At 36.5% G+C, this 72089-nt stretch overlaps 1 long non-coding RNA gene, 1 other non-coding gene and 1 pseudogene across 2 annotated transcripts; 2 read left to right on the plus strand and 1 right to left on the minus strand.

Annotated features, from left to right (window-relative positions):
* Nucleotides 1–15010: 15010 nt before the first annotated feature.
* Nucleotides 15011–15508, minus strand: LOC149215343 (uncharacterized). The gene is made up of 2 exons (XR_016250473.1): nt 15319–15508; nt 15011–15088 (listed from the first exon to the last, which is right to left on the minus strand). It is a non-coding gene; the product is annotated as an uncharacterized LOC149215343 (long non-coding RNA).
* An 11800-nt stretch (nt 15509–27308) lies between these two features.
* Nucleotides 27309–46022, plus strand: LOC149215344 (mannan endo-1,4-beta-mannosidase 7-like; annotated as a pseudogene).
* TRNAF-GAA (transfer RNA phenylalanine (anticodon GAA)) lies at nt 30810–30882 on the plus strand. The gene has a single exon. It is a non-coding gene; the product is annotated as a tRNA-Phe (tRNA).
* Nucleotides 46023–72089: the final 26067 nt, after the last annotated feature.

Genomic DNA, 72089 nt, shown 5'->3' on the forward strand with positions numbered 1-72089 from the left:
CAATAATAATCATTCTCACATAAAAACTATAGAAAAATACAATAATTAATTAAATCTCCACTTTACAAACTAACTCCTCTAATAAACAATTGACTCAAGTTAGATGCTCCTGCATCAGACTCCCCAAGTAAAATAAAATCGTGGTCTCTCGACTATTAATCTTCAATAGATGATAAAACTCTGCTTGGATCCAAACTTTGTCTTGTCGCTAATCAATTACTTTGTCATATTGTTGATGTTCTATGACTTTCTTTTCATGTTTTCCAGGTTTCCAGACTTTATGATGTAGTTGCCCTCCCTTTTTGTTGATGTATATTTGTGCAGTTAGATATATCTTATTGTTATATTTTCTTTTTATTTATTTAATGGACATCTTCTAAGATCTTTTCAACATAAGATTCTTCATTTCTTCAATTTCAATATCTAACTTATTTTCTGGTTGCACATTATTGTTTGTTTGTTGAACTTTTTGTCGATCTCTACAGTTTCATTCCACCAAATTTGTTGATTTGAAGGTCTTTTGTCACACTCTGACTTTGGATTTTCCAACCATTCTTCTAAGAACTTTAGTTCTGATGCAATACCTCTCATGTTGACATTTGACCCATCAGTTTCCAATTCATCAGCAACTTGCTTCATGTCTGTATCAATTTGATGTTCACCAACATATCATGCATGCACACACCATTGGTTAGATTTAAAAACATGAGGTTTGATAGATGAATCTGTCTGTAGGTCTCCATGCTCTTCTTCTTAACAATCTGTAGCGATGTCTGTGGGAATCAAACCCACACTCATATCATCATCTTTGTCACCAAGCAATGATCCTTGGTCTGGTTCACAAATATATATGTTTGTCTGCTTCCAAAATTTTTAGTTTGCACTTCAACCTTCTTTCCATCAATTGTTGGATTGGCCTTTTAACTATTTTCTTTATTACCCATCCATGTCTCTATCTTTGTAATAGCTCTAGCAATACGTCAAGCTATACTTCTAATTCAGCAATCTCTTTTTCATCATCACGAATGCCAATTTCTATAGCATCATCGTGGCCTTTTTCTGGAATCTACATCTTTTTTCGTGAACTTCACTTTGTTCACTGTAACAACCTGCAATTGAATCACTTTACCAAGTTATCTCCTATGAACTTGGCCAATGGTTCACTTCACTTGAACCTTACTCATGAGCACACCTTCCTCCTCTTTTTGCTGCAAACAACAACTGCAATAACTCTTCAAATTATCCTTACAACACTTTGACGAGACTTTTTGGGTGTTGGGCTCTGTTGATCATGCACCGAATTACATTCAGAGACTCAAACTTTTGACTTGACTTTATGACTCTCTGACTCCAGACTTTTACATCAATGGACCTTGATATACTATTACTCTTAAATATTCATCATTTTAACTACAATGACATCCACCTTTACTTAAACTCAACTTGTGCAATGACTTTAGCACTCATAACCTCTTTTAGATTTCATAATTATGACTCTAATCTCAATAGTCATGACCTTCAAAAACTCAATAAATCAATATTTTCAAATAAAAGATAAAAAAAATATAATCTCCTATTACAAAACTTTCAATCTTTCTTCTCTTTCAAAAATAAATAAATACAATTCATTTTACCAACTTTCCAAAATACTCCTCCTTTCAAATAAAATAACTCTTTTATAAACCTTTATAATCCTCTTCTTCATAGACTTCTGCTTTTCCAAAGATTTTAAATCAAATCACTAAATGTATTTCATTTGAATTCTAAAGAGCCTCTCAAATAAATACTTTTCAAATCTGTAAAAGCTTGCCACGCAATTCAATTCATTCAACGTGACTTCCTTTCAAAATAAACCTTTTATCCAAAACTAAATAAAACAACCACATTTATGAATCACCTTTCCACATTTATGAATCACCTTTCCATATGTCGTTCAATAAGTATATGCGTGCTTTTCAAAAGTTTCACTTTGTTTAAACTAGCATTTGCACTTTATGTTGCAAAGGAAACGCCGTAAGGCATAGAGTGGGGAAGAATAGGTAATCAAATCCATCAAAATTAAGATTAAATTGATCTATTAATTTTTCATTTACATACACTAAAATCGTATGCAGCGTGGGATAAGAATCTCAAGTTATCATTCAGATAAATTTCTATAGTCCATGTTCTATTTTAAATATTTTACTCTTTTGTCATAACTGGAAGAATCTCAAGTTATCATTGAGATAAATAAATCTTTATAATACATACTCGTTATATATATATGAATGAAGTTCTCTGCTATGATTTATATTACTTTCTATAGTCCATGCTCTATTTTAAATATTTTACTCTTTTGTCATAACTGGAAGAATCTCAAGTTATCATTGAGATAAATAAATCTCTATAGTACATACTCATTATATATATATATATATATATATATATATATATATATATATATATATATATATATATATATATATATGAATGAAGATCTCTGCTATGATTTAGATTACTGTGGAAATGCCATTTTTCTCTCGCAAAGTTGCATCCATTGGTTTTTTTAAAACATTAAAAGAATCTAGCTACTATGGTTTGTTATGATTGATGAGTTATCTTTCAGATTATATTGTAGATGATGTTAGATACATTAAATCATTTTGAAATAAACATAGACATGCCGTTGGCATTGATTAGCGGCATATGCTACAATAACTTATCTTCATTGAAAAAGAGGTTGATGTATTCATTGAGAATCTATCACACTAAAACTACTTGAAACATGGCTTGAAACACCATGTGTTAATGATGTTTTCATAGAAGTTGCAACAATGAATGTTGAAGGCAACATGGATGTTGTAGAAAATAAAAATGTTAATGAAATTTCCATGCAATAGTGTCCTTAAGAGACAAAATATTTTTATGATTTATTTTGGAACAAATTGATGAAGAGCAAGCTATGGAAGGTGACATGTGGTAGTCGTTTACATACAAGCCATTTTTTGAAGAAATAGAGGGCATGCATGGAAAACTTGCAAGAATCGAACAGTTGCACCAGCTAATAAAGACACTGAAATCTGAAGCTTACAACAAAAAGACAAAGCTAAATCAATGAAGAAAAGAAAAGGAAATCCAACTGATGTCAAATAAAAATTAAATTGTAAGCATAGCTTAGACTCGGACCAGAAAATATCTTAGTTTAAATTTTTGTTTTTTGTAATTAAAGGGGAGTGTTGCATAAAATAATTTCAACCACCCATTTAAATAGGAGACAAATGTTTGTTGGAAATCTTCGAAAATTTTATATCGGAACGATCTTAAAACATACAGGTAATGACTCATTTTCTTCGGTCAAGGATAGTGTGCATTTGCATGGAGTGCACAAAACAATTACAAGTGATAAGTATATTTATTTTCAAAGTGATTGGTACATTTGCTCCCATTTGCAAATCAATGGTACAACAAGCATGGTAAATAAAGTTTTGAAAACATGTTGCAGATAAATTCTGGATAGCATATAGACAAAATGAAATTTAACTGGTGTCAACAAAGTATAAGGAAACCACCCCTCCTTATCGTCCAGAGTTGTGAACTTAGTGGAATTACCAATATGAATAGGTCAACAAAGGTGTCAAATAGTTCAAGCACAATAAATAGGTAGCCTTTCATAAAAATAAAAAGGTATTCCCATTAAAGTAAGTGATGGTACATCTAGCAGTGTGTGGTGTCCTGTGTGAATGCGATGTTTATAATGCTCAATGCGAATTGGCAAATGCATCCTGCAAATGGACCAGATGGCAGGGAGATTGGAAATACAAAGCAATGGCAGAAAGCTATTTTAGGGATCAGTGTGCAATTGAATATGCCATCCAAATGTTGGCAGCTAATGAATGGGAGCATGTTTTTGGAGCTTGTATGCATGCTCACAAGAGGAAATATAAGCGGGTGGAGACAAATTGGGTTTCTTGTATACTCTGGTCACCGAATTACGGAAAATCTTCAGACCTCTTCTCATTTCGGTCCAACATGTGCGAAGGAGTGACTTCAGAGATTCAGCACCCCTACAAGCCATCTGCAGAGTTTGTCGTGTTCGAGGCCAATAAATGGACTCGTTCGATGTGAATATGAGATCAGTCAAGCGTGCGGTGCAGACTCTTACGTTGGCACGAATGAAGAAGCCCCTCGAGGGCCAAATTCTCTATAATCTTTTGTGCTAGTTATGTTGTGGTAGCTTTTTGGTTAAACAAGTATTTTAGGCAATATACACGCCAAGTCTATAGGAATAGGTATGAGTAAGTTGGGCATAACAATTTTTCAATAAAAAGATTCCATGAGCAGCAGGCTGCAATTGTTTTCATTTTCATCTATAACTGTCATTCTTTTAAATTTAAATTATTAAAAAAGGGCGAAATTCTGCTCAGAAATCTCTTAAAGCTGACAAGTTTATGGAGAAAGGTTGTTGATGTGATTAAAGGGGAAAAATGAATAGCTCGGTAGGATAATCAACGAGTCTCGTTAAAGGATTGTTCTACTTGCACTCGCTTCAACAAGGTGGCCATATGAAGACGCCTACTTTTCTCATTTTACTTATTGCACAGAAAAAAATTAATTACAGTTCCAACTACATCATTAAAATCCATTAGAATACATCCATGTTACCCTGGGGAGGATCTGATAAGCACCTATACCAAAAAATGAGAAAAAGAGCCCGACGGAGCGGCTAGGGTAATCCTAGCCATCACCCTCAGCTGCTGCAGGAATTTGCAATTTCCATTTGCTAGCTCAGCTGCCGCCTTCCGCTCATTCCAGGACTCCTTTTCCATGACTGAGGATTTATTATGTTTGCGAGTTTCATTTTTGTTGATTTGTGTTTTCTGTTGTGTCCTTACTAGTTGATGGCCGAGTTTTAAGAATTCGCCCGCAAATCAGAGTTGTTGATTTAAAGAGTTCTTTGCTGGGTGGTCTTTGACTACCCCATGGTTCAGTGATTCACCTAAGTAGCTTTGTAAAAGGAGCCGGCACAATTCCTTCTCTTAATTTGGAATTTTCTTCTGTGGTCAACGAGAATGTTAAAATTCTCAAGGAAAAAAAGGGTTGATGGGTAAGGTTATCCGCCTTTGCCCTAATTATACTTCTATTTAGAACAAATTTCTAACAATCAGGTAGATCATGAACTCATTGGTACTCTGTACTATGGAAACAGATATCATGATTTTATTGTGATATCATGCTTTTATTGTTGAATGTGAGGACAGAGATCTGAGCCTTCCTTCATAGACTCCAGGAAAATGTTTCTCATCTATTTGAATTTTAATTTTAATCCTAACATAGAAATTTTCTACGCCTGCTGGGATCAAATTGTCATATCTTCCCCCTTTCATATCTTCCCCTTTTTTTTTGGTATTTTTAAATCTATCGACAAATTGGCCCGCTATATTACTAGTTTACATTCTATGGAATACAACTTCTCATGTGCCAAAATTTGTGTTAGAAATGTATTTTGCAAAACTCCCAAAAGTAATTTGACCTGCTATATTACTAGTTTACAGTCCAAGGAATACAACTTCTAGCATGCCAAAATTTGTGTTGAAATGTATTTTGCAAAACTCCCAAAGGTAATTTAGCTGACTTGGAGGGTCCAAGTCATCTTTAGGTTCTATATTATGAGCAAGTTCCTTTCAAATGTAATTTTTGCGATAAGTATGTGTTTTACAAAAATTTTTCCAAATACTATAATATCTCAACTTCTTTCTATTTCATCGTCATCTTCTCAAATTAATAAATAGCAATAAACATTCAAACAAATTCCAAGGAAACACAAAAGGCCTCATTCTAATAGATTTGAGTCTCACCAACATTCTCCCTCCAGTAATAAATTTGGAATTTTTCACTCTAAAGAAGAAGAGGTCAAGGTTGAATGATTAATTCAATACCCCATTTCGATCATGCAGTTCCATTCTCCCTCTAGAAATAGATTTGGAATTTTGCACTCTACAGAAGCAGAAGTCAAGGTTGAATGATTAATTCAATATCCCATTTTGATCAGGCAGTTCCAGATCTAGTGCAATTAGAGATCATCAATTCACCTGTTGAGGAAGAGGTTTCACCAAAGGAAAGGACAAAAACAGTCTTTTAGAAAAGAAGTAAGAAGTAAAGAAGAAAAATATGTAATCTTTTTTTTTTTTCAAATGTTCTAAAAATTAATCAATGTTATTAACCATTAATAAAATATAGAAAATATCAAAGTAAGAAATCTCCAAAATTTGGTGTCTTGATCTTCCTACAGATCTAGTAAAAAGATGGTTTCACTTAAATTCTAGAGATGTTTTATTTTTATATTACCTTGTGCAAGCAATTTGTAAGAATCTATTCATGTACTCAAAAAAAAATGTATTTAATTTTCAGTAGATCTAGTCTTGAATCCCCTGCTCTCTTTTTGTCAAGAAAAGTATGGTTTTTTTGTCCTCTTCCTTTTACATTTATTGAAGAATTTTTAACAACATGTTCTAATAGCAATTTTTTTAATACAAAAATTGTAACCTCATTCGTATATACTGCTTTAGCAGCCTGTTCCAGTAGCAATTTTTTTTTAATACAAAAATTCTCATTGCAAAAAAAAATCCAATATAAATAAAATTTAAAAAAAATACATCTATAAACCCTATTTTTGATCTCTTGATAAATACATCCCAAATTAGATTCACATGTATCTATTGATAAATAGATACCAAATTAGATTCACGTGTATCTATTGAAACATTCCGATAAACAAACTTGGAAAACAAACAGCGTTAAGCAGATACCTCACTTCTACGAGCACGAAGTACACATCTTATAGAATATCTCGCTTCTACGAGCACAAAGTACAAATTTCAAAAACACACAAATGTGAAAATCAATATGCAGTTTACGATGTAAACATCGACGCATCTTTATATATAAGGGCTGACGTGCCTTCATAAGGGCTGAGGAGGACAAGAGGCAGACTGAAAAAATTGGTGTTCTGTGTGGGAGCAAGTTTTATTCTTCGGTGTCATTCATGGAACAGCAACAGCGAGCCACTCTAACAATGTTGATTGACTTCTTAGTCTGCCTCTAGCTCTTCTACGCTCCTCTTTCTCTGCTCGTCTCAGATCCCTATCTTTCCATATTTCAATACTCTTCTTTGTGTGGTGTTCAGTAAAATAGCAGGGCATTTTTCCATATTTAATCCTCACCCCTTTTAGATATTAAGAAATAGGAGCAGTACCTTTACAGAGAGTAAATTTATCGGCCTTATACAACCATACCATACAGTGAGAAACATTCTGAGGTAACAACCAGCTACATCCTCGCTGCCTTCATATATACACTGCATAGTTAAAATTATACAGACAGGCAAGCAAGCTCGCGTATATACCATATCAAAGCTGTGCAGCGCAGGATGCTAATCGGTCCTGTAGAGGGGCGGACTCGACCACACGATCCACAGAATTCACAATGTACAAATCTGCAAGAGCTTCCAAACCTTGAACTTGCATTTGAAGATTCAAAATATAGTCGGCGGTCTCCTGAAAAAGTGTATGAACTGCCATTTTCTTGCCGCCAGGAACAATCTTCTGCAGAGTCCGGAGTCTTCTGTCAATGGCGCCATGATCTGGCCGCCTGTTTTAAGATCAACATTATTACAACATTTTCAATGGAAAGATGTCGATTTCATTTTTCTTGCCAGCGTTATGAGGGAGGATTTATTCTGCTTCATCATCGTGATGGTCTTTTTTTTGCGCATGAGGTGGAGGTTCAGAGCTCGAGTCCAGTCAGAGCCCTTGTTGGCAGTTCGAGCCAAGCACATGTTAGCTGTGAAACGAATGGCTCGCTAGCGGTGCGTCCATCCCACTTCCTCATTAACCGTTCAGTTTTGGATCAGTGTTGGATCAACGATCACACTTCATTCAATCGTCTAACACCACAAATCCACGGTCAACAATAGGACACGACGGCGGCTGGGGCAATTCATTTCAAAGGGAAACGCCTTACGGCGTAATTATTGGTTTCTTATCATCTCTAAGGTGTAAGGATCATAACAATTAGAATGTATATGGATCACTGAACATCTGGAACTTTTATGAAAAAATTGGATCCAAATGTGGTCTGTCAATTGACATGCCTCTCCTATGGAGGTGGCACAATGTGGTGGAGACATGTGGGCATAGCACCACCACATGTCAACAATGTGTCCATATGACATGGTGTAGTATGGAATGGCACATAGGCACATGATTGCCATGTGTTAGCTATATGGATGCTGACATGGTGTAGAGTGGTAATTCTTCTGATGGCAATAACATTATGCCCATAGTTGAAAATGAAAAAGTTATATCATTGGAAAGCTCTTGATGAGTAGAAGAGGAGGGTGATCTAAAAGAAAAAGACTGGAGATGGTCCAAAAAGAAAATAAAAATATAAAAATTGATACTCTACCTCCATAACATGACCCTTGGGGTTGGATATGTTACATATCTAAAGGAAAATTATGTCCCCCGTGATACAACAGGGAAAATGAAAATATTGTTAATGTTTTGAAATATTATTATATGACACTTAATGTTTACTATATTCATAACAAGCTTATAATTTATAATACCATGTCTAAGTATGAAACCCATACATGAGAGCATATCAATTGAAGTAAATAATCTAAACTGGAGTACCATGATCATCTGTAATGAAAACATAGTGGACTAATTGGTAGTGCATGCATCATCTATGTTAAAAAGAAGTTGTATACCATTGTTGAGGCATCTAAGGAGTGTTGTGAGGCAATATCATCATGTATCTAAAGGAGAGCTTAGAATAACAAGTTTGAGTCGAATAGTATGAAAAAGGGAGCTCATAAAAGAAACAACGCCACACCTTGTGAGAACATGATTTTAGAAGTAGTTTCCGTTGAGGGAAAAATAGAGTCAAGGAACGGAAGATGCCCATAAAGGCATGGTTTGTGTTGTAACTAAAGATTGTATAAATGAAAAACTCAGCAACCATTCAAAGTTGATTTTCTCATTTGGGTTTCCAAGTTAAAATCGTTGTGTCCATTATGTAATTGATTTTTATATGAGGTGAGAATCATTTATATTTTCTTGATATATTACTCTTATTCATAGTCAATTGTTTCTTGTGGTTATTTTAATGGTGAGAACTCATACCCTAGTGATAGTTTTGATTGTTTCACATAGAATTTCAATCTCCATTTGAAATTGATAAACATCAACAATGAAAAGACACCCACTGTCTAATTCATTATGAATCCTATGATTAGAGGTTATAATGAAAAAGGTGTTTCCCTAGTTTTCATTCCAATCCAATTTTTAAAGTGTTGGATTAATCATATATAGCAATTTGTCTGTTCCAAAGTCATTGGGCCTTATGGGAAAGATGTGGGAAATTTTCATCATAGATAATTATTCAATTGATGGATGAAATCCACTCTTTTGCACTTATATTTCATGTGGATTCATTCGACTTGAAATTGGAATTTGTTGTGTTAGGAATTGAAACCATGTGGATTTAATAGTAAGCATTATCACTTGTAAGCCATATTTCCCTCCTCAATGTTCTGTGTAGCGACCTTATTCTACAACCAACTCATAAAGAAGAAATATTGACAAACAATACACCTTAAAAAAAACAACTTTCTTGTTTGATTGTGTCATTATTTAAAAATTATCTCCCTTTGCATAAAATTCAATTCATTTATACACCATTGACAATGGAATGTTGTCCTATCTATTTGGATAAAATCAACTTGGAAATAAGGGAATATTCTAGTAAATGTGGGCAATACATTGTATGAGGACAACAATGGGCAGATAAAATTCATTTCTTAAGTTTCTTTATAAGCAATTATATATTCTCAATTCCTTGTTAATTATCAAGGAAAATAAAAATTAAGAAAACAATTTAGGATTTAATTTCTTTTGTTGTCATGTTGGATGCAATTGAACATATGTTAAATGTTTTCTAACTCCCCCAATAATTGATTGTGTATTTATTTGTTTATCTTATCTATGTGAAAGAGGGAGGATTGGAAATAGTTTATACATGATAAAGCTTCAAACATAAAACTAATGGTGGGTGTGACAATGTTGGACTAAGTTTTAAGAGTAGCTTTAGCTCATACTATTCACCTTGATGCCACACCCTGGTTAGTTGCATACACTATCAAATTGGATAGCCATTTAGGATGTCTAAGAAAAGAGAACATTTGTGCAAGCCATTATTGATAAGAGGATATAAAAGAAGAAAACTGTAGAGTAAGTGATAAGATGAAGGAGAGAGATCTCTTCACATTCTCACTAGTTGATTACAAAATATAAATAATTGTTCTTTCATCAAAATCACTAGAATGGAAGTGTCGAGAATGTATTAGACATAGAATATACTCTATTAAATAATCCTCAACCCAAACTAAAAGGGAGTTTGTTGATTGGATTGAACATTGCTTTTGGATATACAATTAGAAGCCATTTTTTTGGACAATTAGAACCAACAACTTCATCACTTATCTCAACCATATGCCTCATAATTATGAGTGGTTGGATGTGCTCTATATTTAAAAGAGAGGGATAGATGAAGAAATTGACAATCTGATTTGAATTCTTGATAGGGTTATGCACAAATAGTTTTGATGATTGACACCTCACATAGTGGGTTGGCCATTGTTAAGCACTCATCAAGACATACACTTTCATACACAAGTTACACTAGACATGAGTGTGTAATTGGATGACATTTGAATCGTGCATGCTTGTAGAAGACCATGGCACATAGAAGTTTGCACTTAGCATTGAAATGTTGGAACATGCCTTGCAATGATTAGAAGAGCATGGACCTCTAAATGAAACAAATAAACATGGATTTGAATTTAATTATGTATATGATCCATGTTGGTGAAGCAAGTGGGCTATAAGCTCCTCATTTAAGGAGATGTCTTGCTAAACGTTCTTGTTGGTTGAGGTTTGTAGTGAAGGTGGATTCTCTTACTAGAGTCTAGGATGCTTTGGAGAAGTCCTCGATTGAGATAAAGAGGAAGAACTTGATATGCCAACATTGGAAAAGATAGGATGTTGTACTTTATATTCATATTGTGATAAAGGGTTGTACCAATGTTTTCTTAATTTCATGATTGGTTTGATACAATAATTTATTGGGATAGTGAAGATGAAATGTTGAGTGATTTGGTATGCCTTAAATGAAACTTAGGATTTGAACGTGTTGTTATATATTGGCTATTAATAAATGTAGTTTTCATATATGCTTAATTAGATCATGTCGTAAAGGTTGTATAAGTATTTTAGTGTTTTATCTACTTGAACATACCTAGATTATTGGTGGACAGATTTAAGATGTTTGCAAAAATGTCTTTGAATATTTAATACTAAGACTTCTATTTCTATGTGATAAACACGCGGCCTTATTGAAATGATGTAAAAGTTTCAAATTAACTAGATTTTCAAAATTTGTACACTTAAACAAGGTAGTTGAAGCAAAAAAGAAAACCACTCTTACTACACTTCAAAAAGGTGGTTGAAGCTAAAACAAAAACCCACCCTTACCCTATGTCAAAAGTTCTCATTACTTGTTTTCTTGGGCTCAATATGATAAATAACATCTTGGAAATCATTATGATGTTTGTCTAACATAATGGCAAGACATACTCCATAATTATTTTTAAAAAATCGAATTTAAAAGTTAGTTAATTTTAAAGTTCATAACTCCACATCAATATGATAACATGCAATTTAATGTGTATAGTATTTAGTTAATTTTAAAGTTCATAACTCCACATCAATATGATAACATCCAATTTAATGTGTATAGTATTAACACGACCTATCATTTTTCCAACTATGATAATTCAATCTTGCACTCCAATACTTTTGAACTAGATTGCATAACTGAGTAGAATACACAAAGACCAATAATGGGCTTCAATGAGCGTGGTCTACAGGATTTTGTAGATATTATCAAGATATTGCTAGATGTGATCATTCAATAGTGGGGGTCCAAGTAATGAATTCAAAGAAACTATACTTAGTGTTTGATCATAATTTAGTTTGACATAATCAATTCGATCTGATTTACAAACACCATAAAAATTACAAAGAAGCTAAATGTTAATCTAAATGAAATTTCAAATAATCAATTAGCTTTCATCTACAAATATCATTAAAAATTACAAAAAAAAAAACATAAAACACCTACTTGGTATTCTAAAATAGGAAGTAAATACAAACATTCTATTCACAGTCAAGGAGTACTTCTAACACAATGTTGTTTTTTTCCTCATCAAAGATAATAATATTCAAAACAAAAGTTGCAATATATTAAGAAGACCAAAATGATAGACTTGCCATTTAGTTATTTTAAAACAAAACTAGTAAATAAGTTAGTTTGCAGCCAAAACTAACCATGGTTGCAAAACTAACCATTAGAGAAGATTCTGACATGGCATTGAATGGTATTGTATAACAGTGCCCTAATTAAGAGGTTGGAGGCATTTCAATTGTAATATGTCAATTCCAATCCCTCAACCAATGATGTAAATGTGTATATAATGAATAACTATAAGATGAATGAACATAATTTGTAATCGAAACATTGAATATTAATATAAAGGTGAACTTTAATAGTTTTATGTTTTTTTCTTTTTTCACCAGAATTCAATGATACAATTCTTGGTGAGACCACTATCTCTTGTTGCTTGAAATGCATAAATAGATTCAGAGTTTTGAGAAACCCTTGGGCACTTGGTATGTTAGTTATAGTGTAATATTTATAAATGTAATGAAGACTATTTGTAATGATGATTGTTATCATTATGAAAGTTTTCTACAACTCAAAATATTTGGAATTCCAACAGTGAAAATTCTTGGCCATGCTATGTTGGAGCCCGGAATGAAAGTGGATTAGCCTAATGGATTGTTGATTAGTAAAACTGACCCCATTCCTTGGATTACAAGCTAACATGAAAAAGTATTATGGATTGGGGTTGTTGTAGATGAAAAATTGTTTGTGAGCAGAGAAATTGAACTATGTGAAGAGAGTTAAAGTTAACCATAGGTAAATCACCCTTGTGGATTCATAGTTTTAGCTTAGGGGTTGGCCTCTATTGCAATGAGAGCTGGTGCAATAGGGATACTTCCTAAAAATGAAGTGTTCATAACTTGTGATTATGCTGAATTAATGTTCTTTTGATATGGATTATATTACTTTCCAGTTTGTTCGTTCATTGATAATAAAGTAATCAGGAAATATATCAAAACAGGAATATCGAAATATGAAATCAAAGTAACATATTTAGAGTGAATATTAGTGGTTTCAAGAAATACTCCATATCCTCCACCGTACACAAAGAACAAAGAGTATTTTGCAGATAACCATGATACCTCAACTTGAATTTGCACTAATTGCTCTAGACGCTCAGTGTTGACAGCCTACACAATTTGATAAAGATTACGATGATACACATCAACGATCCTGTAAGATGGCGATTTAGTACCAGAACTAAATGGCTTGAAAAATTGGATGAAATAATAGAATCAACTTGAATTTGCAACACAATTTGATAAAGATTAAGACGATACACATCAACGATCCTGTAAGATGGCCATTACCAATGCTCGATTTTAGTAACAGAACTAAATGGCTTGAAAAATTGGATGAAATAATAGACTGGAGATTCAGCGCTTTCTGGAATTCCATTTCAAAGTTACAACACGCCAAATATCAAGCAATTTTCAAACCAGTCTCACAAACTATACTTTGACCTGACAAAACTACATTCCTCTGGAAATATGCTCTGTTATTATCAACACCTCCAACTAGAACTTTCAAAATATAGCATAACTATCCTGAATCCTCCACTGCACAATTTGAAAGTTGAACCACAAAATCAAGTTCTGAATGAACGGTGAAGTAAGCCCTCCGCTTGGTTTTAATTCAAGACAATGGGATCGATGAAACCTAGGGAACAATATTAGATGACCTGATTTTGTCAATCCATTGCCCCATGGAAGTTTCTGTGTTTCGAAACACAAAGAAACCATATCTTTACTCTTATTCATGCTAAGTACAAATCCCCAAGGTGGATTTAGTATTAAATCTGCAAACCACCAGTTTCCAACTTCTTTGATTTTTGTCTTTTATCGCCTCAGCCAAACTGAAGCCTTCACCCTCATATGGTAAGGGGTCTAGATCAAATTTCTTTGCGAGTATTCCCCAGAGGTGTTTCCATTTATACACGTCTCCATTAGCATAATTAAAGGCTTGGTTCTTGGCATAAGGATCTGTGGTAGCCCAAATTTCTTGTTCTGTAATTAATTCTGCATCAGATGCATCCATAAACTATTCCCATGAAATTATGTTCCCTGGGTACTTGAAAGGAAACCCCTCATGTTTGCAAATGGCTTACATGAGTCTGTGCTAATGTTGATATTCAATGGACCCTAAACACAGCCCCACCATGTACAGAAATGGCTCTCTCAGTGCAGTAACCTAACCCTAAAATCCTAAATAATTACAGGAGAAAAAAGAGAGCAGTCTTTAGCTGTAACGATGTAATAACCCTAAACTAAGAATCGTAAGAATTACAGGAAATGAAAGAAGCACATTATCATTATTGAATATTTTTTCGGCTGTGTGAGAGATATTTTATTTTAGACCTACCCGTCTTGAAACCCTTCACCGATCAGCAGCAAACCAGGGAGAAAGAAAATGGCATTTGTTTGTAGAACTTTGTCTGAGAAGCGAAAACATATCTGCAATCCATATAATAATTTAATAATAAAAGTACGAAGAGCAATCCACAGAGGCAAAACAAGAAGAAAGATTACTGCAATGTTGCTTTTCATTAATTTCCCTAAAAATAACTGTATTATAGTGAAGAAAGAATACTAAAACCCCAAAGAACCAGTAACCCCAAATTTATCAGACTTTAAAGGACCATTAAATCGACATAAAATAAATGTGCAATTATAAACTAAAACACTTACCCGCGAGTGCCAAGGGAACCTGTCCACCAAGAATATCAGCTCATTGTGATAAAATGCACACTAATCCACACACCAAACTGTGACAAGAAACATCACTATCAATTTCAATTTCAGAAATGTATACATGCAAAATTAGCACAAAAAATTCCATAATCCATGACTTCATTTAATCTTCCCCACTAATCACATACTACCAACTTATCGGCTATCAGTGCAGTGCTGTAATGCCGTACTAATGGATTGTAGGTAAGCAATTTCAAGAATGAGGCAATGATTGGAATTTCCATGGATTTCTCACATTTCTTACCCAAGAAAGGAGCCAAATGACCTGACTGAGGATGAGCTGCGAGTTCCAAATGGAATTAGCGTTGCAGTGAAGAAATGAACACAGCTGAGCAGAGACTCGGATTGGAATCCTGCAACAAATTCATTCACTTGAGAAAAGGGCGCGGCAGCACAGACATAAAAATCGAGCTATCGTGAGATTTATATGGGTGAAGCAGTAGGGATGGTAGATCTTTGGGCATTTTGGTGTAGATCATGCACCGGTAGGTTTGCACAGGGCAAGGTAGCCGGTCTGCGTTAAGTATACATTGCACCTTTTAGTGTTCCAGATCAACGATCACACTTCATTCAATCGTCTAACACCACAAATCTACGGTCAACAATAGGACACAGCAGCGCCTGGGGCAATTCATTTGAAAGGGAAATGCCTTACGATGTAATTAACGCGTGATCTAGAAAGGCCGAGGAGTTGTCGTGAAAGGTATGGAAATTTTATATTTAGAAAAAATCAGATAAGGATTTTTGTAAATCTAAATTATAGTTATTAAATTTTAAAATTTTAAATTTGTTTTATGTTGGTGAATTTATTTTTATCATAAAAAACACAATTCAAATACTGACTCTATAATTTTTTTGAAATTTTTTTATGATCACTTTTGCCCATCCTGACAATTTCCTGAGCATCCTTATACAACTCCAATCTTTAACTTCCTTTGCCAATAAACTTACACAATTTAAAATTTGCGTTGAAATCATGTTTACTCTCAGTTTCGGTCGCCATTCTTTGAGAGGATGAAAACCAAATATCTGTGGTTCAATAGTTATTAGAACGGCTAGCAAGGTTATTAATCCAAACCTCATTGGCAACAACGAACTGGTCATATTATACAGTAACGCAAGGATTCCTCGTCTCCTATAGTGATATGCACAGATCCACATGGAATTTATCCATCGCAAGAATCGATCCACAAAAATCATTGGCTGCAAATCGGTGTGTTTTCTCTGTTCGCAATAATTCTACAAAATTTTGTTGATCTCTTATTTCAACAACATTTGCACAAATATTAATTAAAATTTACAACACACTCGACAATGACATGAAACTCCACATTGTGTGTCACACTCCCATACGTAAAAAAAAAAAAAAATTAAAGAACATTAATACATGACAACTTTTACCTTAGTAATAGAGCAGGGTATTCAACGTTAATTTGACAACCATATGGTAATAAACATATATTTCAATACTACAACTATATAGTAATAACCTTATAATTCCAATCCTGCGGACTGTTCAATTTCTATGTAGTAATTTCGGGTACACACAACGCATAATATGTATTAAAGTTGATTCCTTACCTACGTGGACATGTTATAAACATATGTGCTCATACAACAAAGCAAAAGATGTTTCCTTTCTAAAGTTATGGTATCACATAAAGTGCTCGTTTGATCTATCCTGGTTTACATGTGTCCGCCACTATGAACGCCATTAAACACTATTAAATTACATGCAGTGCACAAGGCTCGATTAGTGTTAATGCAACAGCTATCTGTCTGGGGTTTCCATATCCCAAAGCTCCCGTGTTTATTACACCCGTCCGGCCTCTGCATCGGACACCAGGTGTCTCCCTCAGCGTCGTCCATTTGGTATGATGAATGGTGCGATGGTGTCTGGCCATGTGATCCCGGAGCTCGAGGCTTTTACAGTTGGCACCTCGGTAATGTTGAATTCGCGCCATAGGAGTCTACCATGCACACCGGCTATCGGACGGTCTTCAGAGATTGAGATGGATCGATGGTTGATGTCTCGCCACGAGTCGGTAAGAGTTACGATGCTTTATAACCCGGTTCCTTTTCTATCGGAGTCCCATTTTCTCATTTGGCATGGTAAGAAATTGCTGCAGTCCTGTGACTCTGCGCGCATTCTTACCTTTCCCCAACTGCTGTCATGGCGATACAGTGACTCAGGTATGCATCCGCCTAAGGTATACGACGCTTGTGATAATCTCTTGATCGGTATTGCCATGTTTACTTGTTATGGTTTCTTATCTCAGCAATTTCGAGCTTGTGAAGGTTTGCGTTTGTTTCAATAGCATTCTAATACAGTTCCTCATCTCGCTCTTGGGTTCTAACTCGTCTGTTGTTTAATGTTTCAGGTGCTGTCTATCATTCTATTGATGAAGCAGGTGGTTTCTTGCAAGCTACTGGCTGCTCTCAGCAGGTACGCGAAGTTTCTGTCGGCCTTTTCCATATTTATTTCATTTGAGGCCAAGTCTGAGACCTTCTTCCCTTGAACAGGGATGACTATGCATGATTCGTTTTGGTTCGATTCCTGCACTGTCCAGTGTTCTCTCTGTCGAGAGCTCGGGTTTCTTGCCATGCTCAGGCAGAACACCCACATCTGGAAACACGGCACATTGAGCTTGCATTATTTAGTTCAGGGTCTATATAGCTTGTGTATTTTTGACTCTAAGCCATTCGGCTTGTTTTACCTACAGACTTTGGTTAAGAACATGTTCTAGTGTTAAATTCTATTTAAACCGTTTAATATTCCTCGTATCAAGGGGAGTTCAATTTTCTATTTGATTACCTGTCATCTCAGACGGTGTTGTTTACTGTTATATATGCATAGTTTATTTCACAGAGGAATATTACGCTATTATAAAGTTCTCTTTGATTATACTATAGCATTGTGGATGAGAAACTTTATTCCTGTTGTGATGTTGCGGCACTCGTAATATACTTCTATTTTCATGATAAATCTCGTTTTGCTGTATTCGCATATGGCATAATGCCGCCTTGGATAAGTCTCAGTCTTTTTACCGAAAAGGGTTTCTTTAAAGAGTCGGTTTAAGAATGTATGTAATCATATTATCATGCAACCATGGATATTACAAGTGTAGACTTAAATAATAGCTGCAATGCGTTTTGTTAAATATGTCCATAGCCGTGCATGTATCCTTTACAGGAGTTCGACTCTCACTTCATGAGATTCTCGGCTCCCAGCTACGGCTATCCGAGACAGGGTTTAATCTGTATTTGTATTTCTTTATCATATGCATGCAATGAACTAATTATATCTTACTCCTTAACATGCGATATCTTACCAGTTCCGTATTAAGGTTTAATACAAAGCGGTAGATGTGGGACATTGCCTTCTGTTAAGAATACCTGTACATTTTTTGTTGATGCTTTGTGTAGAATGTATTTATATTTCATCCCTGAGTATGAAAATACAGTGGGTCTACGGCCCTATCTCTTCCGCGTTATTGGTCATTACTTGGATATCAGGGTTCTGATAGTTCGAATTGAGTTTATTGTTTATTATTCCATAAAAATGCAAGGGTTTACTATTGTATTCTTATTCTTCAAATGCGACCGCATCTGGGTCTGTTTTCATTACAGCAATAGTGTTTGGTTTCCGTTCTCTTTTTCTTTTATGCTCAGACAGAATAATAAACAACACGCTCTACTGTTTCCCTTTTTCGCAGAACAGTATATTAAATTAGCACAGAACTGTATAAGAGTTAACTCAGTAATTAAATAGTTTCATAGTAGGCCATACCTGCTACTCTGCAAACCTACTTGTATGCTTGTCAAACCGCCCGTCCGTAGGAAGATTCCTTTTCTGATCTTCCACCCCCAAGCACTTGCAGGTCCTACTCGACCGCAATTATACTGGTCTCGCCAGTAACGCTATCTGATCCTAACCAGACATAGCGTACTCAGGAAATTCTTTTCCTTATGCCATCTGATCCTAACCAGACATAGCATCAGTATTTTTCCTCTTTTTCTCTGCCATCTGATCCTAACCAGACTTGGCATTTTTCCCCTCTTTTCCCCTGGGGTCTCAACTACCTCCAGGTAGTTAGGGTTCCAATGTAACTGACTCTTCAGTTACTACCCATAATTAGTCACAACTCCGTTCAAATAGTAACCACACAGTTGTCTTTTTATTAACATAAATTCATAACAGGATTATAAATATAATTTCAAATAAAGTCTTTTACTCAAAATTACTTTCACAATTTACTAATGTTACTTTTCACAAGGGACGTTACATCTCCCCCTCCTGAAAGTCTACATCGTCCCGATGTTGTTGTTCATCCAAAAACAATCTGGGATAAGTATCCCTCATCATTTGTTCATCTTCCCAGGTGGCCTCTTCAGGCCCAAAGTGCTGCCAGCGCACTTTAACCTGGCTGATGACCTTTTTCCGCAGCTCGACCCTTCTCCGATCTAATATGCTCACTGGTTCTACCAGGAATTCTCCTTCCGGTTCCACCTGAAATACATAACAATCAGGTCAGCTGCTTAATAGTATTCTAACTCAATTTACATTATTTAACAGTCTTCCCTTACCTGAATGTCCTGCCAACTTATTATATGCCTAGGGTCATACACATATCTCTTTAAAACTGATACATGGAAAACATTATGAACCCGAATATGGCTGGGTAGGGCGAGCTGATAGGCTACAGGCCCTACTCGTGCCAGAATTTGGAATGGTCCACAAAATCGCGGTGCCAATTTGGCACAGGCATTCCATTGAAGGGTGCTTTTCCTAGCACGAATTCTGATGTACACATGTTCGCCCACTTGGTATTCCTTAAACGTCCGCTTCCGATCTGCAAAATTCTTCTGTCTGTCTTGTGCCATCTTTAGATTAGCTCGAACCTTTTTCACCATAACTTCCATTTCTTCCAACATCTCAGGTCCTAACAAGAATTTATCCTCTGGTCCGCCCCAACTAGAGGGTGTACGGCATTTCCGGCCGTAAAGTACTTCGAATGGACTCATCCTCAAGGATGAGTGATAACCATTGTTATAAGCGAATTCCACCAAATGTAAATACTCCTCCCATCGCGTAGGTTGCTGCATCACATAAGATCGCAGCATATCCTCCAACACTTGATTCACTCGCTCAGTCTGACCGTCAGTTTGCGGATGATAAGCGGTGCTGAAGTTCAATTGTGTTCCTAGGCCTTCAAACAAGGTCCTCCAAAAAGCTGAGGTAAATTTAACATCACGATCAGATATTATTACTTTCGGCAGTCCATGAAGTTTAAATATATTTTGCATAAAAATGTTTGCGATTTGGGCTGCACGATAAGTGGATTGAACCGGTATAAAGTGAGCTGACTTGCTGAGTTTATCCACCACCACCATTATAGAGTCATTACTCTTTTTGGACCTCGGCAAACCGGTAATAAAGTCCATGGTTATGGTCTCCCATTTCCATTCTGGTATGGGTATTGGCTGTAGTAGTCCCGCAGGATGCTGATGTTCAGCCTTCACCTGCTGACACTCCAAACAGCGCGCCAAGTATTCCACAACATCCTTCTTCATGCCTGGCCAGTAATACTCCTTTCTTAGTGAGGTAATTAATTTCTGGTAACCTGGATGCCCTGCATAAGGACTTCTATGATTTTCATCCAGAATCTTTTCTTTGATACTGCTCTGATTGGGTATGTAAATCTTCTTCTGAAAGCATAACATGCCGGCTGTATTCAAGGTATAACCTTGTTGTATGGAACGGGTGTCTGAATTTTGCACCAAATGCTTCTTTTGCAAATAAATCTGATCTTGCGCCGCAGCCTCCTCAATCTCTTTGTCAAGAGTGGGCCATCCTTGACTAATACCAATCTCATAAATGCAGTGCACTTTTCGGCTCAGTGCATCAGCTACTCTATTTTCCTTACCCTTTAAATGCTTAATTTCGAAATCGAAATTTCCTAAAAAGTCCACCCATCTTGCTTGTCTTGCGTTCAAAGTAGGTTGACTAAAATAGCTAGTCAAGCTGTGGTGATCCGTCATCAACAGAAATTTCCTTCCAACTAGATAATGGCGCCACATCTTCAAGGCATGGATCACAGCGGTTAATTCCAGATCATAGGCAGAATATTTCTGCTCATGTTCTTTCAACTTTCTGGATTCATAGGCAATCACTTTGCCTTCCTGCATCAGCACTCCACCCACGCCCTCCTTACTGGCATCTGTGCAGACTACATATTCCTTTTCAGGATCTGCCACACACAGCACAGGTGCTGTGGTGAGTAAATGCTTGAGCTGTTCGAAGCTCCGCTGACAATCTGCTGTCCACTTAAACGCTTTTCCCTTCTTTTGCAAGGAGGTAATGGGGAAAGCAACTCTAGAAAAGCCTTCTACAAACCGCCGGTAATATCCAGCCAGCCCCATGAAGGACCGAATATCTGCTACATCCTTGGGTGTAGGCCAATCCATTATAGTTTTAATCTTTTCGGGGTCTACAGCTATACCTTCCTTTGTAATAATGTGACCCAAGTACTGGATCTGTTCTTTATAGAAATCACATTTGCTGAATTTTCCATATAACTGATGCTCCCGTAAAGTCTGTAACACTATCCTTAGATGCTCCTCATGCTCTTTCCTATTCCGAGAATAGATAAGTATATCATCAATAAAAATCAATACAAATTTATCTAAGTATTGATGAAATACACTATTCATTAAACACATGAATGTTGCAGGCGCATTAGTTAACCCAAAAGGCAGTACCACAAACTCGTAATGTCCATAACGAGTACGAAAAGCGGTTTTGGCTATGTCCTCATCCTTTATTCTAATTTGGTGGTATCCTGATCTTAAATCGATCTTTGAGAAGATGGTCGCCCCCTTCACCTGATCAAACAGCTCGTCAATGCGGGGTAGTGGATATTTGTTTTTAACTGTTAATTTATTCAGCTGTCTATAGTCTATGCACATTCGCAGAGTCCCATCCTTCTTCCTTACAAACAGCACAGGTGCTCCCCAAGGAGAGACACTGGGGCGGATGTACTTCTTTTCTAGCAGCTCTTGCAGCTGCATTTTTAACTCAGTTAACTCCGGCACACTCATCCGATAGGGTGCTCGGGACACTGGGGCTGCTCCGGGTATCAGCTCAATGGTGAAGTCCAGATCCCTTCTGGGTGGCAGCCCTGGAATCTCTTCAGGAAATACATCTGCAAATTCTTGCACTACTGGTATATCTTTAACAGTTGCAACCTTATCCACAGAATCTGCAAACCCCACTTGTACTGCATAAATCTGGCACTTATTCCGGATACACTTAACCAGCTGAGAGGCTGTGATCGGCCGAATCTGCACTGGTTTCTGGATGCCTTGAATTTCTTTTCCCATACCCAGCTCATCTCTGTAGGAGACTGTTTTTGTTTTACAGTTAATTACAGACCAGCGTCGTTCCAACCAGTCCATTCCTATCAACACGTCATAGGAACCAAGAGGGAGTACATTTAACTCAGTAGTTATTGTTTGGCCAGCTAACTTTAATGGACAACTGCTGACCTTGGTTAGTACTCGTCTTTTGGTCCCAGTGGCCAGCTGTACTAACCATGGGCTTTTAAATTTAGTGGTTTGCAAACCACAGCTTTCTACCACTTTAGGACTTATATAACTTAAAGTAGCTCCTGGGTCTACTAAAACAGAAACAGCTTGATCAAAGATCTTACCTTCAAATTCTATCATTGTTGGCTGGTAATCAGCTTGCCGATCCTCCAGTGCTGCATTTATTCTGGGCATGGATCGAGCCACATCTCCTACTGTTGAAGCTTTGTAGATCTGGGACAATTGATCGTTGTCCTTCCGATGAGGGCAATTTCTGATATAATGGGGTCCGCCACAACCCCAACACTGAACAGGTGGCCGAGCTGAGCCTTCATTGTCCAATCTAACTTGTTGTTCACTGTATTTGGATTCTGCAGGAGGTTTGAATCTATTCTGAGTTTTTGCTGGATTTTTAGTGCTGGCTCCTTTCGAAAATCCTTTCTGAAAACTGCTGCGAGTTCCTTTACTACCCATAGGCATCTTACTGCCCCGCTTATCTGTCCAACGCTTTCCAGAATTTTCTCCTTTCAATTTGTTCTGCTGATAACACAGTCTTGCTTTTCGAATTGCTTCATCCATGGTTTTCGGATTATCGAACTCTATCCTTTCTCGCATTGTCAGAGGTAAGCTGCTTACAAATCTTTGCACCTTAGCCTTCTCCTCACGAATATAAGGCACGTAGCGAAGCAGAGACGTGAATTTAGTTACAAATTCATCAATGGTCTGCTGTCCAAGCCGCAGATCATGGAATTCTCGCGCTTTTTCATCATAAAAGCGTTCTGTCAGGTACTTTTCTTTAAAATATCCTTGAAACTTCTCCCATGTCACATCCTGTTCACTTATTCCCCGCACCATCTTGACCTCTTCCCACCATAGCGTGGCTTTGGCTTGCAACTGGAATATAGCCAGCCTTGCCTTAAGATGATGGTCATATTCATATACCTGAAAATACTTATTCATATTAATCAACCATGCCTCTGCAGCTTCTTCAGATTCTCCGTCGAAATGAGGTGGTTTAATCTTCCTGAATTCTCCGTGTAATTCCATCCGGGGTCTTTTTGGAGTCTGATATTCAGAAGCGTTAACAGACTTCTCTCCTCGCGTCTCTCCTCTGTCCTCTGCTTCCTCCTGTTCAGTATGATAGCTCTGTTCATCTGTTACTCTGGGCTGTTCAGGTCTCGGATGTGACTGCTGTTGATGTTGCTTATCAGATAGACTTTTCAGTATCCTCTCATGTTCAACATTCAATCTTTCGTTATCCGCACGCAGCCGGGCCATTTCATCCTTTAGCTCTTGGACTGTCCTCAAAAGTGTCGAATCAGCACTGCGACCTGCTGCCCCCAATTGTACCCAAAACTCAGAATTTCCCTGAGGTGGTTCCACGTTATCCGGTGGTTCCGGATTACCATAAGGGGCACTATTTTCTCTCCTCATTCTGCTACTACCTGCTACAGAATAACTCATTAAACAGGTATGATTCATCTCGGCATATTCTGAACTTTATATCATGATACCATTTATATTCATGCTACTGTAATTTTGAAACTTTTCCCAAAGGTCACAGAGTTGTAAACCTTGGGCTCTGATACCAATTTGTCACACTCCCATACGTAAAAAAAAAAAAAATTAAAGAACATTAATACATGACAACTTTTACCTTAGTAATAAAGCAGGGTAGTCAACGTTAATTTGACAACCATATGGTAATAAACATATATTTCAATACTACAACGATATAGTAATAACCTTATAATTCCAATCCTGCGGACTGTTCAATTTCTATGTAGTAATTTCGGGTACACACAACGCATAATATGTATTAAGGTTGATTCCTTACCTACGTGGACATGTTATAAACATATGTGCTCATACAACAAAGCAAAAGATGTTTCCTTTCTAAAGTTATGGTATCACATAAAGTGCTCGTTTGATCTATCCTGGTTTACATGTGTCCGCCACTATGAACGCCATTAAACACTATTAAATTACATGCAGTGCACAAGGCTCGATTAGTGTTAATGCAACAGCTATCTGTCCGGGGTTTCCATATCCCAAAGCTCCCGTGTTTATTACACCCGTCCGGCCTCTGCATCGGACACCAGGTGTCTCCCTCAGCGTCGTCCATTTGGTATGATGAATGGTGCGATGGTGTCTGGCCATGTGATCCCGGAGCTCGAGGATTTTACAGTTGGCACCTCGGTAATGTTGAATTCGCGCCATAGGAGTCTACCATGCACACCGGCTATCGGACGGTCTTCAGAGATTGAGATGGATCGATGGTTGATGTCTCGCCACGAGTCGGTAAGAGTTACGATGCTTTATAACCCGGTTCCTTTTCTGTCGGAGTCCCATTTTCTCATTTGGCATGGTAAGAAATTGCTGCAGTCCTGTGACTCTGCGCGCGTTCTTACCTTTCCCCAACTGTTGTCATGGTGATACAGTGACTCAGGTATGCATCCGCCTAAGGTATACGACGCTTGTGATAATCTCCTGATCGGTATTGCCATGTTTACTTGTTATGGTTTCTTATCTCAGCAATTTCGAGCTTGTGAAGGTTTGCGTTTGTTTCAATAGCATTCTAATACAGTTCCTCATCTCGCTCTTGGGTTCTAACTCGTCTGCTGTTTAATGTTTCAGGTGCTGTCTATCATTCTATTGATGAAGCAGGTGGTTTCTTGCAAGCTACTGGCTGCTCTCAGCAGGTATGCGAAGTTTCTGTCGGCCTTTTCCATATTTATTTCATTTGAGGCCAAGTCTGAGACCTTCTTCCCTTGAACAGGGATGACTATGCATGATTCGTTTTGGTTCGATTCCTGCACTGTCCAGTGTTCTCTCTGTCGAGAGCTCGGGTTTCTTGCCATGCTCAGGCAGAACACCCACATCTGGAAACACGGCACATTGAGCTTGCATTATTTAGTTCAGGGTCTATATAGCTTGTGTATTTTTGACTCTAAGCCATTCGGCTTGTTTTACCTGCAGACTTTGGTTAAGAACATGTTCTGGTGTTAAATTCTATTTAAACCGTTTAATATTCCTCGTATCAAGGGGAGTTCGATTTTCTATTTGTTTACCTGTCATCTCAGACGGTGTTGTTTACTGTTATATATGCACAGTTTATTTCACAGAGGAATATTACGCTATTATAAAGTTCTCTTTGATTATACTATAGCATTGTGGATGAGAAACTTTATTCCTGTTGTGATGTTGCGGCACTCGTAATATACTTCTATTTTCATGATAAATCTCGTTTTGCTGTATTCGCATATGGCATAATGCCGCCTTGGATAAGTCTCAGTCTTTTTACCGAAAAGGGTTTCCTTAAAGAGTCGGTTTAAGAATGTATGTAATCATATTATCATGCAACCATGGATATTACAAGTGTAGACTTAAATAATAGCTGCAATGCGTTTTGTTAAATATGTCCATAGCCGTGCATGTATCCTTTACAGGAGTTCGACTCTCACTTCATGAGATTCTCGGCTCCCAGCTACGGCTATCCGAGACAGGGTTTAATCTGTATTTGTATTTCTTTATCATATGCATGCAATGAACTAATTATATCTTACTCCTTAAAATGCGATATCTTACCAGTTCCGTATTAAGGTTTAATACAAAGCGGTAGATGTGGGACATTGCCTTCTGTTAAGAATACCTGTACATTTGTTGTTGATGCTTTGTATAGAATGTATTTATATTTCATTCCTGAGTATGAAAATACAGCGGGTCTACGGCCCTATCTCTTCCGCGTTATTGGTCATTACTTGGATATCAGGGTTCTGATAGTTCGAATTGAGTTTATTGTTTATTATTCCATAAAAATGCAAGGGTTTACTATTGTATTCTTATTCTTCAAATGCGACCGCATTTGGGTCTGTTTTCATTACAGCAATAGTGTTTGGTTTCCGTTCTCTTTTTCTTTTATGCTCAGACAGAATAATAAACAACACGCTCTACTGTTTCCCTTTTTCGCAGAACAGTATATTAAATTAACACAGAACTGTATAAGAGTTAACTCAGTAATTAAATAGTTTCATAGTAGGTCATACCTGCTACTCTGCAAACCTACTTGTATGCTTGTCAAACCGCCCGTCCGTAGGAAGATTCCTTTTCTAATCTTCCACCCCCAAGCACTTGCAGGTCCTACTCGACTGCAATTATACTGGTCTCGCCAGTAACGCTATCTGATCCTAACCAGACATAGCGTACTCAGGAAATTCTTTTCCTTATGCCATCTGATCCTAACCAGACATAGCATCAGTATTTTTCCTTTTTTTCTCTGCCATCTGATCCTAACCAGACTTGGCATTTTTCCCCTTTTTTCCCCTGGGGTCTCAACTACCTCCAGGTAGTTAGGGTTCCAATGTAACTCTCTTCAGTTACTACCCATAATTAGTCACAACTTCGTTCAAATAGTAACCACACAGTTGTCTTTTTATTAACATAAATTCATAACAAGATTATAAATATAATTTCAAATAAAGTCTTTTAGTCAAAATTACTTTCACAATTTACTAATGTTACTTTTCACAAGGGACGTTACAGTGTGAACTCAGTCCGACCAAATTTGGAGTGATTTTTCCCCGAATTAATTTATTGTGATGTCGAATAAAAGTATTGTAATGCTCAGATGCAAGAGGAGATAGACTAATGAGGCTTTCGAAGCTCGGTGTACAATATCCACGGGGCAATTGCAAAAACAAACGCTTGCAAAGCAAAAACCCTCGAGCTGCTCTCTTCAACAGGATTCGAAACTTTCAAACCCAGGCAGCCCCATGGTAACAGAGACGTGTCCTTCAAAAGAACTCATTTTATTTCGGCAACTTTCAGCACTGTGCGTGCCATGGTTTGTGAGCGCGACAGAGACTGTAGTCCATCGTCGTTCACCGGTTTCCACATTAGTAGTGTCTTGCAACAGCGGCAGCCAGCCAAAAATTCAGAAGCGCTGATTCTAATCCTAGCAACCGCCTCATTCAACAGCTACTCCCAAGGCTTGCTTTCTCAAAACGCTTATGCTTGTGGAGGGAATAGACAGCTTCCTTGCGGCCTTCATCACGGCCCCTGTACCAAAAGTTGATGCAATGCTCTAAGCATAGGTCTTCACATTAATAAAATTAACATACACCAAAACTAAAAAGAAAATGCAATAGGCATGGCCACAAAAACTCAAAAATGGTTCATTAATGAATAAACTCATAAATGATTCTTTAATGATTTTATAGAACTTCTCATATTTCACACTTACTCATACACTTTTACATCTTACATGCTTTATAGGGTTACTTCAATTTATACAAATAGCTCTGGACCAAAATAAGTTCTAGAGCCTCAACAAACTCCCAAAATATTTCTCTTGATCTTTAACATCTTTTATTGTATCCCTTATTCCTAGATGAAAGTTAACTAATCCATAATCTTCTCAAACCTCCCACAATACTCTAGAATCTTCTTCTATTTACAATAATAATCATTCTCACATAAAAACCATAGAAAAATACAATAATTAATTAAATCCTCATTTTACAAACTAACTCCTCTAGTAAACAATTGACCCAAGTTAGATGCTCCTGCATCATTGTGCCACTACCCTTGAGGGTTTCCAACTCAAGCTAGATAGGGATGTCTTAGAGCCCTATAGCTTCTAGGAATTCCAATTACCCTTAAGGGTCTCTAAGCACCCTCTAGCCCCATATAGCAACACTTGTCCCTCAAGCGCTCCAACCTTACCCAAGGCATCCCAAGGAGAAGTGCTTCCATACCTAGCCACACCTAGGATCCTTGGGGTATGCTAGCTAAACACCCTCTAACTTAGAATACATAATGGTCATACTAGTACATAGCCCACTGAATGGATGAATCACCCTTTTTATAAACTTGGTGCCTATTACTTTATATTTCAATAATATATTTTCATATTGAGTGACTTCACCTTCAAAAATTAACTAGAGATGACATAATGTTCTCTTGGCTCAGTTCCTTTGATAAGCTCCCTAACTCCTTCACCTTTCTTCCCATAGATTCTTACCCCCCATACATTTTTTGTCCCCTAATTTGTAGTCATGGTGTTATGTTATTAATCTCGGTATACTTACATATTATGACCACTAGGCTCATTGGCCTTTTAACACAGTCTCTCAGGTATGACCACACAGGAACCTTGCCTTAAAACACATTTGTACATTGGCACACTGGCCTAAAAATGCATAAAAAAGGCATGCAGGCCTCAACAACCCCCAATTTACCAGCCTAATTATCATAAGTACATATTCAGTATAATTTGGGGATTAATTTGTGGATATTGCATTCCCATCCCTCTTATTTAGGCATTGTCCTTAGTGCATTTAGAGACACGTATATTCAAAATTTACTAATAATTTCATGTACTATGATTGACTCACATCCTCAACCTCCTACTTACATCTTTAGGATTGTAACAAAATCACTGAAATTTTTCCAAACTTATGCCTTTGTTGTGGAGCACCTCAATCCTCCTTTCCAAACATTCCAATCTAGTATGATCATCACCATATCTACCAAAAATGGAAGAAAATAATTATTACATGTCATCATTACATGACTCATATATAATTTCATAAATAATTAAAATTGATACAAAAATAAGTTGATAGTGCCCTTCTCTCTTTGTTGGCCTTGTGCTCATTTATTTTTGTTTAGCATATGCATACTTGACCAAGCATATACACTAAATCATCCTATGGTTTCAACTTGGGAAGATGTTCTAATGTTTATTCCCCTGCATCCACTTTGCCAACAAGGTTTGGCATATCAAAGTATTTGGTTAAAACAACATTTTAGTGATAAAATCCTCTATATATCACCCAGTTGCCCTGCAAAATCAAAGAGATTAACCATATAAGCCTAACGAAATAGCCCAAGTGTGATATGGTAATCCTATCTCATTCAATTAAAACATTGTCATCTTTCATTCACCAACGTTGCATGATTGAACAATGAGAGAAAGCCATAAAACATATATATTTTGCCTTTATGTTCGTCACTTACATCTAGTGAAATATAGTGATGCATTTTTATCATTTCCATCGCCCTTACCTTGGAATCATTAAAATCCAGGAGACTACAGCCCTTGTTAGCCTGCTAAGACCACGATTTTTCATTGGAACAAAGCATTGGTGTGGTTTATATCACTTTTATCAAAATTTGTGATCCATGTGCATGAAAAATGAATTTCATTCTTTAATAAATCATTCATACCACACTTTTTGTCACTTCCATTCTCACACGCAATCACCTCTTCTCCCTAGGATGAGCTCTTGACATTGAAATCTAATAATCCATCACATCCATCTAAACATTATTTATCAGCTTCTTCCTATCTAGAATGCTCATTCATACCACACTTTTTGTCACTTCCATTCTCACACGCAATCACCTCTTCTCCCTAGGATGAGCTCTTGACATTGAAATCTAATAATCCATCACATCCATCTAAACATTATTCATCAGCTTCTTCCTAGCTAGAATGCTTTCGAAAATTTTTATTTGATCCATCTTTCAAACCAGCTAATATGTTCGTGCCACTATGATCGAAATGAGACAAAGAACTAGAAGGTTAAACTTCCCTTCTTGTTTCGATGATAACATCTTCGATACCCTGTTTGATTTCATGAATACGAGATCCCATCTCATCAATTTTTTTGTGATGATTGCATTTCTTTCTGAGAAAGTATTTTTATCAACGATTTGCTGACTTTAGGTTATCATAGAGTTACATAAACAAGGCAAAAACGGCCCAAATTTTAGCTATAGTAAATGGTCCTCTTGGCAAGCCAGCTGAAGCACTAAAGTTGCGAGTGACAGATTATGACATGCTAATATCTCCTGTTTCAAAAGGATTGTTCAACATGTTTTGATCATTGGTGGATTTGGAAACCTTATTTGCACTTTGAGAATTTCCCAACAAACTCAATTCTATACTAACACTGTTAAAAAAGCCACTGTCTATCTTAGTACTCGATTGCTGAAAGTTCGCTGCCATCACATCCACATGAAAATCCCAACTTCGTTGCAGCGTCCCCACTTTTGAGATTTCCACGCCACTTATTGCTACCAAATCGTTTTTTCTTCCGTAACCGACCACATGAGGATTTCTCATTCCACTAATTTCATTTAGCGGGGATAGCTCAGTTGGGAGAGCGTCAGAGTGAAGATCTGAAGGTCGCGTGTTCGATCCACGCTCACCGCATTGTAGCTTGCCAGGTGTACGCTAATAATATCGCAGCTAGATAGGTGTCTACGGTTTTGGGTGATATGCGTTGCCTTGAATGCCAGTGTGGCGCTAAATGGTAACATATTGGATGTAAGTTGTGTAATATTAATAATTATTTGAATGCCAGTGTGGCGCTAAATGGTAACGTATTGGATGTAAGTTGTGTAATATTAATAATTATTTTTATGATATAAATATATTTAAATAAGGTGTCAATATTTAATTTAATTATTTATAATTTATTTTTATTTTTTTTCCGGTTTTGAAGATATACTTTTTAATTTTTCTTGACAGATTTTATAAATAAATATTTTTTTAATTACTTAAAAAAAATCATTTTTAATCTGGCCTGCAATATTTTTTTTATATATATTTTATTTTATATCATAAAATTTTGCATTAAAAAATTTTATTAAAAAATGGTGATAATGTTTTTTAAGTATTGTTTTATATGACTGTGTATGTGTGAGTATTTTTTTTTTCGGTTTTGAAGATATACTTTTTAATTTTTCATGACCGATTTTATAAATAAATAATCTTTTAATTACTAAAAAATCATTTTTAATCTGGCCTGCAATATTTATTTTTTTATATATTTAATTTTATGTCATAAAATTTTGCATTAAAAAATTTTGATAATGTTTTTTAAGTATTGTTTTATATGATTGTGTATGTGTGAGTATTTATTTTTTAATGTTTAAAAATTTATAACTATTTTTTTATGGATTTTGAAATAAATATTTAATAATTTTATAAAGTAATTTTTTTTTTTTTTTTAATAAGAAATTGAGATATTTTGGTCTAACAATTTGAAATGTTTTTTTATATAAATATTGGTTGTAATTTATGAATAAACACATATTTCCAATTCATTAAATGGATGTTGATAGTAATTTAGAAATAAACAATATTTCTAATTCATTAAAGGTTATTTGTGATGCCATTTGTAATACTAAATTTTTTATAATTCTTATTATTTTTTCATAAGTGCAAAGCATGGAACTAAAAATATGAAAATCTAAAAAATGAGGATTAGTTATGACATTCGTGTATTAATGGTAATTTTTCTTAATAGGGAGAAGGATTCATTTCCTAAAATGCTAGTTTGGTTTTATATCGCTATAATTTATTGTCTTTTTGTGATGCCTACTTTTTTTTTCAAAGGAATTTCTAATATCGAATTGGAAATGGATTTTTATTTGCTAATAGAATTCCTTCAAGGTGCCCTAAATCTTGAAAGCGCACACGCGTACCCACACACATATTGCTCGGATCTTCTTACATTGTTTATATCTATTGGTTCTAGAATCATCTTTAATAGTAGATAAAACAAATGTAGGGAAAAAAATAAGTGGACTCTAATTTTTTGACATCCTTCAAGTACTCAAACCAATTTCTTTAAGATTGGGGTTTTCACTTACTCTTCTTCATGAAATCCATCCAATTCATCTTAATATGTTGAGTCAGGTTTTCCATTCTCTAACTCAAACCCTATTCTCTTTGCTTCTCCTTCTATTGGCTCATCTTCATGCTTGGCATTATTGATAGCTTCTCCAAAGATCACACCATGACTACAAACAATATTCCTTATTGATAGATTCCAAAGTTTGTAGCCTTCTATCCCATATTTATAACTAATGAACATACATTTATATGCTTGACTGTCCAACTTACTCCTTTTCTCCTTTTGAACATTAGCATAACCATCACAAGAAAAAACTCGGAGATGCACATGAGACTAATTCTTTCTAGTCCATGTGGAGTCTTATCAAACAATGTTGATGTAAGTGATCAATTGATCAAATAACATAAAATATATATTGCCTAGGCCAAAAATTTATATTTTATGCTTGCACCTCTAAGTATATTTCTTTCTTTCTCCATCAACATAGTCTTCATCCTTTCTACAACTCCACTCTATTAAGTTGTGTAGAGATTTGTATTTTATCATGCTACTCCACAATGTTTACAAAATCGCCTAAAAACAATTCCACTAAACTTCCTCCATTATGAGTGCTCAACTCTTTGAATTTCTCAAAAACCTTAGATTTCTTATTAAGGAAAGACAAACATGTTTTCCTAGAAAATCATCTATAAATGAGACATAGTATATATAGATCCTCCCAAAGATGAAATAAATGTAGATCCAAACACATCACTATATATTAGCTTGAAGATCACTTTTTCCCTCACACCACTAAATATAATTTTTGTTTGATTTTGTTTACCATATACATTTTGTTCATATAAATTGAAATAAAAAACAATATGGATACCTTTAACCATACTTTTACTACGCAAAATATAAAGCCTCTTCTCTCCAATATGTCTCACTCTCTAATGTTAATTTCATTCTCAACAACAATGATAATCTTACACCCATTAGTGATAATGATTCTTGATAGCTTGTATAGAGTTCTAATATAAACTTGAACCCCTCAACGACACCCTTGCTCCTCAAACCACCTTATCAATATCCTACTCAAATATATTTTATAAACCTACATCAAGCATCTTACTCATAAAGATATGGTTGTTGGAAAAACCTAGAATATGTAAAATAGTAGGAAATGTTTTAACATGTCCATATTTGAGAAACGATTGGACCCTTCAAATCCATGTCACATGAACTTGGTTATTGATGCATTTCTTAAGAACACGTTTCCCTCCATTACACTTTTCATATTCACAAAACGACTCATATGGGAAGTCATATTAAAAGATTCACTTGAGTCAGTCAACCCATCATCATGATCTGAATGTGCATTTATAAATTCCAAGTACACATCTCCTCCTTTGAAGGAGGTCTTTCCTTCTATGAATGGAGCATCATCAAGTCACTTACGTTTATCAAAAATTTATGTTCTATAATATTTCCTATAATACTTAATTTTACCGTAGTTCCAATATTTTCTAACAGAAATGTCCTAGATATTTATATATGCCTCTATATTTAGATCTACCCCTTGAAGCTTTATTCTTGTTTTTGTATATAGGGTGAACTCTAAAAAATAAGGAATCCTTAGTACTTGGTCTAACAACCCATCATTTTCCACCACATTTATTTCAATAATAGGTGATGCAACCACATCATCAAGCTCTAATGTGGTTGTATTACTCTCAATAGCTATCACTAAGCTATCCCATGAATTTGGTAACGAACATTATAGAATAATGCACTTATCTTCCTTAGAAATTTTAATATAAAAAACAACAACTAAATTACCACAATTTTAAATGCCTTCAAATATTTTGTCACAAAGTCACCATCATTTACTTTTTGGGAGGTACAATTTCTTTCAAAGCAAATCTTTGCTTATCAGTAACTTATATTGACATAAAATCCCTATCGTATCCCATAACACCCTATATGTAGCATCTCTTGGGGCATTAAATAATAGTGAATCTATAAGGCATATATAGATTGTACTTTTATCCTCCTTATCCAAAATTGTCTATGTTGCGACTACCATACCCATAAGTATAGTACCAAGATCACAATGATGCAATATTCTTCATTTATAAGAATGTCCTCCATCTTGACCTTTCGTCACTCAAATATACAATTAAGCTAAGATTTTCAATCTTAAATATGGTACTAATTGGAATTCTCTTTCGCATAAGAATGAATATAATTAAGCTCACATTCATTCTAGGTTTATCATACACCCAAGATAAACTTGTTTTATTGGGTATAAGCTAAACCCAAATAATGAAGGCTACCCCTTAAAGATAATAACCTCAATATAACACCAAATAAAAGTCTTAAACCTATGTAAGTGAATCAATGCATATATATTGCTAACAAAAATAGAAAGAACAAAAATTGCACACACACAATACATATAGATGTAGCTTAGAAACTCTTAACTAGGAAAATTGGCCTAAATTAGAGTTACAATTGCGTTTGGTTCATATTTTAACTTTTCTATTTATGATACATTATTTAGATATTTCATTGCATTCTAATATGTTAATGTGAATTAGATTACAATCATAATCCCTTAATGAGGATTAGATTACAATAGGCTAAAAAACCATTAAATTCCTATTTCATTAAATTTGGACTTAGTTTAGTTTAGGCATCTTTGGAGACAAGCCAAAAACATACTTTCTAAAATACAAAATTGGAGTTTCTAAGGTGCAAAATATATTTCCAAAATGTCAATACCCCGTTCAAAAACTGCACTTTTTTCAATTGGTATTGGCACTTTTAGAACTCTTTTAGCACATTTTTGAATTTGATATAACATTTTTGGAACCCAAGTTTAGAATTTTGTACTTTTGAAAAATCTATTTCTACATTTTTAAAATCCTATAAACACTTAGAATCTCAATTTACACATTACAATCCTAATTTTGATTTAATTTTCAATCACATTTAATTAAATTATCATTTATAACCTTTGAAATTTGATACATATCATTTACAAATACTGGTCAAATGAGAGATATGAAAATTCAAAAAAATTATTAAAAGTTAAAGCATTGCCACTTTTTTTTTTTTTTTTCAGAGGGGGAATCCCCTTTGAAGAAGCATTATAATACATCATGATACATTCTATTACATCGAGATACATCCGAACATATGATGCGTCAACCCACGACATCCCAACAATCCATACAAACGTTGCGAAAGTGCAACCTGACATGTAGTGCGTGTTTTGAACGCGGGTGGGGAGGGCAATAGTGCACTGTCCCAACCACCCAGGACAACACTGCGATATGACAAAGGATTGCCACTTTAAATACTGGTCAAATGAGAAATATGAAAATTCAAAAAATTTATTAAAAATTAAAGCATTGCCACTTTTTTTTTTTCCAGAGGGGGAATCCCCTTTGAAGAAGTATTATAATACATCATGATACATTACATTGCATCGAGATACATCCGAACATGTGATGCGTCAACCCACAACATCCCAACAATCTGTACAAACATTGCGAAAGCACAAGCCGACATGTAGTGCGTGTTTCGAACGCCGGTGGGAAGGGCAACAATGCACCATCCCAACCACCAAGGACAACAACGCGATACGACAAAGGATTGCCACTTTATTACTATTATTATTATTATTATTATTATATTCTTGACTATTCATTACCATACTAAATATATTTTACAAAATTTAGTTAATTACTGTGCTATATTTATTTTCTAGAAATCCAAGTGGTTTAACACTCTATGTTAGAGATTCACTACCAATTATGTTCTTTTCATCTTTGACTTTGTAATTTACAGCTATCAACAACTATTTTATTTATATACCTATATTAATTATATAGCTTTCATTACCCATTATCATACTCAAAATTTTGAGTTAGTTTAATTACCTTGCAAAATATATCTTTTAGAAATCCAAATAATTTAGCTTTTGTATTTTATAACTGTCAACAATTATTATGTTCACATGACCATATAGCTTCGACTACCAATTACCATACAAAAATATCTTACAAAATTTTGAGTTAAGCTAATTACTTTGTGAAATGCATCTTTTAAAAATCCAAATATTCATATGACCATATAGCTTTGACTACCAATTACCATACTAAAAATATTTTACAAAATTTTGAGTTAAGCTAATTACTTTGTGAAATGCATCTTTTAAAAATCCAAATGATTTAACACTTTGGGTTAGAAATTCACTCTCAAATATGCTCTTCTCATCTTCTATTATGCATTTTACAATCATTAGCAAATATTTTATACACATATCTATATTAGTCATAGTTTGCAATCTCTCACATTTATAATTTTTAATATATATATATTTTTTAAATATAAAATTTATAACTAAATTACACAATAATAAATATTAAGAAAACCAAATTTATTTTAAAACATCAAATAATTATATCAATAAAAATAAAAATTAAAAAATTAATTTGTTATCCATATTCATATTCATACACTCTATCGTGAAATTCACACATTATAGTAAACATGACTTTTACGCGATATATTAAATATGATTTATATTAGTCAGCCCACTCGAATATGAATATATAAATTAATAAATTTAATTGGAATATAATTTGAATTTAATATATTGCATAGAGCAAAGATTTCTAATGAGGTTAGACCTATTTTATAAAATAAATTTTATTTTTAAGTATGATATATAAATGAGGAAAAAAAACATTTTTAATTTTTGTGTGGGTGATTTTATATTAAGAATATAAATATATTTTTCATTATTTTGATATATGATATTAGGGGTGATTTTAGGGGTAAATGTTTGCCCTTCGGCGAAATTAAGGGGTTTTAAATTTTTAGTGGGTCAATATTTTGTATCATAATATATTTTTACAAATCACCTCAAATAGCCTACTTTATTTTAAGGGAGAAGGTAAAAAAGGTAAATTTAGCCCTTGAAATTAGGAGTTACAACCTTCCATTCGCCCATTTTCAAGAATAGGTTTTATTTAAGTGAATCCATTCGCCCATTTTCAAGAATAGGTTTTATTTAAGTGAATCCTATGGGCCAAAGGCCCAAATACCATATTTATAAAAGAGGTATGGTAAATTAATAAAAATATAAATAAATGAGAGGTATGGCAAATAAATAAAGCATTTTTTATATTTACTCCATAAGTCACCTTATATACATGCAAGGGTGTAAACAAATAAAAATATAAGTAAAGTGGAGGTATGGTAAATAAATAAAACGTCTTTTTATACTTACTCAAAAGGTATGGTAAATAAATAAAAATATAAATAAACTAGATGCATGGTAAATAAATAAAACCTCTTTTTATATTTAGTCCATAACCCTCATTCTATTTATGAAGACTCAAAAAAGAGGTTTTATTTAAGTGAATCCTATGGACCAAATACCATATTTGTAAAAGAGGTATGGTAAATTAATAAAAATATAAATAAGCGAGAGGTATGGTAAACAAATAAAACATTTTTTTATATTTACTCCATAAGTCACCTTGTATTTATGAATGGTATGGTAAATTAATAAAAATATAAATAAACGAGAGGTATGGTAAACAAATAAAACATTTTTTAATATTTACTTCATAAGTCACCTTATATTTATACTATGAGACAAATACCATGGACTAGATTGTTATTAATACCATGCAAAAAAACATTACTAACCCTAATATTAGTATTAATAAAAATAAAAATGGCACATGGTATTGACCTATGGTATTCACCAAAATGGCACATGGTATTGACCCATGGTATTCACTTGGAATGTAGCCTATTTAAATGGGGGAATTAAACCAACATAGATCCATCTTTACTCTGGATCTACTAACCCCCGAGAGGTATCCAATATCGTGATATGCAAACTAGTATAGAGTGAAAAAATATTTGATCCGATCAAGAGTAAAAATAGATGTTGTAATTTAATGTATGTTAAACATTTTAGCTTGGTTAAAATAAAAATCAACTATTAATTTTATTAATTTTTATAAATTACTAATAGTAATTTTTAAGCTTCGGGTTTATGATAACCCATGGTATTCATGTGAACATAGACTATTTAAAGGGGAAATTCTATCTTAGATCCATCTTAATTCTGGGACTACCAAGTGCTCAGAGGGATAAATAGATTTCATCCCCTAAGAGTGGTAGATGTGGAGTTAAGATGGATATAGGTTGGTTTTTATGATAATGAAGATATTAAATAGACTTAGGAAATTATATTGTAAAAACATCTTAAGGTGAATGGTTAAAACATAGACATTGGACAAGTATATTTGTATACTTCTGTTTTAAAATCAAGCAAATCCAGGGCTAAAAGGAATGGATTGATTGCACTAGTCATCCTTCTATAACTTTCCAACATATGTTGGAGTAAACATATTGTAATTTGGGTAATTTTTCTAATTGCAAACAGGAACATACTTGTGTATTGGCAAGGTGGTTACGAGGTCCTTAGAAGTGGAGTAAACAGATTGCAATTTAGGTAATTTTTCTAATTGCAAACAAGAACATACTTGTGTATTGGCAGGGTGGTTACGAGGTCCCTAGAAGTGATGAATTTGAATTTTTCTTGGTTTTATATATAGTATTAGGTTTTTTCTCATGCTTTCTGTGAATGGCACGGGTGAATTTTATTCTACACCCACTAGGTTATCGATATGTAATTTCAGTAATTTTGATTTCAAAAGATATTTTAAAGAAATGCAATGATTTCATTTGTGTATTCAATAAACACAAGATTTTATAATTGAGTAAAATATTCGCCATGCCTGGTGAGAGATTCGCCAAAAAATTATATATACATATCATATTATTGATAAAATCGCCTTCCATTTTTCCTATATACCATGGAGATTCGCCCATTTATTATACATGTAAATTTAGGGGGGTTCTTAAAATTTTCCTTGTATGATACATAGATGTATGACTTAAATTTATATTTCATAGTGTTACAATCATATTAAAACTATATGTTATTAATTGTTTGCTTATTTAGAATTTTTTAAATTTAATTATTATTATTATTTTGTTTATTTTAATATAAAGTAAATGGTGAAGACGTTTTAAGGGTTAGTTTAGTTGGTCAAAATCAATGCCTCAGTGCCTCGCTATCGGGAGGTCATAGGTCCATTCTCCCCGCAGTCTTTGGGGTTAGGTCTAGCTTTATGCCTAGCTAGTGAGACGTAGCGCCACCCCTTGACTAAGGTTCTTTGGGGTTAGGTCTAGCTTTATGCCTAGCTAGTAAGACATAGCGCCACCCCTTGACTAAAGTGTCCGTAAACTACAAACCTAAAAAAATAAATAGTAAAAAAATATTTTAGTGTGGTATTCCCAGATATAAAAGTTATTCGTTAAAAGTTCACCATGATCTGGGCATATACTGCCTCGCATTAATAGGCTTATGGCTTGGGAAATCTAGATATATAAAGCTCGACGGTGACCTGGCAAATAAGCATCACTATAACAAATGAAAAATGTAAAGCAACTCTGCAAATTGGATCCATGTCACGGTTCTGTGGATGAAAATATGATTGGGAATTTTTCAAAATGTAAAATAGCTGGATTAAATTTGAAAATGGTGTTGTCTAATTATCGTAAAAAGATCGTTATAATGACTTTGTTTACAGGCTTCCCCTCTATTGAAATTCGGCCAAATTGATTGAAAAAATTCGACGATTTGATTAGATTCATGGGTTAACGGACAATTCTCACACCCATGGAATCACATACGTTACCTGTTAAAATAGCATACGGTTATCCATTAATGAACTTAGATCTGGGACATTTTGTTCCCATCAAGAGCAAAACAGATTCTCAATCAGAATTATATTTAGGATTGCATACGTTTACTGTTAATTAATGCTAATGCTGGTTGATTTTTTATATAACCAAATTTTGCGAAGTAAATTTCTTTGAAAAGATTATGGCCAGAAGTTTATGATTGCTTCTTTTTTTCTCATTTTAGTCTAAGAAATAGCTTTTGGAGTAGCTTTCAAGAATATATAATATCAAGATTTTGGAGTAGCTTTCAAGAATATATAATTTTGATTGGACAGTCAGACTTATGAAGACCAACTTTCACACATAATTTAACTTCAATGTTGGAACTAGATTGGAGGGTTGTGAAACAAAAAAATAAGCATTCCAGGTTATAAATTTATAACTTGGTATGGAATGGTGAATATATGCTTGGTATAAACTAGCTTTTAAAAACAAATTTTAAAATATTTTCAACATTATAATGGTATATTTCAGCCTTTTGAAATATTATAAGGTTAATATATTTAAATATTTATAATAGGTCTATACTTTTCCAATATCCAATCGAAATCAACTTCGAAAGAACTTGGTAACTATGCTCTACTTTCCTAACAGTATGGTGCCCTAAGTCTTTAGAGATTAAAATAGTGGATGGGGGCCTAAATCCCATTTTGTTTCTCAAAATGCCCGTGGAGTCTGTCCCAGGGTAGAAAGGTGGTGGAGCCATGAATTTGATCAGGTCGTGTGACATTTCAGGATAAAGGTTGCCTTGGTGGGGAGGAGTGCAGTGTGAAGCGGATCAAGATAGTTTATATAGATAGATTGCAAAAACAATTCAAAGGTTTCAAAATGAGATTTTGGAACAGCTTCTTTGTTTAGTAATGGGCGATTGTTGTGCAGAGAGGTTATGTTCTTATTATATGATATTGCTTTTCAAATGACCCAAACAAAATATAAAATCAAAAATGGAATTGGTGTGATACGTGGTAGCCAGCACATTCATGTTGTATTGCTCATGCATTTCTCCATCGATCTACAAGAAGCATAAAATATTGTCATTTATCAATTACTTATTTGCATCTCTATGAGTCTTGTGTTTATCACACTTATTTTTGTTGTTATTTATTTAATATAATAAAACAATATATATTTTTTTGATTACATGAGAGTAGCATCTTTTATTAATCTAGAAAAAATACATAGTTTACATATAGCAGCACTAAAAACTGCCAATCCAGAAAAACTTGCCATGCAACAAAAAATCTTGTTTGTCTTAGTTTACGGGGCCCAACATACTAAGGGCCCACAAAACTACTCCAAGAGACCCATCATAACCTCTGGAAGTCTCAATGACCCCAAGACCGTGTGATCCAACCTTCAAAGAATCAATGGTCAAGAGGTCATTTCGGGCCGCCTACATGCATTCCCTTTAACTCCACAACCAGACCTGAAAAGATACATAGGCCATCCCACTAAACAATTTCGGGTCTAAACGAGGCGATAACCAGTGAGCGGTTTATCCGCCCAAAATCCACAGGATCAAAGAGATCCAAAAAGGTTTCGACAACAAGTCCGCATTTTAACATCCATTACGGACCCGAAGCAAAAATAAGTCATCGCTTTAAAGGATTTCGGGTCCGTTTGGAGAATTAACAGTCATGCATATTACTGCCCGAAATCCATAGTATCACTGCAATCTCATCAACATGCCCACACATTAACTATGCCTACGAACCCAAAGAGATAATGAGGCATCATTCTACGAATTTCGGGTCTGTTCATAGAGTTAGCCTTTATGCATTTTCCAGCTTGAAACCATAGTATTATGGAGTTTAGTGCATACTTTAGGTGGGTGCCTGTCATCCTGCTCACTATTACCATTTGTTTCTTCCCTGTGTTAGACCCATTCTCTTCTGTTTCCATCAGTCTTCCCTTTGCTTATTTCTCATGCTTAGAAAGTACTCCCTATCTATAGTAGCCTGTCTGTGATAGTGTTCCTGCAATCTTCCTGGGGGAGCCGACATCTAGTCATATCTTTTATTACTTTTGGTACAAAGAACTCCTTCATTTGCCAAAATATCTGCTACCCTGTAACTTGGCTGTTTGGTGCACATGAACAAAACTGAGGGTTCTTAGGGCTCTCAGGTGGGATTGGATACGTTGATAGACTTGCAATAACTGCTAGTGTTTTGACACCTTTTTTGGTGCTGAGCCATTGCATATTTTTTTGACCGAATTAATTATCAACTTAAAGTCAGCTTCAATGATGGTATTATGTAAATTTGAATCAATCAAGATCTCTAGGCATTACTCAAGGGCCATGAGTTCTGCCATATTATTAGTAGCCTTCCCCAAATGACTATGAAAGATGACTTTTATATATCCCTCCTCATCTCTTATTACTCCACCATATCCAGCGATCCCAGGGTTTCCTTTAGAGGCTCCATCTATATTGCATTTCATAAAACCATAGAGAGGAGGTTGCTAAAATTCCTTATCTGTTGTTATATGACTTACAGTCTTGCTTATGCCCTGGGTGAAAGGCACTTGTAGGCCCAACTGTAAAAGTATTTGCGCATCCTGGTCTTGAGGTTGGATCTCAGGGGGGTTCTTTAGAAGTGTTCCTACAGTCTCCTGGAGCTGTCTAATGATCTGAGCTATGATGCTCTGGGATGAGCCAATTCTGTTCTTGAAGATCCATAATAAGATAATATATTCATTCTTATCTTTCTTTTAATATATATATATATATCTATATATATATATATATATATAATGTGTTGTATGTATTATATTTTTGATGAAATTTAGTTATATATTTGTATTTATTTTATTTTTTTTAAGTATATTTATTGGATATACATTTATGTTTATAGAGTCATAAATCTATAACAAGATGAAAGATTTGATTTCACAATCGAAGTTAAAGTGCAAGTATAAAAGTGGTTTAATTCATTTTTCACAATTTTAATTATTATGATTATTAGAGATATTGGTATCATTTATTATTTTAGTATTAATTTGTATTATTTTAATTACATCGTGGCATTCTCCTCTTAAATCTACTTTCTTCTTAGGTTATGTGTACATTTTTGAGCCTTTGATTTAAGTGTTAGACAATTAAAATAATTTTATCCATCCGATTGAATCAACCGGTATGGTACGATATTAAGTTAATTAGAAATTTAATTACAAATTATAAGAATGCGACACAAGAGATCTCACCCTTGCCCTCGCTCCGCTTTATTTACAACTTCTCAAAGTGGAGACCTCACCCTCGCCCTTGCTCGACGCTACTTCTAGGGATCATCTGCACTATTTTCATTCACTCTCTACATCGAAGGCTTAAAGTCGGATACCGCGGGCGTGGTGGAGGACAGGTAGGCTTAAAGCAACTGTTGTTGTGCGAAAGGGGATTCAGCTCCCTTTATTCTTTGTTTTATTTCAAGAATGTGATGTAGCATATCTCGCCCTTACCCTCGCTCGGCTTTACTTCTAGGTGCTTCTTGGAGTGGATACCTCGCCCTTGGCCTCGCTCAGCACTACTTCCAGTGCACTATTTGCATTCACTCTCTGCATCGAAGGATTAAAGTCAGATGTCGTGGGTGTGGTGGAGGACAGGCAGGCTTAAAGCAGTTGTTGTTGTGGGAAAGGGGTTTCGGCTCCCTTTCTTCTCTGTTTAATTTCAGGCATAGGAATCCATGAATGATCATATAAGTTCATTAAATCCACAGATTGTTGCCTTCGATTCTGTCTTCGAGTTGAAAAATAAAGGGAAAAAGGTGTGTTTCTCTATTTTATTTTAGTCATAGGAATCCATGAAGGATTTCGTTTGATATCTGAATCTCTACTACAACAAGGCAGCAAAGGATCTACACACTTGTTCCCTTTATTTCCCAAGTCATGGCTATTGAGTTCTAAGTCAGTCCCCTTTCATTCTTTTGCTCAGTTAATATTCTATGAGTAATCTTTTAACTTTTCCCATCTCTATTACTTTCAACGCACTCAGTTTCTCCTGAACCATTGGCATACAAATATCACTAACCAGGGTTTAGATGGGTCTGCTTTCTAGGGTAATCTCCTCTGTTTCAACAGGGTCTTTCCAAATTTCTGCAAGCAAACTGGTAACACATCTCTTTTATTTATTTTATTTATTTATCATTTTTTATGTAGAGTAATAATTTATCTCTTTTTTTTGTTATTCAGGTTAGAGGGACCAATTTTGCACTTGGCGTTTTCCAAGGCAGCGAAGGATCTACACACTTGTTCCCTTGGAACGGCTACACATAAGGTTACCTTTGCTTTTGAACAAGCTGCAGCTCATGGGCTTAATGTTGCCAGAACTTGGGCCTTCAACGACGGCCAGTACAAGGCACTGCAGACTTCTCCTGGTGTATATGATGAACAAGTCTTTCAGGTTTGTGCATGGGCCCTTGCAATACGTCAATCGTTGAATCCCTCCACCTTTTTTTTTCTCTATTTTGTGATTAAGGCCTTGGACTCTAAAGCTAAGAAGTATGGTCTCGGACTAATACTAAGCCTTGCGAACAATTATCTGAACTTTGGAGGAAAGGCCCAATATGTACAATGGGCTCGCAATGCTAGAAAAAATCTCAACTCTGAGGATGATTTCTTCACCAATCCCATTGTTAAAGGCTACTATAAGAACCATGTTAAGGTAAAAAAGTATATAAATGTCTTTCTTTGTTTTATTATATGTAAAGAGACTAATTTGTATATAATAGATACACAAAAAACTAATCAAATATGTGTTCATCAATGTGTTTTACTGCAAACTTTATTGACTAGAGTGAACAACATTATTGGAGTGGCCTACAAGGATGACCCTACAATCTTTGATTGAGAGCTCATGAACGAACCTCATTGTCAAAGTGATCCTTCAGGGAGGACCATCCAAGTCAAATAACAACTTTTGTCTTTGAACAGAAATTGGAAGTGGAAAACAATTGTAATCTGAGATTCAATCTAGATTGGTGTCTTTTAAGATCTCATTTCTATGGTTAAACATCACTGTTACTATTAGTAGCTCTTCTAGATTCATAGTTTGGTGGGTTCTGTAAATAATCACCCTTCATAGTAAATAATAATTTTGATAATGATTGTGTATCTGCTATGAGTAAAAATAGTAGACCTTTGGCTATGATGAGCAAACAGGTATGGATAGAGGAGATGGTTAGCCATGTCAAATCTATTGATGGAAACCATCTTCTAGAAGCTGGTTTGGAGGGGTTTTATGGAGAGTCCAAGAAAGAGATCAATCCAGGTTTCTCTGTAGGGACAGATTTCATCTCCAATAACCAAATCCCAGGACTTGATTTTGCAACTATTCATTCCTATCCTGACATTTGGTAAATCTCTATCTATTTCCTCAGATATATATGCATTCAATTGGATGATGTAGATTTTTCACTAATTTATTGAACTATGATTTCAACTTTAAAGGCTTGCTGGATCAGATGAGGAGACCCAGATTTCATTTGTGAAGAGTTGGATAGAGAACCATCTAGAAGATGGAAGCAAAATATTGAAGAAACCAGTTATGTTTGTAGAGTTTGGGAAATCCTCTAAAGACCCACGATTCGGCATCGACCAGAGAGATAATTTATTTGATATGGTTTATAAACAAATATATGCTTCTGCTAGCAGGGGAAGAGCAGGTGGAGGAGCCATGTTTTGGCAGTTGATGGCAAAAGGAATGAGATCATATGGAGATGGGTATGAGATTGTCTTGCCTCAGAGTCCTTCCATAACATCTATCATTTCTTCTCAGTCTCATAAATTGGTTGAGCTTGCTCGTTTGTTTGCAAGGTTGTATGAGTATGAAAAGAGTATGCATGTAAATGCACATCTTAGGGCAGGATGGCATAAGAGATGCATTAGAGGCTGATATTGATATTCTAATTTATGTACATATTTGTGTAGTAAGTAATAGTGTGTTAGTTGTTGTTAGTGAAATTTATATCGATTAGGTAATAGTGAAATATCAAGTGGCTTGATGTTGATGATAGCCAACCCTCTTAACTAAGAGAATAGGGAACTTAACACCTCTAGTGGAGAAGATGGGAGCTCAATGATTTGTCCCTAAACATAACTGAAGAAAAAAAAAAGACAAATAAACAAAAACAAAAACAAAAACAAAAACAAAAAAACTAATTGAAGAAGAGTCAATGTATAAATTAAACCATAAATCCATATTAAATATGGCTCTAAGCTTGGAAAACACTCTTAACTTAAGGCAAACATACATGCATACAACATCTATAAGATGCTTATAACTGACACACGTATTTTAATGTTGCTGCACCTTCACATTAATTACAATATGTTGCATAGATCCCAAGACTCTATGGACTTGTGGAGGGTGTAGGTTCCATGGATCTGCTAAGATGAAGTAATGCTCAAGGAGAAATACCTTTAGAAATGTAAACTCTACCATCACTTTTGCACCATGCTGATTTTGATTTTGACTACACCTTTAACCCATCTGCACATAGGCCAAGGCTGTTGCTGGGTATGCTTCTCTGTTTAGGGGATATTGCAGTGTATTGTTGTGTTGTTGAAGGATGAACACGTTTAGAGCAACAAAGGTAAAATTATAACACTCACTCTTTGTGAGGAAAGTGTTATCCAAGGTACTATCTATTAAGTACCTCAATAGATTTGAATATAAAATTTTGTTATCACTGGAGGGATTAGATTGCTGATTGAAGCAGACATTTTTGTAGATATGATCACTTGAATATTCTCATTAATTTTCACTATGAAATAGGCCTTTTTAGGGTGGGTATGGATGTGAATTCTCTCATAATTTTCAATCAAATCATAGGAAAAATGGCAAACTTCTGATCCTTTGATGTATAATAAGTTAATAAGTGAGATTTGTAGTGTCTTAGTGATCCATCCTCTACATGGCTCTCATGTATTAATTAATCAATTTTCATGATCCCACCTAGCTATACCTATGGTAAAAAGATGGAATTGTTTCTTTTATTTGTATTCAATGTCATGGTATTGGAAACATCCTCAACAGTCTTTTAATGCTTTGAATACCACTATAGTCATGTGCATTAAAATATTTGCTCAAGGTAATAGGCTTCTATAGGCAGTGGATACCTTAGGCATAAGGTATTATCAAAATTCAGATAAATTCCCACTCTTATCACATCCAATCTTTGGATTGATTAGATATTACCATACCGAAGTTATACTTCGCATTACGATGGTTGAGGGCATTAATAGGAAAATTACAAAGCTAGACACATCACTTATCCATACAATAAATCACCAGAGGGATCTGATTGCTAATTGAAGCAGACATTGTTGTAGATATCATCACTTGAATATTACTTATAGGGAGCATTCCATGTAGTCAATGATGGGTGAACCCCATGCACATTGGGAGCACCTCAACATGAAAGAATAATGCAGTGTATCCAATTTCAATGAGCTGCTCAAGTGTGTCTCATATTTTCTTTAGTTAAAAAACCTCTGTTACAACCTTTAGAACTAGTGATCATGCTTCATAAAAAACCTTGGTTTGGTGTTTAATGAAAAACAGAGGCATCTTCAAATTCTCTTATTGCGAATCTTGCCTATATGTCCTTAACGTCTTCTAATTAGCTACTTTAATATAGAGTAGTTTGTTAGTCACATTCTAAATAGTTTGATGTTTTCTATTGATGCACTTGGCTCGATGTAATGTTGACGAATAATAACTTTATGCTTCTGCGTCTGCCTTTGATAACATATACGAGGCTCACAACTACTTAAGAACATGTTTCTTGAAAATTGGATAGAGTTCTTAAATGAAGAATAATTTAGTGTATCCAATTTCAATGAGTTGCTCAAGAGTGTCTCAGATTTGCTTTAGTTCACAAACCTATGTTACAACCTTTAGAACTAGTGTTCATGCTTCATAACAAACCTTGGTTTGGTGTTTAGGTTAGCCATTTTCTATCGAATAGAGTTCTTAAATGAAGAACAATGCAATGTATCCAATTTCAATGAGATGCTCAAGAGTGTCTCAGATTTTCTTTAGTTCACAAACCTCTGTTATAGACTTTAGAACCAATGATCATGCTTCATAACAAAACTTGGTTTGGTGTTTAATGCAATTGTCAAGAATTAATTCCAGGTTTCTAACTCATACCACCAAAAGATCCATATTCTGAGCTTAATGGAGCACCTTAACATGAAATAATAATGCAGTGTATCTGATTTCAATGAGCTGCTCAAGAGTGTCTCAAATTTTCTTTAGTTCACAAACCTCTGTTACAGCCTTTACGGACTTGTGGAGGGTGTAGGTTCCATGGATCTGCTGAGACGAAGTAATGCTCAAGGATAAATACCTTCAGAAATGTAAACTCTACCATCACTTTATCACCATGATTACTCTAATTTTGAATACACCATTAACCCATTTGCACACATTGGTGGGCTCCAGTATTGTAGCAATAATGCTACAACTCCTGGAGCTTCCTATCTCTAATTTTATCAACCCGGTAGTTCGTACAAACTTGGAAGCGACGGTGCTGTATGCACAAGTACTAGCTCTTGTCGCAGCTGTCACTTGGTCAGCTGGCACAAGTCCGCTAGGGCTCAAGCCAACTTCTATAGGCTCACAGAAGAAGCTTTATCAATGATGGACGAAAGCTAACTCAAAGGAGACTAGTCTAATTGCAGAAGGAAACTGAAAACCAATAAAGCATGGAAACCCTAGGAAACCCTAATTTGACTAGCTAGACCCTAACTATGCAAAACTGTGAATGAAACAACAACCAATAACGCCATTACTTGCAGTGAACTGAAATACATGCATCTAAGCTACTTGCATCTGGAAAATCATGTTTTTGTACTTTTTCATTAAGTGGTTGGACTTATTGTGATGATGCTTTTAATTAGGGTTTGGTTGTGCAGGAGCGGTTGGAATGGGAGGAAAGCATGGGCAAGGTCAGAATGGCTATGGGAGGTCCCAATAGATCCTTAGCATCAGTCCATAGAGGTTCCTCACGTTCAGAAGCTCAGCAACCGAGTGAATGGCCTCCTACAGGATGTCTGCAGGGGATTCTACAGGAAACTCACGAGTTTCTACAGGAAGGCTGTGCAATTCTACAGGATGATTGGTCGTGGAGGTTTTGGGAGATGATGGAGTGTTGGAGTGGTGTGGGAGGCTAAGTGAGATGGAGATGGACCTGATGATGGCTCAGGAGCTGGAAAATCAGATGAAGGAAGAGTGTATGCAATGGTTTGATGATTGGAAGGATGGAACCAACGAAAGTTGAAGGAGATGGAGCTATGTGGGAAATGAGAGAGTTGGAGGGTACATGAGTGAGACAGAGGTTAAATAGAACTCGAGGAGATGATGAAGGTGCCCTGCATATTGTTTACAACTGAACCAACAAGGACATGCAAGAAAACAAAGATCTAGTTATGAAACCTATGACCTAGTTACTTTACTCTAATCTGACCTAACAGCAAAGGAAATGAACAAAAGTTTATTTGCAGTGAAACCATGTGAAACAATTATGAAACTAAGTGATTATAAACCTAAACATGCATCCAAACTGATATCAAGTTCTACAAATGAGATTCAAACACTAATGATTGCATGGTGAAGCAAAGAAAGTGTTTTTGTTGGCAGCAAGGTTACATTGGTCCCAGCTCATGATTCCACTGAAGGGGAGGTGAGGTCCAAAGTACTTGGTAGCTTTTTTCTGAATATATTCCCTGTGATTAACCTATCAAGCAAATCTGAACATTAAAAACCTTTTCTAATCATCAAAAGCAACCTAAACAACAACACAATATTTAAATCTAAATAGCAGATTTTATTATGAGAATGCAGCAAAGACACATAAATATAAACAAGGGAGGTACTGGGCGCTTGAGATGGGCCCAACCCCAAGAACTACAACCTCCCAAGAGAGATTTAGAGCTGGTGCAAAGCTGGATCCATCTTTATTAATCAAGAAATGAAAAGTACATCAAAATTGTCCATAAGGAGAGCTTGAGAATGAGCTGAAAGCAAAGCTAATCCATGGCCTAAAAATCGAACTACAAGCTAGCTAACTAATGGCTAAAACAAAATGACTAACTAGCTACGAAAATGACTACCAACTAGCTAACCAAAATGAGGTCCCAAGCCTTCTTATTTATACAATTTTGAGGGCCCAACAGTCCTCCTAAAAGTTAGGGACTTGGCTGCCCAAGACTTGTAGTTAACAGCAGTCCAACTTGACTTGCTTGGCTGCCCTTGAGCTGATTGATTCGGTGGCCCTTGAACTCCGAGCTGATGGTGGAGAATTCGAGGTAAGGGCCCATAAATGAGGGGGACACCTTCCTACAAATCCTCTAGCTTGTTCTCCCACGAATTTGGCTGCCAAGTGCTCATTAAGACCTTCAAATTTGTCTCCAAGTTGACCAACAAGGCTACACAAAGCACCCATTAGACTTGTTGGCATAATGACTAACCAAATTCACTCTATTAACATAAAAATAATCAAAAACATGCAATAAACAAATGAGAATGGTGGATTAAGTCAAATTAGGAAGTTGAATGAGCCCAAATAATTGTACATTGTTGGGGCTCATCATCACCCCCCTACTGAAAGTGTTGCTCATCCTCTGAGCAACCAAATCTCTCCCCTTGTCTTTGATGGCCCTGGTGGCTTCCTTGGCTAGCATCTCGGCCGATTTCTCCTTTGGCTTCCCGCTTTCCAAACTTTCCTGTAGAAACTATTCTGTCTTCCTGTAGAAACAGACTCTGTCTTCCTGTAGAAACAGACTCTGTATTCCTGTAGAAATCGTTTCAACTGTTTTGGTCTGCTTGGTTGGGGGTTCCTTCTCCTTGAACTGTGCTGTGGCAGCCTTCATCTTCTCCTCCTTTATGCTCTTCTCCCTCACGGCCTGCTGCTTTTCCTGTTGAATTCTCAGCCTTGTTATGAGTGTGCAAGTACATGCAATCATATGGAAGAAATTGTGGCCTTGGCATTTCCTAAAACCTGCAACGTGAGGGCACTCGTATGTTTTGCACCAAGGAAGTTGGTTAAATTCACAAAATAAGCCATGGTCATGTTTCCAAGCAACAGGAATATGATAAAGGTGTTTTCTATGGCTTTTTTCAATAGCAATCGCTACTACATTACCTTCCACAAAAAGAGTAATAGGAAGCAATAACAGCGCAGCAATTGGTGCCATGCACATGAGCAAATTCATAGAGTGAAGCTTCTCTGCCTCAGAGGTAAGCAAGAGCCCCTGAACAACTGATTTCAATGCTCTGGCAACCGTTGATCCTAGGCAAACCAAAATGCCAAAAAGGTGGAATAATGGCTCACTGTTGCTTGCAATAACAATGCCAAATACCACAGGCACCAAGGCCATATAAACCACAGAAGACTCCCTCTTACATGTTTTTATAAATGAAAAATATTGCTGTGAAGAAGGGAGTTGTTGCCCCAATAGCTTGATTGAAGGAGACTGACAAATAGCGTAGAGAAATATTGCCACAAACAACCGAGAAGGAGGAAATGAAGCTCAGTGCCAATATCTCAAGAAACTGTCTCCTGAAGATGATGAACTGCATTGGTACAATCTCTAACCATGAAATTGCCAGAAAACCATAGAATGAATAGGCACACATGTGCAACATTGTGAGGAATATTGGGTATCTGCATCCAAAAAACTAAGTAGGCATTTGTTAAGCAATAGCACACCAATATTGGAAGAGTACCAAGCTGCAATAACGAGAGCTGTTGTAATAGTCTGGGACGCAGGAAATGCACCATATTGTCCTTCTCCTGTTCTCGATTTAGACATCTCCAAACTAGCTTGGATCTGTGACATAATCCCTTTACAATCCTGGATCATTTGCATAAAATTCTGATATGATACCTTACTCTGTTTTAACAATTATGTTCATGCATGCAAAAGACCCTAACCACGTTTTTTTCTTCTATTCTCTTTTTTTTTTTTCTCTTTGGCCGAAAGAGATCTGAAGGACATTAAGAATTCTTCAGCTATCTGGTTATGAGAGGAAGAGTTTGCTTCTACAGAGAGAGGACAGAGACCAATTTTTCTTCTCAGGGCAAATTCAGATATGAAAATTTTAAAAGTTACATCCATAGGCTGGCTCTCACAGCTGCATATGCCTTCTTTATAAGAGAATTTTAGACCAGAAACGTGGAGAGATGCAAAAAACTGAGAAATTCCATGCAACACACAATCACACTGCTATTTTTGACTTACAGGCAAACTGGTCTCTAATTCTCCTGTTCCGTATAGTCAATTCACCACCTTTCAAAATATATATCATGCGTGGAAGAGTGCTTCCGAGCCTACCCTTCTCGGAACTCCAAATCTGATGAGGGAAAGCTCAAGTTCCTTTGTTCCAAAACGCTGTGTCATACTTCCTGTAGAAGACCCACCCATTTCCTGTAGAACGTGATTGCATAGGTGGGTTAAGAAAATGTGGCCGAGAAAGCTTGGTGGAGGATGACAAGTTAATAGATGGTGCAGACTTCAGTTGACGATGTGGCAAGTGCAGATGAACAACAGCCTTTGAATTTCAGCTGAGCGCTCAGATTACATGCGTGATTTTTGGGGTGAGGTGGCACATACGTGTGCTAGCCCATGCAATTGTTGTGCCATCATGAACTGTAGTTGTCGACTGTGTGTTCTCTGCCTGTGATCTCATCCACCCGTTGCACTGGAGTTTAAACAACCAACACTGTCCGTTTTTTCCTTCACGTGCATGGCTGAGCGCACGTGTCTCATTCACCCACCAAGTGTTGTTGAACTAGATGTGGGTGGCTAGTTAGCTGGCCACCGATTTTTTTCAATCCTAACCATCTCATTCATTCATGCAATGTTCAGATTAGATTCATGCAAACAGAGGAATCGGTTTTGTCACGTACCTGCAAGTCGTGCGTGGTTGCTTTGCTGCATGCCTGTGTTGATCTTCATTTGCTGCATGCATGTGTTAATGTAGTTGCATGGTGGCTTGATTGATGATTCATGGTTGTTTTTTTCTTGTGCAGGCGTCCTCTGGCCGGATCCAAGCTCCAGACAATTGTTTCCACGTTCAAATCTGCACGTCCAAGCTGCTGTTGCTGCATCTTCACCAAACCAGAACTTGTTTTTGACATTTCTCCCAAACGCCAAAGCGGATCGAGCTGAAACTTGCTGAGCATGTTTCTATCATCATTATGCATCTCCCATAGCAAATTCGTGATCAATGGATGCACGAATTTCGAGAAAAATGGAAAATGGCTGAAGATTTCAGAGGTCGATTTCTCGGAAACCGTGCATCGGAATCGGCTGAAACTGCTTGGGTAGGCTACTATCATCCATGTGCATCTCCCCATGAAATAGGTTTTGAAACGGATGCACGGTTATGGAGAAAATGCAAAAATGGCTGATGGTGATGGAGGCTGATTTCTTGGAAACCGTGCATCGGAATTGCATGAAACTACTCAGGCATGTTGTCATCAACCTTGTACAATTCCCCATAAAACAGTTTGTCAAATGGATGCATGGTTTTCAAGTTATGGCAAAAACAAATTCTGCTCTATGTGTTTTTGCTTCAAGGCACTTTGCATTTTGGTTGCATGGTATGACAAAATGAATTTTGGCTGTGATGCAGGTATGGAGATGATGGAGGAGGAGTTGGAAGATTGCATGAGGGCTTCTGAACCCTTGAGGAAGCTAGCATGTTCGCCAAACCACTTTTTGAAATGTATGCCTAGTTTCCCACAATTTCTACAGGAAGTTCCTGTAGAAGCACAATGAGAAGCACAAGGAGGTGAAAAAAAAAAATGATGGATGAAGGCAAGGGATGGACACACAGGTGTTTGCAGGCCTAACCAATAGACTCCCACCATCAGATTCACTTTTGAAATTGGATTTGGCTCGTCCAAAGGTTCTACAGGATGTTTCCTGTAGAAATACAGAGCTTTCCTGTAGAAGACACAGTTTTGAGGAAAGAAGCTTAATGACATGAAAAAAATGATGGAAAAGGGGTGAGGAATGGAAACATGGATGTGGGTAGGCCTCATGGACATATTCCAAGCCTTCAGGTCCTCCTCGGAGATCAATTTGGCTTTTTTGTAAGCTTCCTGTAGAAGATACGAAACTTCCTGTAGAAGGCACAAAAACTCCTTTGTCTTTGATTTGAGTGCTCCTCCTGTCATGAAACGTCCTTCTTTAACCTGCAATGTCATTGCTGCAACATGAAATGGAGATTAGCTTTATTTTTCTTTCTCTTTTTCTCTTTTTTTTTTTTGAAAAACAACTAGGGCGCCTCATGGAGGTTTTCACCCTAATTGCCTGCCTTGGGCGCCTCCAAGGGAGGTTTTCACCCAAAGATCTTATCCCATTTTTCTTTTTTTTTTTTCAACCCATTGACCGCCTCATGGAGGTTTTCAATCAATGAGCCAATCTAAGGCGCCTCCGAGGAGGTTTTCACCTTAGATTTCTATTTTCTTTTTTTCATTTTTTTCTTTTTCTTTTTTTCTCTTTTTTCATTTTTTTCTTTTTTTTCTACCCTACCCTACTTGAAGAACAAAATCATTTTCAAGTATAAGAATACTTCCAATGGAGCCATGTGCACATCGAGATTAGAGAAAAAATGATGTGAAGGCTCGAAATGCATGCTTGGACAAGTATCCAGATCTCAGAGACCAAATGATCTGGCGTTGAAGGGATCAAACAAAGCTGAGGAAGAAAGTGCTGCTGCAACTTAGTGACCTTCTGAAACCACATCTCAATATAGCTTTGATATCCTTGGTTCCTTTGCTGATCTGGATCATTCTTCATGTCACCTTCTATCATGACCTTCTGATCTTCCTCTTTTTGTTGATCTTTCTCTTGAATACATGGAAGATTTGATGGTAACCATGAGGGAACTCTCTCGATCTCTGATTCTGATCTCTTCTCTTCATCAAGTGCAGCCCATGGTTCTTTGATCTTTTCTTTTGGATCTTCTTTTGCCTTTGGTCCTTCAATGCTTTCAAGATGATCTCTTTTTTGCAACACTCTTCCTGAGCTTCGGTGAAGATCATTGGGCTCAAGAGGAGTTGTTTGGATATGTTGTGCCTCAGATTTGCAATGGGGTTGAGCTGCTCCATTGTGTGGTTTTGGAAATGGTGGTACGGGTAAGTGAGTGGAGGTGTGAAATTGAGATGGAGATGGATGGCATTTTGGATGAGCAGGCATTTGGGGTTGCCTTGGTGGAGGAGGAGGCGATGGTTGTGGATGAGCAGGTGGTGGAGGAAAATAATCGGGATGAGAGTTGTACTGGGGCCTCCACTCCTGATAAGGTACATTCCACTGAGGCTGTGGCTGATCATAAGAGTGAAACGAATGAGCAGCTGGTTGGGCATAATATGGATCTGTGAAGGAATAAGGAGGAGGTGTGAACCAGGAAGGATGAGTAGGGGGATCCCAAGAAGGCATGAAAGTGGCTTGATAAGGGTCATAATAGGTCTCGGGTATCCCTTGCAGCTCCTGCTGGTAAGATCTAGGTCCATGTGGCCTCCTTTGGTTCATATAATAGAGTGATTCAGTGGCTCCCTTGGCTCTTTGATATGCAGCTTTGATTCTGGGCAAGGAAGGGCACTGATCTGTAGGATGGTATTCTTCACATACAAAACACACTTCTAGGGAGTGCATTGGACATTCGTTCCTAGGATGCTTTTTAAGGCACCTAGGACAAAAAATGACCAAAGCCCTCTTGGCTTCTTCTTGCTTCTTTTGGATCCGCAAGGTATCCAGTTGCATGGCAAGAAACTGCCTCATATCACTCTTGAAATCTTCGATCTGATTTGCAAATTCATCTTTGGATAAGGGACTGCTCCCAACATTTCTGCTTGTAGCCATTTGCTCCAGAGGAATGTTTTCTTCTTCTTCTCCCCTAGAGGTTCTTTAAATATGCCTTGATGTCCACCCAGGGGTTCTTTCATCACAGCCATCGAAGAAGAACGTTGGCTGTGTGAAGTAGTGGGGGTGTTGTGCAATCATTTTTCTAACTTATCTCTACTCCTACAAGGCATGAAATAGATTGAACTGCAACTAACTATCTTGCGAAATTGAAATGAAAGAAGGAAAGGACTAATCTATTTTACTCAAATGAAATTGCAAGAATGAAATGCTAGTCTACGCTTGCGGAATTGAAATGCTAATCTACGCTTGCAGAATTGAAATGCGGAATTGAAAGGCTATTCTAGGAAAGCAGGAAATGCTAATCTATGAAAGCAGGAAATACTAATCTATGAAAGCAGGAAATGCTAATCTAGGAAAGCAAGAAAGGCTAATCTACTTTTGCATAAATGAAATTGCATAACGGAAATGAAATAAACTACTTAGAAGAAGGTTGTAGTAGAAAATAGAAGAATAGCAACAATCACCAATACTCTGCCGCTTCCCCGGCAACGACGCCAAAAAGATGGTGGGCTCCAGTATTGTAGCAATAATGCTACAACTCCTGGAGCTTCCTATCTCTAATTTTATCAACCCGGTAGTTCGTACAAACTTGGAAGCGACGGTGCTGTATGCACAAGTACTATCTCTTGTCGCAGCTGTCACTTGGTCAACTGGCACAAGTCCGCTAGGGCTCAAGCCAACTTCTATAGGCTCACAGAAGAAGCTTTATCAATGATGGATGAAAGCTAACTCAAAGGAGACTAGTCTAATTGCAGAAGGAAACTGAAAACCAATAAAGCATGGAAACCCTAGGAAACCCTAATTTGACTAGCTAGACCCTAACTATGCAAAACTGTGAATGAAACAACTACCAATAATGCCATTACTTGCAGTGAACTGAAATACATGCATCTAAGCTACTTGCATCTGGAAAATCATGTTTTTTTACTTTTTCATTAAGTGGTTGGACTTATTGTGATGATGCTTTTAATTAGGGTTTGGTTGTGCAGGAGCGGTTGGAATGGGAGGAAAGCATGGGCAAGGTCAGAATGGCTATGGGAGGTCCCAATAGATCCTTAGCATCAGTCCACAGAGGTTCCTCACGTTCAGAAGCTCAGCAACCGAGTGAATGGCCTCCTACAGGATGTCTGCAGGGGATTCTACAGGAAACTCACGGGTTTCTACAGGAAGGCTGTGCAATTCTACAGGATGATTGGTCGTGGAGGTTTTGGGAGATGATGGAGTGTTGGAGTGGTGTGGGAGGCTAATTGAGATGGAGATGGACCTGATGATGGCTCAGGAGCTGGAAAATCAGATGAAGGAAGAGTGTATGCAATGGTTTGATGATTGGAAGGATGGAACCAACGAAAGTTGAAGGAGATGGAGCTATGTGGGAAATGAGAGAGTTGGAGGGTACATGAGTGAGACAGAGGTTAAATAGAACTCGAGGAGATGATGAAGGTGCCCTGCATATTGTTTACAACTGAACCAACAAGGACATGCAAGAAAACAAAGATCTAGTTATGAAACCTATGACCTAGTTACTTTACTCTAATCTAACCTAACAGCAAAGGAAATGAACAGAAGTTTATTTGCAGTGAAACCATGTGAAACAATTATGAAACTAAGTGATTATAAACCTAAACATGCATCCAAACTGATATCAAGTTCTGCAAATGAGATTCAAACACTAATGATTGCATGGTGAAGCAAAGAAAGTGTTTTTGTTGGCAGCAAGGTTACATTGGTCCCAGCTCATGATTCCACTGAAGGGGAGGTGAGATCCAAAGTACTTGGTAGCCTTTTTCTAAATATATTCCCTGTGATTAACCTATCAAGCAAATCTAAACATTAAAAACCTTTTCTAATCATCAAAAGCAACCTAAACAACAACACAATATTTAAATCTAAATAGCAAATTTTATTATGAGAATGCAGCAAAGACACATAAATATAAACAAGGGAGGTACTGGGCGCTTGAGATGGGCCCAACCCCAAGAACTACAACCTCCCAAGAGAGATTTAGAGCTGGTGCAAAGCTGGATCCATCTTTATTAATCAAGAAATGAAAAGTACATCAAAACTGTCCATAAGGAGAGCTTGAGAATGAGCTGAAAGCAAAGCTAATCCATGGCCTAAAAATCGAACTACAAGCTAGCTAACTAATGGCTAAAACAAAATGACTAACTAGCTACGAAAATGACTACCAACTAGCTAACCAAAATGAGGCCCCAAGCCTTCTTATTTATACAATTTTGAGGACCCAACAGTCCTCATAAAAGTTAGGGACTTGGCTGCCCAAGACTTGTAGTTAACAGCAGTCCAACTTGACTTGCTTGGCTGCCCTTGAGCTGATTGATTCGGTGGCCCTTGAACTCCGAGCCGATGGTGGAGAATTCGAGGTAAGGGCCCATAAATGAGGGGGACACCTTCCTACAAATCCTCTAGCTTGTTCTCCCACGAATTTGGCTGCCAAGTGCTCATTAAGACCTTCAAATTTGTCTCCAAGTTGACCAACAAGGCTACACAAAGCACCCATTAGACTTGTTGGCATAATGACTAACCAAATTCACTCTATTAACATAAAAATAATCAAAAACATGCAATAAACAAATGAGAATGGTGGATTAAGTCAAATTAGGAAGTTGAATGAGCCCAAATAATTGTACATTGTTGGGGCTCATCACACATGCCAAGGCTGTTGCTGAGTATGCTTCTATGTTTAGGGGATATTGCAGTGTTGCTGAAGGATGAACACGTTTAGAGCAACAAAGGTAAAATTATAACACTCATTCTTTGTGAGTAAAGTGTTATCCAAGGTACTATCTATTAAGTACCTCAATAGATTTGAATATAAAATTTCATTATCACTAGAGGGATCAAATTGTTGATTGAAGCAGACATTGTTGAAGATATTATCACTTGAATATTCTCCTTAATTTTCACTATGAAATATGCCTTTCTAGGGTGGGTAGGAATGTGAATTCTCTCATAATTCATTATTCATGCATTGTTAGTTTTCAAGGTGTTTGTTATACATGCATGGTGATGGTCATTGTTGCATTTTTGTGTCGTCTTGATGATGTTGGTATGTCATGATGTTGATATTAATTATGTTGATTTGTTAGTGTCATTATGCATATATATTGTGCTAATCTGGATTGATTTTTGCAGATGAGATAGCCTCCCCTGAAACACACTAAGGTATGTTTGATTATGCTTACATTTGGTTTATCTAACATGGTATGTTTACAAGAAGTAGAAGACCACAAATGACAAGAAGAATAGTGGATTATAGTTCACGTGACTCCCCTTATAGATCAGCCGAGAAGAAAGGAGATGAGTACTCTCCTAATAAAATAGACATGTTAAGGAGCTTAAAGGAAAAAATCAGAAGTTGTAAGTTGAATAATGACAGGATAATTTAGTCACAGGAAAGACTTGCCAGATCTTAGGAGAAAGAATACTCATAAGGCTACACTAGTATTATAAGGACCTAACATTACTGCAATCATCCTTCAGAGTTTATTATATTTGCAGAGAAATGGAAAGCCATGGATCAATTATGGACAGGAGGAAAGGACTAATGGGGCATATCGTATCAGGTCTCATGGAGGACACAAGTTAGACAAGGATGACATGGTCAAATGTGGTAGATGGATGGATACAACTAACATGAGAGGTAGTGGTTATGGGTTCCATTCTAGTTCTGGTTCAGAGAGAGATCATGGTCATCACCACTATCATCCTTATAGGAGGAGTGAGAAGAAATATTTGCTAGATGAGTTCAAGAATGAAAATCCTCGTACCTTTGATGGAGAGATGAAGAAACTAGATGATGAAAAAGCATGGATGCTTGGGATGAAGAATTTATTCAAATTGCATGATTATACAAATAATATGAAAGCGAGGATGGTTATTTTCAGTATCAATGGAAAGGAATCTATCTGGTGGGAAGATGTGAAGCATGTTAGATGCATCAAGATAGAGGAGTTGAGTTGGCATGAGTTTAAAAGGCTCTTCAAAAGGAAGTTATTATCCAAGAGACATTATGATGGAAAGGCTAAGGGTTTCTATGAGCTGAAGATGGATTCTATGACAAATGAAGAGTATATGGCTAAGTTTCTAGATTTTTTGAGGTATGTAGCATATCTTAAGGATGAGAAGACAAAGCTTCAAAGAAACATTAGTGGGTTTCCTTTAGCATTTAAGGATCATATTGAGTATGATGAGCCTCAGTCATTGGAGGAAGTTATTCGGAAGTTGAAGCATTGTTATAAGAATTATAAGCATAAATATGAGCCTAAGCGTGATTGGAAAGTGAATGATAATATTAAGTGAATGTGGGATAAGAAACAAGGAATACATCAAGATGCAAGTGACAAGGAGAATGTAGTGTCGTAAAAGAAGTTCAATGTAGTTGACAAAGGACATGGGTCTCATCTTGAGGAGCAAAACAAGGGTAATGGAAGGAAGCCTTTGTAGTGTTAGACTTATGGCAAAGAGCATCGCAAGAGATATTATCCACCACATCAGGGTGGAAAACCTCTGATTTATAATTCTCAAGAGGTAAAAACAATTGGAAATGTTGGGCAGAGTATTCCTCGTATTTATGCAGCATTGGATAATAGGAAGGTTGATCATCAGGGATTTATTATTGAGATGGAAGGTAAGCTTTGTGATGAATTTGTTTCTATTTTGATTGACCCTAGATCTAACTATAGTTATATCAGTCTTGACTTGGTGGATAAGTATTTCTTGAATAAAAAAGTGCATGAAAAATCTTGGTTGGTGCAGTTGGCTATAGGGACCAAGAAAAGAGTTCATCATTGGGTGAGATCTTGTGCATTTGAGCTTAATAGTGCGACTACATCAGCACATCTAAATGTGCTTCCTTCGAGTTCATACAACATGCCTTTCGGCATGGGTTGGTTGTGCATTCATAAAATTAAGATAGATTGATATGACAATGTTATTGAGTGTCTGGATGATAATGGAAAAACGGAGAATCTTTCAGGGAAAGAACAATCATACATCAGTGAGAATGGTTACAACTATGCAGGTAAAGAGCAGTTGTAGGAAAGGATGTTTATTGTTTGCAATTCATATTTCCAGTGACAAAGGGAAGGATGTCGAGGATGATGAAGTTTTGAAGAGGTATCTAGTTTTTCGACAATTACAAGATGTGTTTCTAGCAAAGATTTAAGAGTTTCCTCCTCATAGGGAAGTGCATTTTTCCATTGAGTTGATACCAGGAGAAGCACCAACATTAAAGGCATCGTACGAGATGAGTATTCTAGAGTAGGTTGAATTTAAGTTACATCTTAAGGAAATGCTCGATAAGGGATACATAAGGCCAATTTTTTCACCTTGGGGCGCACTATGTTGTTCATGAAGAAGAAGGATGGTACTCTTAAGTTATGCATTGATTATAGGCAGTTGAACAAGGTGACAATCAAGAACTGGTATCCTTTGTCATGGATTGATGATTTGTTTGATTAGTTGAAGGGAGCAACAATGTTTTCAAATATTGACATGGGATTAGGATATCATAAAGTGTGCATCAAATAATAATATATTTACAAGACCGCATTCTGTTAGTGTCAGTGTCTTCACACTGCCATCAGTGATCAAAATATGCTCTTTTGCATTTCATAGTAGGAGTCCCATACTAATGAGTTTGCATTCCATTAGGTCATGGATTCACTAATGGTAGGGTTTTCTTCAAATTTTTCCCTCATGATCTATACTTGCTGATCCTCTTTCATATATTTCAGTCATGGCTCATGTTCACTTTGCAATTCATTTCATTAGGTCTTAGGGTTTGGTCTCATTAGGTTTTAGGGTCCCACCATGGTCAAATCCAATAATTACATGCCAATAATGATCAGCAAGGACATGAGGAGGCCAATAATGATTGGTAAAGCCATAATTTATCATTTTGAAAGCCTAATGTAGTTCTCACCTCAAAACTTGTTTTGAGGTGAAAACAGAGTATTTTGTTTTTATCTTCATTTCTTATGTAATTTTATGTTTCCATATGTAATATTGGTTCCCAGCTGCTCCTAAGCATCTAATGATGTTGCCAAGCACCTGCCACTGCAAAAATCAAGTCATCATGAGCACCAATTCACCTGAAAAATCAAAAGAGAAATAAGCACTAAAACCCTAAATTCCTCACCCACTGAGCTAGGGTTGGCTATAGGGGTAGAGATATCTAAGCAGAGGAGGAATGAGAGATATAAGAAGGTATAAGGCCATTTCATATCATCAAACATCAGATCTCCATCATTTGTTGAGAAGCCATTCCATGGAACAAGCCATTCACCACACATAAGGGACAATTTTTCTTCAAACTGTGTTCCTGAGCAAGAAAAGATGAATTTGAAAAACATGAGAGAGTATTTTTTCCATCATTGACCCAAGAAGAAAAACCTCTTTCATTTTTTACACAGGTTTCATGGTTTTGGAGAAATGTCGAAAACATCATCTACCTTAGGAGGGTTGATGCACCTCTGGAGTGACCATGGTAAAATAAATTATTCTCCTATATGGAATGACCAAATGACTTTCTTAATGAGACAACTGATAATTAGACACAAATATCTTTCCAATGAGCTATCATGAGCTCAATTTGGAGTTGAGGAAGACCTTCAACAATTGACTGCAACAGCACTATGCATTTTGGCAGCCTCATTCTGCACATTTTGACCAGTCTTGGGAGATTGAGCTTTTGACAAGGAAAATGAAATAAAAATAGAAAAATTAAAGATATTTTGGAAAGTAGAATCGAAAATCTTTCCAACGAGCTATCACATACCCAATTTGGACATTGGGAAGGCAGTAAAAAGTCATCTTGAAGTGGTGCTGCGCTTAGGGAAGGAGGCATTGCGCTTAGGGCAAGGCGCTGCGCTTAGGGTCTTGTTGCTCAGTTCAAAATATAACAGGTGCTACGCTTAGAGGGTGGTGCTACACTCCTGGGTATTGGTGCTGCGCTTAGGCTGGCCAACCCAAAAAACACTCCAAACTTCAGATTTATGGCAAATTTCTTCCAATTCCACACTTAGCAAGTATCACTCTTCTCCCTCCAATTTGGTTTGCACTAGTTAATATTTTCATAAGTTTCCACCCATTACATAAAACCCTAATTCTCATCATAAACCCTAAATCATTTGGTTTATTTCACTACGTAGCTTCATAGCTACAGCCCTCCACATATCATCTCCTCCATCCTCACCTGTTCCTCATCGCTTGTTTTTCATCCCCATAAACCCTCCTTTCATTCTCATAATTTGTGCCCTAGCTATAAATACATACAGTCACTCATAAACCCTAGAGCCTACCCCTCATTCCATTCATATTGGTCTCCCTACACTATAAATTTTTGTGAAATTAAATAGTGAAACCATGGACAGAGGAAGTGATTTTGAGTATGATGAAGAGACAGCCAGTGACAGTTTTGTAGAGAGACATAGGCACAGAAAGCCTCACAAGGGAGGAAAAATCATAAGAGAAGAGCCCACTAGTTTAAGAGAATTGCAAGCTTGCCCACTTGCAGTCTCTTGTTTCAGACACCTTGGATGTTTTGAATTCTATGAAATAGTGGAAAGAGTCTAGCTTCATCATGAGCTTGCTAGAATTTTTACAGCTCACTTGCATAACTATGAAGTGACACTAGTTGGAGTAACTTTCACAATATCACCATCTATTATTTTAGAGGGCCAACAGAGATAACCAAATGATGAGGCACATGGCCTATCACTACAGGACACAGAACAAAATTTGCAACATGAGAATGAAGAGGATGAAAGCTAGGTTGAGGAGAGCCTTAGAGGGCAAGAAAGAGCAAGATAGATTGAAAATGTTGGCTGAAGCCTCTTTGGCCAACCAAAGTACTTGATGGTGGTGCTCCATGCCAAATTTGGGCAAATTTTGAGAAGTTTTTGTATTTTTGAAATTTTGAAATTCACAACACAGAAAATTTGTCGCTGAGCTTTTTCCTGGGGCATCCATTGGAGAAAAAGTTGACATTTTTGGATTCAAAATGATGAGGACATGCACCCTGGAAATTTTCAAAAGTTTTGGAGCAGATCTAGTTCACCAAAAGGTCCAAAAACTACCAAAAAATGACCTTTCTGCCTCTTTTTGGACACACAAAAGCAGTCTTGGGAGATTCAAGTTTTGAGGGGACAAATGACCTCCAAATTCAAAAATTCTAGGTGTTCCGGAAACTAGAATTGAAGAAATTTCCAATGAGCTATCATGGGCACAATTTGGATAAGGGGAAGGCCTCCAAAATTAGGTGGAAAGTGGTGTTGTGCTTAGGACCAGTGGCGCTGCGCTTAGGGCCATTTTGCTCAGGGAACTAAAATTCGCCTGTTTTGACTATGAATTTGATTTCTCTCTCCTCATGGATGATTTCACTGATGTAATTGATGACATGGCATGTAAATGTAATGGTAAAACAATTTTAGAGGGTAGATTCATTAGTTAGAGGTGGTTTTGAGGCAAATGAATCAGTTTCCCCTCTTTTAGAGGCAAGTTGTTTGACTACCTATATTCCAGTTCTTTGTTGGGAAATGGTTGAAACAACCCCTCTTCTCATGGATTCGACCCCTGAAGGTCAGGATGAGTAGTTTAGATGTCTATATTATGTGTTTTCTTGGTCATTTGGTGAGGTTGGATTCAGCTGGATGCTCATGTATTGAACACTTATCATTTTGTAGTAGTTGTGGCAAGAAACTAATAAATTTGTAGCTATTTTTATGGGATACCTGTGGAATAGCCTTTAGCATGTGTTTCTTCTTATATTAATATGTTCTCATGTTATTTATGTATGCCTCTTTCATATAATTTCTTCTGATCAGTTGTTTTCAAGTTAGATAGGTGGAATACATTAGGTTTTAATGCTCTGCCTTGGGAAAACACCAGTATTTCATGTTTTCTTCTATTTAGGAAGGAATCTTGACTTGCTCAAGCCCTTCTTAACTCCTCACCAGTCTAGCCTTTCACCCCATCAAGCTTTAAGGTGATGAATATTATACCTACCTTGCCCCATAGGATCCCCTACAATTTTGACTTAGTTTCCTAGACCCAAATTTCCCAGCTCCTCCTGATCTGGAAAAAACACCAACAAATTCAATCAAAACCTTTGAGCTACTATACCTAGCCTAAAATCCCTATCTGATCCAGTCACCTTGACTGAGATCCTAAAGGAGAGAGCCCTCTCCTAGCCTGGTAGGGCTAGCTACCAGGTTAAGCTTGGTTTATGGTTACCCTAGAATTGCCTCCATTCAGCTTGAGGTCAATCTAGGTGATAACATAGTGGTGACCATACTGGGGAACGTAGTGTTATGTTCCTCAGCAAAATGCACCGAGTTTAGATCTGATTTTTGATGGTGGACATTGATCAGACACCGGAAGGCTGAAATCGTTCACCTGGCGACTCCAAATCAGTTTTGAGATCAGATCCAAGGGCTCCACTAGTGGATGAACCCGACTAGTGGAAACATGAAATGACAATATGGAAAGATAAAGTATTCAAGTTGCAATTTCATCCAAGACATTAAGTTCTTTGTTATAAATTATTTCTTCTCTTTTCCTGAGAATGTCAAGAAGCCTTTACAAAGTATATTGTATTCGAGAAAAGTGTTATGAAACCAACTCAAGAAAAGATAGAAAAGATAGATCAACGCCTTAGAATTTAGCCTCTTCGAGGGGGCAACCTCCTTTACATTACATAAATGAACAATTCTTCGATGATTCAAATGAAAAAACCTCATTTCTATATATAAGAGTCTAAGGAGTCACAATATAACCCAGCCAACCTAACAATAATAATATAAAGCCACAAAAATAACAATAGAGGGATTTTATGGGGCACAATAATAAAAATATGGGGATAATAGGGGCACAACAATATTAATAAGGGATGAAACTACAATAGTAATGGGGTAATTACTAGTATTATAGGGACCCAACATGCCCCTCTCCTTCAAAAAAGTGTTGTCCTCAACACTTGAGTAGTTCTGGATGCTTCTATATAAAATTCTCATCCTCCCATGTGGAATCTTCAACAGATAAGTTCTTCCACTTGATAAGATACTCTGAAATTGATCGATTTCGTAGCTGTCGAGTTCTTGTTTCTGTGACTGCTTCTGGTTCCAATATAATTTTTCCTTCCTCGTCAAGGTCTGGCAATATTGTTTGAACTGGGAGCTTGTCGCCTATAACCTTCTTTAAACATGAAACATGGAAAACTGGGTGCAATCGAGAAGCTGCAGGAAGCTCCAATTTGTATGCCATAGTACCAATCTTTTGCAACACCTTGTACGGACCATAATACTTTGGTGATAATTTATTATCCTTCTTAGCTTGCTTGAGGGACATTTGCTTATATGGTTGTAGCCGTAGGAATACCCAATCACCTACATCAAAACTTCTTTCGCTGCGATGTTGATCTGCCTGTTGTTTCATTCTATTATGTGCCAACATGAGGTTATCCTTTAAGAGTTGGAGGACTTGTTGTTGATGTTCGATGTGATGTTCCACTGCTTGAACCTTAGAATTTTCTCTTAAATATGATGTGATGGATGGTGGCTGATATCCATAAAGTGCCATAAATGGGGTCATTTTTGTTGCTGTATGGAAGGAAGTGTTATACCACCATTCAGCCAGAGGCAACCATTTGACCCATTGTGTCTGTTTATCAGATACAAAGCAACGAAGATATCCTTCCAAACATTTGTTTACTATCTCAGTTTGCCCATCAGATTGAGGATGATAAGATGAGCTATGAGCTAACTGAGTACCAAGACAAGAAAATAATTATGTCCAAAAATTTCCAGTGAAAATGGGATCTCTGTCACTTACAATAATCTTTGGGTTTCCATGTAGCTTTTGAATTGTTTCCATAAATGCAGTAGAAACTGTACTGGCTTTAAATGGATGTGATAATGCACAAAAGTGTGCATACTTGGTAAGTCTGTCAACTACCACCATGATGACACTCTTTCCCTCAGACTTGGGTAAACCTGTGATAAAATCCATTGAAACCTCCTCCCAACGTTGGCTTGGAATGGATAAAGGTTGTAATAGACCCGGTGTCTTTTTCAACTTTATTTTGTTGGCAAACCAAACATTCCGCCACAAATTTTTGAATATCCTATTTAAGGCCATCCCAAAAAAATTCCTTCTTAACCCTGTGGTAAGTTTTTAAAAATCTTGAGTGCCCTCCTAAGGGAGAAGTGTGCAATTCCATAAGAATCTTTTGTTTTAGCTGGGAATTCTTACAGAGGTATAAGCGATCTTTGTACCATAAAGAATCATTTTGCCAGCTAAATGTATCAGACGTACTGGAATCTTGTTGTAAATTTTGAATAAGTGCCCACACTTCTTCGTCATTCTTCCATTCCTCCCTTGCTTCGTTTATCCAATCTGGTTGGATAATAGAAATGGCACACAACAATGCTTCCACATCCTCATCCTTTCTTGAGAGTGCATCTGCCACCACATTTTGCTTCCCTTTTTTGTAGATGATTTCAAAGTCATAACCCAACATCTTTGTGACCCACTTTTGTTGCTCTTCAGAGGATAATCTTTGTTCTAAAAAGTATTTAAGGCTATCATGATCCGTTTTTACCTTGAAGTGTCTTCCCATTAGGTAGGGTCGCCATTTCTTAAGTGCATGGAGTATTGCCAACATTTCCTTCTCATAAATAGCTTTGTGTAAAAACTTTCCCTTGATTGGACGACTTTCAAAAGCAATGGGTCTTTCATCTTGCATTAAAACAGCACCAATTCCATTTCCTGAAGCATCACATTCCACAATAAAGGTTTTTGTGAAGTCCGGTGTAGCTAAGATCAGTGCTTGGCACATTGCCTCTTTAAGATGTTCGAAGGCCTTTGTTGCTTCTAGAGTCCATGAAAATGCATCTTTCTTCAATAATGTTGTTAGAGGTGCTGCTATTCTCCCATAATTCTTAACAAACTTGCGATAATACCCTGTCAACCCAAGAAATCCTCGCAGATGCTTTATGGATGTGGGGATTTTCCATTCCTTAATGGCTTTAATTTTGCTAGGGTCTACCTTAACTCCTTCATGAGATACAATATGACCCAGATATTCCACCTCTTGTACTCCAAAGAAACATTTGGATCTTTTTGCATATAATTGTTTCTCCTCCAATAGTTGTAGCACCCTGTCAACATGTTCAACATGATCCTTCCAAGACTTGCTTTAGATTAGTATATCATCAAAAAATACTAACACAAATTTTCTAAGGAATGGTTTGAAAATGGAATTCATCAAACCTTGAAATGTTGAAGGTGCATTGGTAAGGCCAAAAGGCATGACCAAAAATTCATAATGACCCTCATGAGTTCTAAATGCTGTTTTCGGAATGTCTTCAGTCTTCATTCTGATTTGATGATATCCTGAACGAAGATCCAACTTGGTGAAGTAAATTGATCCATGCAATTCATCCAGTAATTCATCAATGACAGGAATGGGAAACTTATCTTTAATAGTGAGCTTGTTGAGCTCCCTATAATCCGGACACATGCGCCATGATCCATCCTTCTTGTGCACCAATACTACTGGAGCAAAGAAAGAACTTTGACTCGGTTGAATTATACCAGCCTCTAGCATTTCTGCAACCATACGTTCAATTTCACTCTTTTGGGCATAGGGATATCTGTACGGCCTGATGTTTGGAGGAACACTTCCTGGAATCAGATGAATAGCATGATCATGATCACGAATAGGTGGGAGACCTTTGGGAGTCTCAAATACCTTGGAATGATTGTCCAAGACTTTTTGGAGATCTGGAGAAATAGATGATTCCAATGTGGAAACATCTAGTGAACATAATTGTGCAATTACACCTCTTTGTTCTTTTTTAGAAGCTTTGTCATACCATTAGAGCTGATTATCTTTCCTGGTTTCCCTGCAATACCCCTTAATTCAACTTCCTTTCCTTCCACAGAAAATTTCATGAAAAGTTCTTGAAAATTAAAAGCTATTGTACCCAAGGATTGTAGCCATTGGACTCCTAGTACAACATCAGCACCTCCCATTGGAATGGAAAGCATTGGGCTAGTCAATACATATTCTCCCATGGATAGCTTGATATTATGGCACTTTCCAGAGCAATTTATTGTTCCTCCATTTGCAATCATCACTTGACACTCTGGTGCTGGATATAGAAGCAATTCAATTCTTTTGCTACCTTACAATGAATAAAATTGTGGGTACTTCCTGAATCAATCAACACTATTACCTTTTTCTTCTTGATTTGTCCTTCTATCTTGATGGTTTGAGGAGTGGTAATTCCCGCCAATGCATTACAAGATATGGTCGGATTCATTTCTTCTTTATCTAGGCTTTGTTCCTGGAGTATATCCTCTTCTTTTGACCTTTCTTGCTCCTTTTCTTCTTCCTCTTCACAATCTATGTAGAATAATTTCTTCTCAGCACACTTATGACCTTTAGTGTATTTGCTATCACAACTGTAACAAAGCCCTTTTTCTCTTTTTTCTTCCAATTTTTGTGGTGTCAACCTTATAGGTTGTGGAAGACTAGGGCAACAACACTTCCATCTTTATAGTTGTGAGTGGTATGCTTCCTGGTTGCCATAATTTTGCTTTCCATTTTTCTTGCTAACCTGAATGCCTTCTCTAATGAATCAGGTTCCCAAAGGCGAACATCATGTTGGATATTATCCTTTAAAGACCCTATGAACACATCAATCCTATGCTCCTCTGGAATATCTTTTACCCTTATGTTCAATTTTTGGAACTCCTCAATGTGCTCCATTATTGAACCCTTTTGTTTGAGACTTATCAATTGGCTAAAAAAAGTGTTGCTTTTTGTATCCTCATAATGTGCTATCAATTCTTCCGTAAAAATTGCCCAAGTGATAAATTGTTTACGAGAGCAAAGCCATTGATACCATACAAACTGATTTGGTTCCAAATATAAAGTTGCAATACGTACCTTTTGTGTGTTTTGCACATTATTGAGATCGAAAAATTGCTCCATCTGTAATATCCATGTTGCGGGATCCTTGCCATCAAACTTCCTCATATCGATTTTTGGAATATGGTGGGTTTTTGATCCACATTAGAGTCTAAGAAATCATGATTAACATTTCTTTTGTTTGCATCATGAGTTTCCTTTACTACCTTTTCACCATTGGTAAGTATTTCTTGTAGAAAATTTGTTAAATCTATCTTCAAATTTGCCATGCCTGGCTTCAAATTTGTGTTCAAATCTATCTTCAAGTTGTCCATCTTAGCTTCCATGCCATTCATCTTAGCTTCCACGCCATTTATCTTAGCTTCTGTTAGCTTTTGTGACAGTGACATTTGTTGCACTTGTTCTTGTAATTTTGATATATCATGTAGCATTTCTTCCTCTTCTTCATGAGTCATGCTAGAGCTTTCAGGTTCCTTACTAGGTGTTTGCATTTTATTTCCTTGGGGCATCAGCTACCGATAATAATTCTCTACTATGCCCTTTGAATTCCTTCAAAATAAATTTTCAAACCATGCTTAAGCAAAAATTTAATAAAATCTACACACATTTTTTCACTTCGTAGGAGCTCGATATTGCCTCTGCTGTATCTCTGTACTTTCCAATCATCTAGTTCTAAATTTGTGACCTACAGTAGCCCTCTACATCCTCTTTCCAATGCCACAAGTCTGACCCAAATTGGATTCTCCAAGGAAGAGTTATGTGAAATCTCCCACAATGACTTGATTATAGACTAGTTCAATAGAGCAAACTTGTACGACATGCCACGAGTCACTGTTTCGACTTTTGGATCTAAAAATTGCATAAAAGAAACCACAGTCTGTCCTCTTTCTGTACCTTATGAAATTTCAATCTGATCCCCAGAGAGAAAGTTATGATGATTTTCCCTAGGTCACCTGTTTGGAATGTAATTCAGGAGTCTGCAAAAAGACCAACTTCCTTAGATCATATCTCTGCAAATATAGTGCGAAAAGCTCTAAAATTCGGACCTGAGGTTCAGCGCGATTTATTCTCAAATGGGTTTTTTTTGCAACTTCTGAAACGTCGCAGAAAAAACGTTATAGTGAAAATTCCACAACGACCTGTTTGGAGCAGCGAAACCCTAGAATCCAAGGCTCTGATACCAAATGTTATGAAACCAGCTCAAGAAAAGATAGAAAAGATAGATCAACACCTTAGAATTTAGTCTCTTTGAGGGGAAAACCTCCTTTACATTACATAAATGAACAATTCTTCAATGATTCAAATGACAAAACCTCCTTTCTATATATAAGAGTCGAAGGAGTCACAATATAACCCAGCCGACCTAACAATAATAATATAAAGCCACAAAAATAACAATAGATGGATTCTATGGGGCACTATAATAACAATATGTGGATAATAGGGGCAAAACAATACTAATAAGGGATGCAACTACAATAGTAATGGGGTGATTACTAGTATTATAGGGACCCAACAAAAATATCCTAGTGTTTTTGGGAAAACTAGTATTCCTAAAGAATGCTAGCCCTCTAGGTTTGGAAGCTACTCTAGAAACAACAGTTTAAAGCAATTCAATGATTTCTTCTATGTGTAATAAATAAGAGAAAGATAATGGAACCAACCTGGAATTTCCACTTAATCCCTTGCTTGATCTCTCTCCCGTTTGACAGCTCCTGCAACTCCTCCCCGTACTTAACATGCTTGGAGAGTACCTGCACAAGTATAGCAACAAATAACCATTAAAGCATCATGATTTATTACAACATAAACATTACAGAATCATATATATAATGAAAAAATGATAGCATTCACAAATTATAACATTCACAATTGCACAATCATATGGAAGAAAACTTAAAGAGATTTATTAGTAGAAAGGAGAATTACAACCCAATTGTCTAATCCAGAATCATCCTCCCATCTTCAATCCTTCTTCACCTCATGAAATAGCAAGATCACTCCAACAAGAATACAATACTCTCTCCTCAAACTATCAGCACTTACTTGCAATTCAAAGTA

This window comes from Pinus tabuliformis, chromosome 1_1 (assembly GCF_031772625.1).
Source record: "Pinus tabuliformis cultivar Carrire ecotype Pingquan chromosome 1_1, CPIR1, whole genome shotgun sequence".
Classification (NCBI taxonomy): domain Eukaryota; kingdom Viridiplantae; phylum Streptophyta; class Pinopsida; order Pinales; family Pinaceae; genus Pinus; species Pinus tabuliformis.